Source organism: Canis lupus, chromosome 2, assembly GCF_011100685.1.
Source record: "Canis lupus familiaris isolate Mischka breed German Shepherd chromosome 2, alternate assembly UU_Cfam_GSD_1.0, whole genome shotgun sequence".
Lineage (NCBI taxonomy): Eukaryota > Metazoa > Chordata > Mammalia > Carnivora > Canidae > Canis > Canis lupus.
In genome coordinates, this window is record NC_049223.1 from 59,985,932 (window position 1) to 60,058,020 (window position 72,089).

Sequence of the window (72,089 nt, forward strand, 5' to 3'; positions counted from 1 at the left end):
AATGCTGCTTCAAGAACCACCCAAAACATCAGTTACTTTGAAGAAAGAGCATGATTTTGGTTGATGAGTTTGTGGGTCAAAGATATGAGCTTCAGCAAAGTCGTGCATCTGGTCCCCGCCCAGCTCACATGCAGGTCCCAGGCGCAGCTGTGGATCAGCTGATCTAGAAGGGCCTGGGCTGGGCAGTGTGGGGGTGACCCAGCTGTGCTCTGGTGCCTCACGTGGAGCAACCACATATGTGGAAACACTCAAGTGGTTTCTCAAGCGTCTACTGCAAGCTGATGTCCCCCAGACAAGGGTCAAGGTTGGGGCGGAGCAGCCCACCCAGGGTTGGAGGTCACTGCCAGCTGCACAGCAAAGGGTTTGACCACAAGGACCACAAGGTCACCAAGTTTCTGTGGAACGTAAAGGCAGGGGGGAAAGAACTGGACCTCCGTGGTTCAGGACTCAATGATGAACAGACCTGGAAATGGTCCTAAACCAAGCAGTGCTGTCCCCTGAACGCTCCATGGCATTGCATGTCTGTGGCTCTCTGGGCAGCTTCCCTTCCCTCCCTTCCTTCCTTCCTTCCTTCCTTCCTTCCTTCCTTCCTTCCTTCCTTCCTTCCTTCCTTCCTTCCTTCCTTCCTCCCTCCCTTCCTCCCTTCCTTCCTTCCTTCCATGGAGGGCTTTCTTAGCAGCCACCTCTGCCCACATCACCCTGTGCCTCTATGCTCCTTCCTCCTCATGGCTGTGCTGTCCCAACAGCCTCACATTCCTCTGATGGACACGTGATTGGTTCATCCCAACCTCCAGAATCGCCCCCCTGTGTCAGGGGCATCCTGTGTTGGGAATCTTGACTCTCCCCTGTATTATTTCCCTAGGGTCACTGTAACAAAGCCCCATAGACTGGGTAGCTGAACCCATAATAGTTATTTTCCCACAGTACTGGAGGCTAGAAGTCTAAGGTCAAGCTGTCCACAGGGCTGGTTTCTTCTGAAGCCTCTCTCCTTGGCTTATAGATGGATGTCTTTTCTCTATGTGTGTACACGGTCTTCCCTCTCTGTATGTGCCTGTGTCCTAATCTCCTCTTCTATTTTTTAAGATTAAAAAAAAATGATGAGACAGAGAGCAGGACCATGAGTGGGAGGAGGGGGCAGACGGAGAAGCAGATTCCCCGCTGAGCAGGGAGTCAGACGCTAGACGTGGGGCTCCATCCCAGGACCCTGGGAACATGACCTGAGCCACCCAGGCGCCCCCTCATCTCCTCTGCTTCTAAGGACACCAGTCATAATGGATTAGAACCCACTCTAATGACTACATTTTAACCTGATGACCCCTATCAAGATCCTATCTCCAAACAAAGCCATATTCTGGGGTCCTGAGGGTTAGGACTCTAAATAGCACATGAATTTTGGGGAAAGACAGGTCAGCCTATAACATCCCATTAAAGTTGTTCCTCTTCCTTCTTGCCGGACTTGATCAATGGCACAGTCAATCATATAGGGAAACAGGATGAAAAAGTCACAGTCAACCTTCATCCCTCTTACTCCTGGCTCTCATCCAAGCCATCACCAAATCCAGCCAATACTATGACCATAATATAGTCTCATCCACTCACTTCTCTCCACCATCTGTGTCCAGGTCATCTCCCTTGTTCCAGAAGCCCACAGTAGCCTCTCCTGGCTCCCTGTTTTATCTGTTGCCCTGTTTCCTTTGCTCCATAGCATTTACTACTGTCTGAGATCATCCTACTGTTTATTTGCTCGTATCTGTCCCCTGACAGCAGATGGCAAACTTCTTGAGGACAGGAGATTTTGTCTATTTTGGTTAGTGCTGGATCCCCAGTGCCTAGGCGCATACCATGATTGGTAATGTCAGGCACTCAATGTTGAGTGAATGAAAAAGGGTGAGTCACGCAATACAAACACGGCTGCAGTCTCCCTACTTCCCCACTACCCACCCATCCTGCATTGGTGGGAGATTCTCAGGAAAAAAGGAAATGAGCAGAGAGGGCACCTCTGAAAGGCATTGGCCATAGCCACAGATGCCAAGTCTGAGTTAAGAACATAGGGCAGGGCTGTCCTGGCTGAGCAGAGCCTTTGCTGAGTCCATGAAATCAGAGGTCCCTGAGCAGTGCCCTGTGTGAACAGGACTGGGGGGGAGGCAGATCCAGCCTCAACCTACTTACGATGAATAGGGAGGATTCCTTTGTAATTAGTACAACCGCTGGCCTACAATTAGTATGGGAGTCCTCTAATTGAGTCAACAAAGCAGTCCCAGCAGGATCTCAACTTAGAAATAATTTGTCAGCAGTTAGATTCATTGAATGGCAGCGCCCAAAGAGTCACTGTAAATACTTGAGAGTAATAAAGCTGCATCCACTTAAAAAATATTCTATAATTCTGCATTCTCCCTGGCTTGCTCCCCAGTTAATCCAAATGTGTTTATTTATGATGTCTATGCTTCCTACTTCCCAAAAGGATTTGATGTGGCTTACATTAAAGGCGCATTTCAAATAGAGAGAATAGATTTAAAGAGAGAGGAGAGCCAGCCAACTCTGAGGCTTCCCCTTGCAAAGCCAGAGAGGAGGGGGAAGGAGGCACAGTGGTGATGGGGGCCTCTGGCTGAGGAGCTGAGGGAACCCAGGTAGAGAGGGGGGCACGAGGAGGGAGAAGTACTGACCCTTGGGATCTAAGGGTGGCAATTTCTAAAGCCTTCTCTTGTCATGGCCCGGTTGGGGTGGGCTGGGGGTATACACTTTGCAATCCCATCTCCCTGCATTCCTATTTTGCTAGTGGGCAGAGCCTATCCTATCTCTCTGGGCATGTTTTCCCAGATATGAGAAAGGAAGGGGAGGGGAAAGGAAGTGGGAGAAAGAGTGGGGTTGACCAACCAAGCAAGGCTATGTATAGACCCTACCTTGTACCAAGTACTGTTCCAAACATCTTATAAGAAGTAACCCAACCTTTATGGGGTGATCCTATCATTACCCCCACTTTATAGACAGGGGATGGAGGCACAAATCCGTGAAGGAACTTGCCCAAGGGCAGCACACAGTAGAGCTAAGATGGAGATTGGTGTGGTATAGTTCCTGGGTCTAGGCTCCCAACCTCTAGGCAATAGTGCCTCTCTGCAGGCCAGGGCAGGGTGCTGGAGCTTCTCTGCTGTAGAGCTTGCCTACAGCAAAAGGAAGTTGCCAGGCCCGGCCCAGAGTATCAGCTTCCTGGGAGGTGGGGCTGAGAGGCAGGGGCCAGGATGCACTGGGCAGGCTCTCATCAGCCTTGGTGGGGGGTGAGGGGTCCCCAACCAGTGTCTGGCCCTGGGGAAAGGCTCTGGGAGAGTCCCCAAGGCTGGCCAAGAAAGGGGACTGAAAAAAGGGGACTGTATCAAGAGAAGATGAGAACCAACTTCCTTACAGGGTAGAGCAGATGTATTGTTCTAGATTCAGAGAGCACACACTTGCCAAGGACCCTACTACTTGACTTATCTCACATATAGGTACCTGTGAGGTACTGTGGAGGCAAACCTGATTGATTTAAATCCCTTGGAATTTAGCAAAAGACTTGCTTTCTTTAAGCCCTGAGCCCATGAGAACTCAATAATTTGGGGTTGACCACAAATTGTGAGTAGGGGCTCTTGACTCCAAAGTACAGAGAGGGGCTCCTGTCCTGTAGAGGCCTTCCGTCCATCTGTGCCTGGCTGACCCACACAAACCTGCCCAGATCACTATCTGAGAAAAGGGAAATGGTAGGTATATTGTCCACCATGACCGCATGACCACAAACTCTTTGAATTTCTTCATCTTTTTCTTGGGAGGGAAGGCCTTTGCACACGGTCTGTTTCTTTCCTGAGAGTGTGGGATAATTATCATCATGGCAATCATTCTTCCTCCTCTCTGTACTCAGCTCCATAGCATAATGAAATATTTCCTGGCATTCTCTCTTCCTTCATTTTCTGCTTCTTATCCCTGCCAATGACCACCCCTCAGTACCCTGTCCCCCCATCCCAGGACTTCTAGATTCCTGAAGCTCAGCACCAACTGGTTGTGTGATCTTGAGCAAATTATTTCACTCATCTGCGTCTGAGTTCCCCCATCTGCAAAATGGGGATACTGATATCTGGATATTTTTCTTCTGGATACTTTTCAGATTGAATGACTAATATATATATGTGCAGAACAATTAACATAGTAGCTGCTAATTAATAAGCACTCAATAACTATTAGCTATTATTGTGCTGACTGTATAAATGAATTGAGTCCACAGTCATGCTGTATGACAATCACATAATGCCAGTGGCACACCGTCACAGTTTATTTCTCATTAGTCAGGGGACCAGCTGGAGGTTGGCTGATCTGGGTTGACACACCCCTGTATCTGCAGGTCCACTGGTGCCCTGCTCTTGGTTGAGCTTGGCTGGGATGCCAAAGCAGAGCAGCTCTGCATCAAATGCCTCTCATCCTTCTGGGCCAGACATGGACTTCTCATGGCATTGGCAGGGAAGCTAATGAGTCAGTAGAGGCAGACAAGTCGTGGAGGCCAAATTCAAGAACTGATACAGAGTCACTGCTCCCTCTTCTATTGGCCAAACAAGTCCCACAGGAGGCGGGAGATGTACTCTGCCGTTTGGGGAGGGATTCCAAATTTGCAGGAGAAGGGCATGGGTATAAGAAGGGTTAAGAATTAGGACTATTAATGCAATGAGTCTATTGTATTGATTATCATCATTACTGTTCACATTTAAATGCAGAATTTGAGGGGCCCTTGGATGACTCAGTCGGTTAAGCATCTGCCTTTGGCTCAGGTCATGATCCCAAGGTCCTGGGATTGAACCCCGTGTTGGGCTCTCTGCTCAGTGGAGAGCCTGCTTCTCCCTCTCCTGCTACCCCTGCTCATGCTTTCTCTCTCTCTCTCTCTCTCTCAAATAAGTAAATACAATTCTTTAAAAAATTTAAAAAATAAATGTAGAATTTGATCACAATCTTCCAGCTTACAGCTGGAGAATCTCTACCTCCCAAAACTTTCATGGCTATTCTGATGCTGGAGATCTGGCTTTGGGAAGATCTAGTTTCCGGATCAACCGGTCCTAAGGATCATCTGGGGCTCTCATGAAGAAAGTATGATTCCTAGGTTACTCCTCCAGAGATTTCAGGGAGGCTCCCAGAACCTGTCTTTTAGTAAATTCCCCACCAAGGGCATGCTAGTGACTGGGAGAGTTGAAAAACACTCTTCTAGGATGCACTTTTTTTTTTTTTTTTTTTAAGAAATGATGAAGTCACAGAAAGGTTGCCCAGAAAGAAGATTCTAACAGGGACTAGAATTCAGGTGACTTAGCTGCTTTCTGAATCAGCGTCTTTTTCCAAATATATGGAAATGCCTAGAAGATTCTATATCTCAACCATGTCACCCCAGAGTTCCAGTGGGATTCAGAGTGTCTGAGGGGAAAAATTAAATCAATCTTGGTTTAAAATGGCCCCTGATTCACCATCTTTTCCAAATAAAGATTCCCAACAATCTCACGTATGATGGCATGTAGATACACTCCCAAGACACCTGGTCGGGTTGTGATAGACTGCCGCTCAGACTGCCCTCTGTGGGGGGGGGGGGGGGTCTTGCTGCCCAGCTGTGGGAAGTGGGGTCAGCAGGCAGCCTCCAGATGTTGGCTCCCTCAGGGTCTGCTGAGCTGTAGAGCGCCACCACACCCAAGGTCATGCCCTTCCTGGTATAGTGGGTGCCTGGGTGAGATCGGGGTGCAAAGGCCTGATACTCACTGAGGGGCAGCATTCCCTGCAGGGCCCCCTGTCCCGTTGGCGGCATCTTTGTGGGGCTGCCTCACAGGTGAACTTGTGGCTGGTCTCGTTTCCTCCTTTTCTTTTCACAGGTGCTGACTCTTAAAAAACCATCTTGCAACCAACCCCACACTCCACCTTGGCCTCTCTTTTAGGAGATCCCCAACCGGCAGCAGGGGACAGAGCCGACATTGGTGGTGTGCAAGGGGGGGCTTCAGCCCTAACAATGAACTTTGTGAAGGGGCACACATTGGAGAAACCAAGGGGCGTATCACATAAAATGCATGCTTTTAAGGAAGGCTCGGCTAACAGAAGTACAGGAGACACCTAAACATTTAAATCACCTTTTCCTATTGATTAAGGTAAATACTTTACTGATGGTGTTAATCAATACCCCTATAAATTTTGCACATGTGATGGTTTTACTGTGCATTTAATGTTTCTGTCTTTAATTGAGTTACATCCCCCTCAGCCCAAAATGATGAACTGAAAGTTAGAAATCATTATGGCCCTGATAAAAATGGGGAGTGTTTTTTTTCCCTTTGTTTAGTTCTGAAGAACTAAACCTTTTGAACATAAGTCAGCAAGGTGACTTGGTCACCGGTGGTTGGTCTTGTCTCTTTTCCTCCCTGGGTCTCACCTTTCTCATCTGAAGTTGGGGGAATGGCTGCTTTGCCCATGAAAGGTAACCACTAGGGAAGCCATGGAGCTGGAAGGGAGACTTAAAAACGCCTCAAAGCAGAGATCTGTACAAAGTCATACCAGAAGCTTCTGTGGTACCCACAGGGAGTGACCACAGTGCTCCTGGATGCTGTTAATTCCTCCCACGGCCCTCTTTCTGCACTTCCACCAGCTGATTGATTTGCCCATTTAGTCAGCTGAGTGTAAATATCCACCTGTCAATCACTCCATTATACTAAGTGCCCAGCCAGCCTGGAATGGTGATTTACACCCCTCCATGCAAGGCTTTGGTCCTCCTGGCAACTCTGCTGTGTGCACCGTGGGCAGAGTAGGGCAGAGCGTCTTACATCCCCAAGTCTGCACTCCAGGTTTCAGAGACATGGTCTTGTCCCCAAAGAGGGGCCTGGATGACAGATGGAAAGTATTCTCACATCCCCTTACCATCCCCAATCCTGCTGAGAGAATGACTTCCAGCAAATCTCATAATCCAAAGGAACTAATTTCTTCCTATGAAGAAGAAGGATCTGCAAGAGTGGTGTTCAACTTAAGGCCACTTTGCCCCACCCAGGGGATACTTGGCAATGTCTGCAGAGGTCTCCAACTGTCATGAATAGGGGTACGTTCCTGGTATCTACTGGGTAGAGGAGACCAAGAATGCTGCTGTTGGTCTTTCTCAGGTGCGCAAGCCAGGTGCTTATAGAGAATTATTCAGTTCAAAATAGTGACAGTACCATTACTAAGAAACCCAGATCCAAAGGGAAGAGAGAATAAGCATCACTGGGCATTAGGCAGCTCAAGGAAATGTCCATAAACCACCATGATTTGTTGCAAGGCCTCTTTGGAAAAGGCAGGAATTCCTGGGGATAGATGAGCCTGATGGTGAAATGGAACAGCTAGTCAAATTTTCCTAGAGCTGGTACAGTCTTCTGTAATTTTCACTGAGCAGGGACGGGTTCTGAGGCTCAGATTCGAGATGAACTTGCTTGAGTTGGCAGATCTGGAATGAGAATTTCTGTCTTTTGATGAGCACTTTAGGGTTCTTTTCAACATCAGAAGGGAGAGATCATTTGAAGTGATTGATGGTAGTTGCTCCACAGAGTGCTTGTGCCCGCTGAGCACTTGAACCTAGCAGAGAAGAGCTCTGGGATTGATTTGTGATGTCTGCCACAGGTGCAAGAAAGGATGAGAGGTAGCACTTTGGCAACATAGTTACCTTCCCTGCACCTTAAACATTTTTCTTATCTTCAGTTATCACAGTGAAGGAGAAACAGTTAAAAATATTTAAAATCTTGGTAAGCTAAGCAAAAAGAGACGCTTTTAATATCCTCATTGCTTAAAAATTTATTTTCCTGATCATTTTACTAAAACATGCCTATTCCAGAAAAAAATGACAAATATAAGAGAAAAAGATAAAAGTTCCCTATACTCCAGAGATAGCCACAATGGATATTCTGATACTTCCTTTCACACTTTTACTCTACACCGTATGTATTCTTCCCCTAAAGTTTTCTGAAGTTGAATTCATGATGATTTTCATTATTTTTTAATTAATACTAAAATATGTGTGTTATTGTGTCTTTTGATTTTTTATTTTATTTTATTTTTTAAGATTTATTTATTTATTTATTTATTTGGGAGAGAGAGAAAGCATGAGCAGAAGGGATAGAGGGAGAAGGAGAGAGAAACTCAAGCAGACCATGCTCTGCGTGGAGCGCAACATGGGACTCCATCTCACGACCTGAGATTACAACCTAAGCCAAAACCAAGAGTCCGTCACTCAACTGACTGCACCACCCAGTTACCCCTTATCCATGTCTTTAAACATGTTTATAAGCATTGTTAGTTCAGGGTATAATGATATACCATACAATGGATGTGTTAACATTTATTTAATAAATATTCTGTTGTTGGACACTTGGTTTTTTTCTAGTTGTTTTTTTTTTATTGCTATTGTTGTGTGATGAATAACTTACACATAAATTTTCTTCCATATGCAAGATGATTTTTCTAGAATTAAACTTTATAGTGGGGCAATGACTAACTCAATGGTTCTGAAAATTATTAAGGCCTTTGACACATATTATTAGATTTCTTTCAGAAAAACGACTCTAGATCATATTTCTATCAGAAAGGAATATGAAGGCCAGTTTCTCTAATGTTCAACAAGAATGGAAATTTAAAGGATTGCTACTTTTATAAGCAGAAGAATAGTGCCTTGTTTTAAAATTTGTTAGTGAGACTATTTAAATATGATTTCAGTTATTTGTATATTTTTCTTGCATGAATTGTCTGTTCCTATGCTTCATCCATCTTTCTTTGGGGAATTTTTTGTCTGTTTTTCTTTGTATAAACTCTTTAGATTATATTAACCTTTATATCAAGATTACTATATTTGTTACAAATATACCCCTACTCACTCTATTATTTGACTTCTGTGTCTATATATATATGCATATATTTCTGTGTGTTTACTTCAAGACATTTTAATGTTTTTGGTCAAATCCTTTCTTTTTCTTTTGGAATTTATCCCATTGCTTTTAAGGTCAGTCATTTCTTTTTTATCTTAATCATATATGAAAATGATTCATTTATATACACATTTATAGACAGAGAGGCTTTCATTTTAATCATATAAACAGGATGAAGATCGATTAAAGATATATATCTCATATATATATAATATAGCTACATATATATAGTTTCTTCTATCTTTTTAAGGATTTCTTTTGATATTTAGCATCTGAAGTTTATTTATGGAACTAGGTAAGAGACTACTATTTTTTATCTCAAATATGCAACCAGTTTTCCTGGTGGTTTTATTACTTAATTCTGTTCTCTTTCCCTGACACGGTGCCATCACATATGGTATTCTTCTACTTAATAGAGTTTGTTTGTGGGTTAGCTGCTCCTTTGCTTTTTTTGTGAGTATCCATAGTAGTTATTAATGTTGTCCACCAATATTTCTGGCTCACTGGCTTTCAGGAATGTGGTTCGATTGCATTACCTGGCAGCCATACTCCTTATGTGTGAATGGAGTCATTTGACTCACTCTGGCCAATGAAATATGAGGAGATGTGAGGTGCCTCTTTTCTGGGCTGGAAATTTTACTTGCCAGTGGGAGACATTCCAGAACTCTGTTCTTCTCCATCACTGATTCCATCAGCCTGGGTAAGGAGAAGTGGAGCTCAACAGTCAACCTCCAATGGGCATGCCTCAGAAAGATACAAATTTTTGTTTCTAAGACACTCATATTTTGAGGTTGTTTGTTTAGTACAGCAGAAGCTAGTCTGTGCTGACGGAGACATAGCCCACTGTTTCAATTATAGTATCCCTAATGCGTTTTAATATGTGGTCAAGTCAACCAGTCCTGCTGCTTCCCCACCACCTCAAAATATGTTCTGGATAATTTTATCTATCTGTTCTTCCAGAAAACTTTTGACTTATTGCATCAGTGCTCTCCAAGGTGAATCTCAGTGGGATTTGGTTTAAATTGTATATATTATTAAACTTAGAAATAATTGACATCCATCCAACATTTCGTCTTCCCATCCAGAACCATGGCATGTTATTTGTTTTGTTCAAAAATCATTTTATGTATCTCCATAAAATATTTTTATATAGAGTTCTGTATACTTATTATAAACATTATTCGTAAGTATTTTACATGTATTGTTATTTTGTGTCTGAGGTCAATATGTGAATACTATTCTCTAGTTTCTGCTGCTATTTAAGAAAGCCTTTTATTTTACACATTTTGTTATGAATTCTGCTACCTTACTGGATTTCCATTAAATTTTAATTTAATTACTTCTAATAATTTTTCAGTTCATTGTTTTGGATTATTTTTCAAAATCTTTATTTTTCAAATTGAAATTGTACACTCTAATTTAAACCAGTAATTTTTATTATGTCAAATAGAAACAATTGTGAATAAATCAAGTAAGACATAAATTATTTTTGCAATTATTAGTTTGGAACTATAATTTATACACTATTAGGTTTTCTCTCTCAAGTCATATTCTTTCCTTTTTAACTCTTTGTAGAGAATGGTATAATGAGCTCACATCTATCCATCTTCTAGCTTTAAAAATTTTCAACATATGTCTCTCTTGTTTTATTTGTACTTGCCCACTGCCTATCCACTCTATATATACAAGCACATACACGTGCACACACGCAGACACACACATGCACTGTCTCACACACACACGCACACACACAGACATATTTCCACTAAATTTCTCTGAAGAAAATGCCACAAAATCATACCGTTTTATTCACAACTATTTCATATATCTTAATTTTTAATCTAGATTATGGATTGTTCCTTCTTTAATTTAAATTTTCCAAATTATACATGTTATACTGAAAACCTGCTGTTGGCTCTCCCAACTTGGTTCTACCTTTCTTTTTAATTGGAATATACCTGTTCATGATAAGAAAAAAGGTTTTTGTTTTTTAAGTATTTAAGCAGTAGAGAGCGATATTCAATGCAAAGTGAATTGGTGTCTTTCCCCAGGTCCCAAGTACTCCTTCAACCTCAAGCATGTCAGATATATTTTTCTCATGGATATTCTAGGTAGACATCATGTCATCTGCAAAAAAAAATGTCTGATTAAAGCTAGAGCTTTCAGCATAATCAAGATTATACTGTTTGTCTCTAAGCAAGTTGAGAAATGCAGGATCCATATCCATTTGCTTTGATGCCAGAACACATGTTTTTAACTACTATTCCAGACTTTAACACAGTAAAGAAATATGCTTCTCTTTCCAGGTTACTAAGAACTGGATGTTGAAATTGATCCAATTCCTATTTGGCATCTACTGAAATGATTGGATGGCTTTGCCCTTTGATTTATAGATATAAAATTCTGTCTTAATAATGTTACTAATTTAAACCCATTGTTTAATTCCTGAGATAACTAATATTTGGAATCATATTTGGTTAGTTATATTTTAACATACTGCTGGTTTCAATTTGTTAGATTTTTTTTTAATTTAGAAAACATTTACAAGCCCACATTTACAATTGTGATTGGTTATGAATTTCTGTGTTATCTTTATCATATTTTGCTATACCATAAAATGAAACAAGAAGCTTTTTAACTTTCTCTAACTTTGGAAAGATAATTAGTATGGAAGTAATTGGACCCCCAGGAGGTGTGAAGCTATTCATAATAAGGCCGTCTAACTATGAAGGTTTTTCAAAGGCAACTTTTTGATAGTTTTGAAATGTCTCTAATCAATTTTGGTCAATTCTGTTTTCTTAGAAATCGTCCACTTCACTGAGATTTTTCAGGCATATTTACTTAATATTTAGTTTAATTTGATTCCAAAGATAAATATGTGTTAATTTTAGAACAGTTGAAAAACAGAAGAGCAAATTTAAAAAATAAAAATCACATGGGTTTCAAGTTCCTTTTCACATTTTGGTCTAGGAACATTCTGGCTGTCCAGCTGGTTCCAGAATTTATTTAATGAAACATGAGGCTGTCTTATTTTTCAAAAATGTAATTTAAGCACTGCATAATATTTTATGCTATGGATTTGCCCTAATTTATTTATCTAATTTCCTTTTGTTAGAAATTTATTAATTCTATATTTTCTTATGAATAATGCTAGAATATATACCTTGTAACAACGTATGTATACATGGTTATTTTCTGGGCATGTATGTTTAGAAATAGAGTTGGTAAGTCAAAGGTTATGAATTTTCTAAAGCTTTTTGGTCCTTATTTCCAAGCCAGCTTGTCTACACCTTTACCAACTCTGGCTATTACTTTTCAAATATCTATCTGGGAGTCTCTTTTTTATAATTATTCAGATCAAACATTTTTTTCACACATGTATTGGGCATTTATAGTTTTTATTCTCTGAGCTGCATTCTTTTCTCATTTTCTGTCTGGTGCTCATATTATCCTCATTCATTTAAATGATCTGTTAACTATATATATTGAAAATATTTTTCCTAGACTGTTGTTTGCTTTTGACTTTTAATTTCTTGGAAGTACAGACACTTTTCTTATTTACACAGTCTAACTATTAATATTTTTCCTTTATGCTTTCCTCCTTTACTTTTATACTTAAAAAGGACTTCATTATTTCATTTCATATTATTTTGTTTTGTAATATTTTCATTTTTTTTCATTTTAAACAGGTCTTATCTTGTTACATTCCCTTTCTCATTTCCAGTTTCATTTGAATTTATTCTTACTTTTCTTTTTATTTTTAAATTTGATGGCATAAAGTCTGTTTTCTTGCAGTTTTACTGAGTCACCTTCCACATTTATACCATGTCTCTCTTTCTTAAGTCAACGTTCTTCTTCTTTTTTTTAATCTATTTAATTTTTTACCCAGCTTTCCTTTGGCTTATTTTGTTCTTCATTTGTTAAATGCTAGAAACAAACATTTAACTCATTTATTGTGATTCTTTCTTGTTTAAGAATAAAACAATTTATTGCTTTACATTTCTTTTCTCTAAGTGTAGCTCTGGCAGTGGTCCACGGGCTTCGACAGAGCATTGTTTTGTTCCCATTTTATTATTTTCTAAATAGTCTGTAACCGAGGGTTTTATTTCCCCTTTGACTCAATAACTATTTATGAGAATTTTTTTACTTATTTATTTATTATCCAAGTTTCTAGCCTTCTCTTTGTGGTTGTTAGAAATGTGTCCATTTGGTTTAGTTCTAACGGGGAATTTGGCCTGTAAATTTTTCTTTTTCATCAAGATTTTCTCGATGGTGCAGTACGTGGAAAGCTTTTGAAAACGTTCTCCTCACACATGAAAAAGTATTTATAGGGAACAAAGTTGGATCTACTATATATCTTTAGTTTTAGTAACTGTATTATTCACGTTTTTCTCAGTTGATGTACTGAAGGCATCTGAGGGTCATTAACCTTCTGACAAATGCGTCTCTGTTGGATCCTCCCTATGGTTCCAAAACATTGAAATATTTGGAAGGTTCATACAACTTTGTGATATCTTCATTGGAGATTTTATTCTTGTCATAATGAAATGACACTCTCTAATCCTAAGACTTGGATTACCTTTTGCTTTCTTTTTGTATGAATTTGTCTCATGTCGTTGTTGTTTTTAATGCTTTTTTAGACTCCTTGGTCTCATTTTTTATTGGCAAGTTTCATGGAAGTAGAACATCGTCTACAAATTTTACTTTCACTTCCATCTCTGAGTCTTTTATTTTTATTTTTTTATTTTTAAAAATCTTGTATTTAAATTCAATTTGCCAACATAGAGTATAACACCCAGTGTCTGAGTCTTTAATAGAGAGATTTAAAGTCACTTACATATATGGTGGTTATGGAGCTATGGCTAGCTGGGGAGGGTCTAGGCTCACCAGGTAGATGATTCTGATATGTGCATTCACAGGCCTGAGGGATGCCTGGGGACACATTCCATCACAGGAAGAGCCAAGAGCCATTGTGGAAGAACTGCCCACAGCAAATCCCTAGAGGTTGGGGAGGGGAAAATGTTTTTTATTTAGGACAGAATGATCTCTCTAACTTATGAGCTTCCCTATTGTAGTCCACTCTGGGGTCCTATGTGATAGAAAGAGATGGAGAGATGGGATAAGGATGGGAAAGAGGGAGAGGGAGGGGAAGAGAGAGAGGAGAGCCAGAAGGTGTGGTTAACACTGCTACCAGCTCGGGGGTGGGGGGGGTGGGTGGTGGGGGGGCACAACTGCTCAGGCAGTGTTGTCATAGAGCCCATCTAACACATGTCACCCAAAAGAGAAAAGGCAAACTTTCTCCCACCTTTGCCACACCTACCATGTAGCTCAGGAACCCGAAGGACCACGGTGCCTGTGTGTATCTGTTGGTCTAGGGGGAGTAGCCGAAATGACAACTGGACCTGTGGGTACCTGAGTGGGGAGCATTGGAGCCCAGGGGATGTAATCTGGCAGTTGGTCGGACTTGATAAACAGCCCACGAGGGATTCCCCAGGAGAATTCAACAAAAACCTGGCAACTTGAAGGGAACATTTTTGGAACCTAGGATCCTGCACATGGAGGCAAGAGAAAACACATGGATAATTATTATATCCAGCACCCTATTTGCACCTTCGGAGGTTGTGTTGCCTGGGGAACGTGGATTTATTTTCAGAACTAGCGTACATGTTTGCATTTCTTTCATTTTATTTTGTGTTTTCAATTTTAAATGATGTGTTCATTGATCTTCTGCTATAATCCCCACAGGTTTTTTTTTTTTCTTTCTTTTTCCTGTTCTCTTCTTTTATGGTTTGGAAAGTTTTCATTTTTTTCCCCTATCTTTCTTGAAAACAAATTTAAGTTTTTACTGTTGAACTTTCAAGAAAGAGCTCTACCTTGTATTTGAACCACAGGCTCCCAAGGGGTTCAGACAAGTCTGGAGAGCTTAAGGGAGGCCTCTGCCAGGAGTCTATTTTCATGAGGGACTGAGGGGTTTCCTGGGGAAAAAGAATTACTTTCTCCACATTTATCATCTTCCTTGCATCATTTTTTCTCTAGGATTCTCCTAAGGGAAGAGCAAGTCACACATAATGAACTGTGGCAGCTTTAAGACATCCATGAGTTTTGACACCCCTCCCATTGAGAACTGAGGTTCCATGATTTCTGCTCTTGGATATTGGTGGGCTCTGTGACTGCTTGACCAGTAGAATATGGTGGAAGATTTTCTGTGCCAGTTTCTGAGCCCAGGCAACTTTTACTTCCTGTCTCTTGGAACACTTGCTCTTGGTACCCTAAGCTGCCATGTAGGAAGTGTGACTTCCTTGTTCCACGTGGAGAAACCCTGAGCTACATGGACAGTGAAAGGGACCCCACTGAGTCCAGCCCCTTAGCCATTCACCGGGGCGCCAGTGTGGGAGTGGAGAGGCATTTTGGAAATGAATCCTCCAGCTCAACTGACACCATGTGACTCAGAGATGAACCGTCCAGCTGAGCTCTGCCTAAATCCCTTCTCTCAGGATCCTGAGCAAGATGAAGTGATTTTTGAAGCCACTTAATTTGGGGATTGTTGGATATCTCACAATAGATAACCAATACTCAACTTTGGACATTAGAAAGAACTAATGACTTTGAGGGGTTATAGCCATTCATTTCACTTCTAGCCCAGCCCTGCCTGGACTGGTTGGTATCTAAGTACTATGGAAAGCAATACAACCCAGAGAAATCTGTTTTTATGGCAAACTATTTAGCTTATAGGGACTTAAGCACTATCATACCCACTAACAAATTGTAACAAAAAAATAGAGGGGCGACTGGGTGACTCAGTCACTTGAGCATCCGGCTCTTGATTTTCGCTCAGATCATGATCTCAGGGTTGCAGGATTGAGCCCCGTGGCAGGCTCTATGCTCAGTGAGGAGATGGCTTGTCCCTCTCCCTCTGCTGCTCCCCTTGCTCTCTCTGTCTCAAATAAATAAATAAATAAATAAATAAATAAATAAATAAATAAATACAATCTTAAAAAAAATTAGAGAGACAGTTTCCTTCACCTGTCCTGTATTTTCTCCACATTTATTATCTTCCTTGATGCACTTTCAACTAATTTTTCCTTTCTTCTACCTTCTGGAGAGTTTCTCTAACCTGTCCTCTCTCCCTTGATGATCATGCATCAATCCCTCTCTTTCTTGTATGAAATCTGGATTTTGATTTTGCTATTGCATTTCCATTTCCTTAATGATCTTCATGATCTCATTTGTATTGAGATCTCATTCTGTTGATATGACCTATATTCCTTTTGGAGCTTGGTATGCTAGTTTCATGGAGATCATATCTTAGTGGATGCTCTAAAGAGTACCCAACAATTCTCTAGAATCCTTTTCATGGATTGTGTTTTCAAAGTCCTGCTCCTCCTCCGTATCTTCAGAATATTATTTTTGTTCCCTTCTCAGTAGGTTTGGTCGCCTGCAATGTTGACTTTTCCCCCGTGTTTCTTGGGAAAGCTCTCTCCAGGCCAAGGAGATGCTGGATATCTTTATGCATTTCTCTGTTCATCAATACCCTGGTCAAATGCCATTCCCAGTCCAAGCTGAATGGCACATTGGTGTGCTCAATTTCTGTCTGACTCAGTTTATGTCACAACTCTAGCTGACTTTCATCAATTAGGGGTCCAATGAATCAAGATAGGGATATCTTCACTGATTTCTCTCTCCTGATCTGCATGTTTGCAGGGCTCTTCCTGTCTTCACATCCTTCCCCCGGCCACACTAGGAGCTTCATTTGAGCAGTAGATATCAAATGCTAGTGCCGGAGAAACAGTTAAGGACACAGTTACTTGATGAGTAAATGAAGACACTTCCTCTGTAGAGTAAGTATAAGAGCTGATGACAAGCAAATTCCATTCCTTTCTCTCTCCTAACATAATAATAAATCTTTATCATGGGTGAAGGTTCTAGCTGCTCTTGTGAGCATCATTCTTTTCACCAATACCAAGCAGATCATGCTAGGCCACTTTGCCATGCCTTTACTCATGCTGTGCCCTCTGCCTAGAATGCCTTTCATGCACTTGTCCATGATGCAGTACCCTTGGCAAAGTCCTGCTAATCTTTCAAGGTCTCTTTAAATGTTGTCCTTTTCCCTCTTTAGTCTTTGCTCCTATTTCTTCATCCCTGCTCTGTACACCTATAGCATCTGCCTTGGTTTTATGGAGTTTATTATATTTTCTATTTTATTTTATTTTATTTCTTAATTTTTAAAAAATATTTATTTATTTCGGGGGAGGGGCAGTGGGAGAGGGAGAGGGAGAGAGAATCTCAAGCATACTCCTCCAACTGGGCGCTCCATCTCATGACCTGAGCCAAATCAAGAGTTGGTTGCTCAATTGACTGAGCCACCTAAACACCCTTATTTTATTATTTACCCTTATTTTATTATTTTTAAAGTAATCTCGACACCCATCATGGAACTCAAAATCCCAACTTTCCTATTTTATTTTTTGAGAGTAATCTAGGCACCTAGTATGGGGTTCAAAATCCCAACTTGCTGATCGAGTCACATGTTCTACCAACTAAGCTAACCAGGTGACCCCATATTATCTGCTTTAACTATCATTTAGTTGCCACTCATTGCTGCAAAAGATGGTAAGTTCCTCAAAGCAAAAGGGTAGGCCTTATTCTCTCATATTTCTCCACCCTTGGCCTGATGCAAGGCATGGCCCAGTGCCTGACATATAGTAGGTCAAATAAATGTTTGTCGAAGGGGTTGGTGTGGCTCTGGTGGGATCTTGCAATTGACTGAATGGCCCAAGGCCTCTTGTTATCTTGGGATCAGAATTAGGTCTCAGATCAAAAAGTCCCAAGTGTCATAAGACCAGGCCTTATTGCACCTGTTGGTAGTCTACTGATGTGAAGGATGGCACTGGCTCACAAAGGCCATGAAGGTCCTACCTCCCCTTTTGGATGACTCCTTAGATGTGGTCTCTTTAGCAATATTAGTTGGTATGCTTGGGGAAAGAGCCTAGTGAATCATGGAAGGCCTCCAGTGCTGCACTCCAGAGTTTGCATAGGCTAGGAACATACCACTCACAGGTTGTGTGCTTCTGGTCATATTTATCCACCATATTTATCCACTGTTCCCCAGCCCATCTGTAACGTGGGAATAATAACAGTACTTAACCTGTTGGGTTGTCATGGAGATGAAACAAATTACTACAAGTGAATCACGGAGCATGCTGCTGGCTCATCGTAAGCCCTACATAAGCGATGTAATTCTTGTTATCCTTGTTAATGAAGATTCATTGGTATTATCTGCCTGTGTTGAGAAGGATTCTGAGGACTTGTCTGTGCTTAGCTAGAAAAAAGTATGCTGTCTAGTGTGTAAGAGGTGGTGGCCCATATGCCAAGTATTTGCCGATCTTGTTGTAGGCACTAAAAAACTGAAAAGTCTTTATTTTAGCAGGGCACTGTGGGAATGGTGCAGATCTGGTGGCTTCTAGACAATCTCTGGAGTTTAGTTCCAAGGAAAGGCCAAAGGAATTCCTAATCCCTCATAGTAGAAATGATGGAGTGTGCATGCACGAACACATTGAACACACATCACACATGCATGGACTGCACAAGAGGATGGAGACAGCACCCACCTTCTCTGTGGCCAAGTAAAGGGTTAAGAGCCTAGAGAGGCTCCTGGGCCCATTTTGCATATGAGCATTTCCATGTTAATAGAACATTTAAAGGAAAATGCTCTCTGTCAATTGATTGTATAAATATTTCATCCGGAGTAAGTGGCAGCAATGAAGGTCTCTGGAAGACTTTCCCTGAGAGCAGTGTGAAGGATAAAATTAGGGCGTTATTGTAGAAGAAATAAGACACAACGGGGAGTTACAAACACTTGATCCAAAGTGTAAAAAATGGTCCCCTCGCCTCCGTGCAGCCTGGAGCCTGGGCCGATTAAATCCATAATGGAATGAGTAAGTTTGGGCCGCATAAATTTGTCTCCCTTCCCCAGGAATCCTGCCCGCCGCCTGGCTAGATTAATGGCCAGGAGCCTCGCACATAATGAAGTGCGCTACCCTGGCACCCGTTCATGAATTTATTATGGTGTCCACAATTGGGCTGGATGGCGGAGACATCTTTATAAATCCTGCATTTAGCGCTGCCGAGATGAGCACTTCACTCCTAATGGCGAGCCTGATTTATCACCAGGGGCCCTGCTCCTCAGCCAGGCCCCTCCCCAGCACTTCTCGAAGGAAATACAGGTCATCTTGCTGATGGAAATGAAATGTGAAGGTAATTAGAGGATGCCAAATGGAGATGGGAAAGGGGGCACCATGGACATTTTAAATATGTTGGTCATCTTTTTCCTTGGAGCAATTATATCAGGCTGATTTATTTTTACAGTTTATAATCACTTAACTACCTGTGGCTAGGGATTTTTTTCTTTAACCTCAAGCTTTGGAACAAGAGACAGGCTTTTGATTTCTCTTTCTTAGGATGGCATAAGGGGAATTCATTCTGCATGCCTCAGGCTCTGAGTTCCTGTGCAGTCTCATAGTCATTGCAACTGGCTGCTGGGAAAGGTCCTGGTCAGTCCATCTCTGGGGTACTGTTGTGTGTGTGTCCTTTGCAGGTGTCAGGACCCATCTCCGAGGAGGATGCAAAATTACATACTTTTCCCAGAAGGTCACAGGGGCTGGCCCACAACAGGTGGAAGAACAGAATGATTAAGAGTCACATCTGATGGACACAGACTCTAATCCTGGCTCCTCCACTTTCCAGCTGGCTGACTCTGAATGTCTTGCTTCACTTTTCTGAGCCTCAGTTTTCCCGTCCATAAAATAGGTATATCAGTATCTCCCTTAGGTTGTCATGAAGATTACATGAGAAAATGTTTGCAAACTCTCAACATAGTGCCTAGTGCATAGTAATCACCCAGAAATTTTAGAATTGTAAACCCTGAAGAGTTTACAGGGCCACCACACTGTAACTTGGTCAGCCCATATTTAATGTAAAACTGACTGTGGACACTGTGAATTTAGACTTAAGGCTTTACCCTGCCACCTTGGCCGCTCTTTTAGTCTGAAAAGTAGTGCATTACAGACGATTTTAGTACAGAGCTGCAGAAATGGTAAGAATATGACAGGAGCGTGATGGAGGAGTCCTAAACTCCAAGGGTGGTTCTAGAAGTGCTGAATCAGGAAGGGCTTCCTGAAAAGGAGGAATCTTACTTATTAAGCATGAATTACAGTTTATATGGCACTTTCAGGTGGAGTAATTTTATTTTTTTATAACAATCTTGTGGTATGGACAGTTGACAGGTGAGGAGGTGGGGAGCAAAGAGGCAAAGTGGCTTCCAGGAGACAGCCCAGAATACCAGTGACAGCACTGGACTCAGGGGCTACCAACATGGATTTGAATTTTGGCAAAGCATTGATTTAATACTAGTTGATGATGGCCTGACCACTGAATATCAAACATATTAACAGGCATACCCAATTCCCTTCTAATGTTAGTAAAATATAACTGTCTTAAGAGTTTGGTTGAGATGCACTTGGCTGGGTGACAAAATGTGTGTGTATGTATGTGTGTGTGTGTGTGTGTATGAATCTCCCCAGATGCTTTTAAGATTTTTCTCTCATCTTTGGCTTTCAATAGTTATTTTATGATGTGTTTTTCTCTGTATTTAATTCTGCTCTGGGCTCATGGTGCATCTTGAATATATCTCTTGATGTATTTTGCAGTTTTGCCACATTCTTAGCCACTATCTTTTAAAATATTGCTTTTTCTCTTCTCTCTGATTATTTTCAAACTGGATATTTTCTACCCACATACTTTCCAGATCATCAATCCTCTTTTTAGCTGTGTCTAATCTGATAAATCCATTTATTAAGTTCTTAGTTTTAGCTATCATATATTCTACCTTTAGAGTTTCTATCTGGCTGATTAAATACAGATTCTAGTTCTTTGGTTAAATTCCCTAGAATTAAAATTTCTTTCTAGAAAGTTCTATTTTTCTTTTTTAGGTTATTTATTTGACACAGAGAGAGAACAAGCAAGGGGAGCATCAGAGGGAGAGGGAGAAGCAGGCTTCTCACTAAGTAGGGAGCCTGATGCAGGGCTTGATCCCAGGACCCCAGGATCATGACCTGAGCTGAAGGCAGACACTTAACTGACTGAACCACCAAGGCGCCCCCCTGTTTTTCTTTAACATAGAATCACAGTCGCTTTAATGTTCACATTGGATAACTCCAATATCTAGATTACCTGTGAGTCTGTCCAATTGATTTTTGTGTTCTTTTGGTCTTGCCTCCTGGTATGTCTTGCAATTTTTTAATTGAATTACCAAGTATTTGTATAAAAAAAAATTGTAGAGATTCTGGCTGCTGTTTTATTTTCTCAGGGAGTTTTGTTTCTGGAAGGCAATGAGAGCAGGTTCAGGTTGTTTTAATGCAATCAGGTATTGAGATGCCTTGACATTAGGTCTCAGCCTCTCCATTGCTACCACTTAAATGCTAGCAGGTGGCCCAAGGGGAAAAATGGTGGAGAACTTCAAGCTCACCTTGATGAGTTCACTTGTCTTTGGGATCATGGTCCCTCAGGTCTCAGCTGCTTGGTATTTCTCTGAAGACTTCAAACAGAATTTTTAAAAATGTTTATCCAGTTTTTCTAGTTACTCTCAGTGGGAGGGTCATCTACTACAAACTCATAGCTGGGAGTGGAGGTCTGACATATGTTAATTATGATTTTGCAGTTCTCTTTTCATGTTTTGGTGCATATAATTTTTATTCTTGCCTAAATTTATTTTTATAGGCTCTTCAAGCTCATAGGCCTTGTGCTCTGTATCACCCAAATAAGACTGATAGTGAAAATAACAATAAGTAATGTTTATTTAGTGTCTGCTGTATCCCAGAAATGATTCTAACTGCCTTTACATATATTAACTTATTGGGACATCATTAACATCATTTTACAGATGAATAATGAGGCACAGAGAATATGGTAGCTAGCCTCCAAGATGGCCCTAGATGCTCCCTGCCTCCTGGTTGTCACACCTTTGTGTAGTCGCCTCCCACACTGTACCAAGTTTGATCTATATGACCAGTAAACTTTGCCAGAGGTGACAGGATGTCACTGCCAAGATTAGGTTATAAAAGGCTCTTTGGCTTCTGTCTTGATTGTTTGCTCACATCCTCTCTCTTACACATCACTTGTTCTCTCTCAACCCCCTTGTTTTGGAAGAAGACATCTGCCATCCCACAAGTAGTTCTATTTTACAGAGAGGCTCATGTGACCAAGAAATTACTGGGGCCTCTTGCCAGTGTCCAAGGGAGTGAGCTTGGAAGCACTGACACCAGCCCCAGTCGAGCCTTTGGATGACTACAGCCTCAGGAGATCCTGAGCTGGAACCACCCAGCTAAGTCACTGCTGGATTCCTGACTCTCAGAAACTGTATGACATAATGCATATTTGGGGTCTTCAGCTGCTAGATTTGGGGGTAATTTCTTATGCAGCAAAGGGTGATTAATCCAGAGAGGTTTAAAACTGTTTACATGGACAGTATGGGGCTGAGTGGGATTAATTGGACACAGCATGTAAAGTCTATTGTGGGGAAAAAAAGGCTACAGTCTGAAAATTTAAATTTAAACCCTTTAAATTTGAAAACAAGATTCTTTTGTTTATAAGGATTAACTTGTGGGAGGGAACTCATCATCCAGAGGCTGGGGGCTTTCTCATCAGACTTTTATTTTATTTCACACATCAGACTTTTCCTTACAAGAGGACAATCTAAGATCTAGTGAGAGTGACCCTCACCTGGCAGCTAACAATAAAACAGAAATCTCAGGCCTCTGACTGTAAGAAACTAGCTTCTGTGAACACCCCGGATGAATTTGGAAGAAGATACTAAACCAAGTTGTGGCCAACACCCTGGTAAGAGCCTCATGAGCCCCTGAGCATAGAACTCAACTCTGCTGGATCCACACTTTGGAGCCCTGGAAGCTGTATGGTCATAAATATATGTTGTTCTATGTTTGTGGTAGATGCTATGCAATAATCAAAAGCTAATACAAGGTTAAAATGCAGCATTTAAGCTTTAAAAGCCAATCAAGGATTATAGTAAGTTTCTCTTGATGGACTCCCTTCCCCATTTCAAAGTAGAAATGATGGCTGAGAATCACAAGTTTTATTTTATTCTTGCATCCAGCTTCATCCTGAATATTGTTGAGTATCAATAAGATCCAGATTCTCTCAGATATGTAGTTATAAAGAGCTCAATTTGCAAATTCTGGGTGCTCTTTAATGATACAGAGCTGGAAGCAGAAGCTTAACTTCACGGTCTGTCCCAGAGTGATTTTGCCTGTCAGCCGAAGTTAATGATTTGGTGGCCCTGGGTGTATTAAATTTGGTATCCAGCATCTTGAGAGTTATAGGGATTTTTAAAAAATCACTTTTTAAAATAGCTAAAACTATGTTTTAAAAATAATTTTAAATGAAATGTTTGGGAAATCTCTGAAGGATTTCTATGAAATTCAGGGCTTCAGAAGACACAGGCAAAATCCCAGACTTGGCAATTTCCCCAAGGACTTTTTAGCTGTGTTTCATATTGATTTGTAATTACTTTAGAGTATTTTGCCTTTTCTTTCACACTACCTTAGAAGGTCATTAGATACAAGTATCTCCACACACAGACACACATGTGTGTGTGTATGTATCCATATGACATTATATATGCATGTATGTATATGAAGCATTATGTATGCATATATATGAGGCAGTGTGTGTGTGTGTGTGTGTGTGTGTGTGTGTGTGTGTGTTTGGCATTACTTATGTGTGTATATTTCTGGAAAGGGAGCCAAGGTCTGAGTAGGGGGTTGGAGCTAAGGGCACTGAGGGACACAGGCTAATGTGTGCCTCTATATAGAATAATTGAAGAATAATATACAATTATTTAAGAATTTAATAGTTAATTTTTAAGTTTTTATTTAAGTTTACTGAATTCCTCTGCTGACTTTTCATTCTGTGTTTAGTAGAGATCATCTCACCAAGGATGCCAAAGAGGTTTGGTTTCCATTAAGACTGCCCCCAGAAATCTGATTCCAGTTGTACAAAAGTACAGAGTCTGAGAATGGTTTTTCAACTCAGCAATACTGACAGCTGGGGTCAGATGATGTCCTGTGCATTGTAGGATGTTCAGTAATATCCATGGCCTCTACCCACAAGATTCCAGTAGCATCTACCTAAGCCCACTCCAGGTCATGACAATCAAAACTGTCTCCTGGGGCATAGACTGCCCAGTTGAGAACCTCTGCTCTAGAAGAAACCAAGCTTCAGGCATATAGCAGCTGTTTGGCAAAAACAATTTTTCTTTTTTCTTAGGCTTCTGCCTCCCGGCACTCTGGGGTATTTGGTATCTTCAATCCTCTGCCGCAGGCAGACTTTATAGAGCTCTAGACTATAGGAGAGATTCAATCCAGAAATTAGAAATCTTCTAAAATTCTTGTTTCAGAAATAGGAGGGACAGAGACCCAGAGAGGAGAAGGAGTTTCCACCAGAGAGCCAGGAACCCTTTCCTCGATTGACAAGCTCCCTTATCGCCTCTGTCTTTCTGTGCTTCTCACATACACTCCTCAGCCTCTCCTCTCACTGCAGCCTATGTGTGGTTTGGGGCTGACACAAAATCAAGGCAAGAAAGGAGGCGCTGTTCCACTGACTAATCAAATACACATAAAAGCTCTTTCTGAACTATAATTACGTTTGTTCGCTCCTTGGGTTGATTTATTTTTTATTTTAATTGTCAGCCCTGCTCCACCATGATGCTAATAGAAATGTTATTGCAGCCAATATGCGCTAAAATGATGTCTAAAGATTATTAATGAGAGCAATAAGAAGGTGTCTTCATAATAAGTCAGCATTAACGGAGTAATTCATTTTACCTGATGTAATTGGATTGTAGCGTTTCAATAGCCTGGGACTTCCTCCTAATTGGGATTAGCTACAGCTTCCTCCTTTTAGGAGAACATTTAACTCTTCCTCTTCTACTTTCCAATTTTTTTATGCAGTAATTAAATGTGAACCATTGGGCATTTCTGGAAAGGGAGCCAAGATCTGAGTAGATGGTGGGTGGTGAGAGGAAGGGGCGGGGCCCAGGTCCCAGAGGGCCACCTGCTTAGAGAGTCCTCCCCCCCCTTCCTCCTCGGTCCTCTCTCCCAGCTCCCCCTCCTGCTCCCTCCTCCCCACACTCAGCTTCCCCAGCTCTGCCTCTCCCTGCTCATCAGCCCTCTACTTCTTCAAGAACTAGTCGGGGATCTTAGCGTAGAAGTGAGGCCAGAACCATGCTGGGAGAGACAAGATCTAGCCAGCAATTGCCCAAAACATGTGGCCTTGGAGAAGGAAACTCGTATCCAGGTCCTCCTGGGTACCGAGACTCCGGTCCAGCACCCTGCACTGTCTCCAATCCCCATGGAACAGCTTCAGAGTAGCCTTATTTGCCTGGTGAGGGAATCAGGGCCGGGCCACCAAGTCCACGCCAGCCATCCACCTGCCCTGCCCTGCCCGCCCTGCCCCGCTGCTCAGGGAGCCCAAATTCCCCAGATCATGGAACTCATAGTACAGGAAAGGATTTTAGGGGGTGCGGAGACGGAGAGTTTTTACCAAACAATTATCTATGACTCTTATGAGGGGAAAAAAATGGGAACTAGTGCATCAAACCCTTTGCGCGCAAATTTATTTAAGTGAAGAAGTGAGTCAACAGAAGGAGGATCATTATGTAAACATGCCATAGAGGCACAAATACTGACTCTTCAGTGGAGGCCTCTGAAACGTGGTACAGCCTGGTCTCTTTCACTGGATCCATCGCAGCTCTCAGTTGGCAGGCAGCGGAAACCAATCGTGCCTGATTTAAGGAGGGGAATTATTGGAAGCATATCCCTGATTAGGGCCACGTGCTCCTTTGCGCTGAGCACCAAGGTCAGGGATGAGGCCTCAGGGCCTCCCAGTGATGCCACGATGAGCAGCACAGCCAGTGGCAGTGATTCATCACGATAACTATCACCTTCTTCATCATCCTCATCTCAAAGGCAACCAACACATACCGAGTGGTTACCCCGTGCCAGGCATGGAGCGCTTGACATGTGTTACCTCGTTGAATCTTTACGATCCTTCCCACACTTTTTTATCATCTTTACTGTGTCTACTGAGGCACAGAGATCACAAGCAAGTTGCCAGAGCTCGCAGCATTGTCGGACAGCCTGCAGAGACAGGCTGGGTTGGTAGCTCAGAGCAGGGAGGCCAAGAGACAGCCAGGTTGTAGCTGGATCATGCCACAACCCCCGGCCAGGGAGACGCCGCTACTAAAGGCCAGTCACCACTACAGCCCCATGGCCTCCACTGACATTTAGATCAGGATGTGGTGCCACTACTAGATGCCTCTCTACTCTATGTCCTACTTGGGATCACAAGCATCCCCCTCCAAAGATAGGCAAGAAGTATCTGTTTGGATAGGCCTAGGTCATATGGTTACATCCGAGATGCAAGGGCAGCTGAGAGAGTGGGAAAGTGACTGGTTCTACAGTGGGCTATGGTCTCTGCCCCATGAACATTGATAGTGAACAATTGGCAAACATGGGCATTCTCAAACTTTTTGGTTTCAGGAGCCTGCTTCCCTTCAAAACTTATTATTGTTGAGGAGCCCAAAACTTTTTGTTTAGATAGGTTATTGATATTTACCAGGTTAGAAATTAAAAATAAGCAATATTTATTCATTCATTTACTTAAAAATAACAATAATGAAGCATGGCACAGCTTTACATTTTTGTAGATATAAAATAGTCTCTGAGGAAGCTCCCTTGTATACTCATGAGAAAACGACAATAAGAAAAAGGCAAATGATGTTTCAGTATTTAGTATTTAGTGAAAACAATGCGTAGGTTTTGGGAACCTCCAGCGGTTCCTTGACCTCTCTTTGAGAACCACTGTTCAGTGATCAGATAAAATCCAATACCTAGGTTGTGTCCTCTGCACTCATGACCTTCTTGAGGTTGAGCTCCTCCCGCCTCTTTGCCCTAAATGTGGGCAGGGCTTCTCTAGTATATAGTCCTGAAGCCCTTGGGAGCTGTCTGCAGAAAGCACCAGACAGAAGGAGAATTTTCCTGAGCTCTTGTTGTCCCATTAAAGCTGGGAAGATGCTCACTCATCATTCACTGTGGTCCTACTGTGTGCTGGGCACAGAGCACTAGGCTCTGGGGACAGAAAAATGGATATGGCATGGCTCATTTCCTCCAAGGTGACAAGTGTTCACACCTCCCGTTAAGTGCTCTAATTAAAGCGAAGGGTGCTGAGGACCTCAAGGAGGGAGCAGCTTGTTGTGCCTGGGTCAGGAGCCACAGGCTCCCTCAGTAGGAATGCTCTTTCCCAAGGCTCCCTTCAACCTCAGGGCAGATAGAATGTCCCCCTCCACCCCAGACACCCTCATCCTCTCTGTATCACCCTACACAGGATAGGCTGCTTAGGGATCACGTGTGACCCCACGTCAACCAGGTGAGGACAAGCAGGAAGAGCAGGAGACTCAATGCCGCAGGGAGCAGCCCTCAACCAATGACAGATGGGGAGTTGGTATCCCAGCCTCCTTGTCCTTGGGTGGGAGAACTCTGAGGAGAATTCCCACGGTGTCCCTGGGGTCCTCAGAGGGTCATCTGCTCAGTTACACACTATCTGTGGCTTCCCTCCCTGCCCTGCCCTACTTCTCCACTCCCCTGCTGGTACTTCCCAGGACCATCTTCCAAATAAATGATTTGCATTTGAACCCTTATCTCAGCATCTGCTTCTGGGGAAAGAGAAGATATGGTTTAATAGATTTTTCAAACTCTCCAGCATAGAATTCACCTCGGTTTAGCACAGCAGGTTTGTGTGATCATTTGTTTAATGTCTGTGTTCCCACGAGACTGTAAGTACCTTGGCGAGAGAACCATGACTCTTTGTTCACTGTTGAATCATTAGTACTGAGCATGGGTTTTGGCACATGGTGGTCCCTTGGGAAAATATTTGTTGACTGATTGAGTGGACAAATGATTGAATGGATGAAATCCTTCAAACTATTCTCCAGCTGTCCTAGAGAGTCCAGCCACCATTGTTCCAGAAACATTGCTTCTAGGGCAGAGGTTGGCAAACATTTTCTGTAAAGGATCAGAGGGTAAATATTTCAGGCTTTGGTGCTATACATCATGCGTCAACAAGCGTCATGCCTATGTCCCAATAAAACTTTATTGACAAAAACACATAGGCTGAATTTGGCCCGAGGGCCACAGTTGTTGACTTCTAGTCTAGGAGAAAGATGTTAATTATTCCATGTGTGCTATTATTTAAAGCATTGTGTTTGGTCCTCGTGGTGAACAGTTGTCCTCCTTCTGAGAACCCTCCCCAGGACCCTTCCCAGGCCTCTCCACCTTTCCCCTCCCTCACTGTCCATAGCTCCTCTGAAGAGTGAGAGCAGACCACCTCAGGGTCTGGGGGCTGTGGCTCTGCCCCTTTTCCCATGTCTGGTGACTGGTTGGTAACTGCAGCTGCTGTTTTCATGGTCTGTTTGCTGGCCTGGGTCAGGGCCTGAGGTCCTCCCTTACTCACACAGCCAGTCCTGCCTTGGCTGTGCTGGTCTCTGGAACTCCGAATTCTGGCCACATCCTCCATCTTGCCCTGCATGTGCGCGGCTCACTCTGAGCCTTCCAGGAGGAGGTCACTTTGTTTCTCCTGTCTTGGCAGCCTCATGGCAGGTCTGCCTCAATCAGCTTGGCAAACACCATGACGGGGGGCTTAAACATCGGAAGCTGGAAGTCCAAGGTCGAAGTGTTGGCAGGTTTGGTGTCTTCTGAGGCCTTGTTACTTGGTTGGCAGGTGTCCACCTTCTTGCTTTGTCCTCACACTGCTTCTCTCTGTGTGTGTAGATCCCTTGTGTCTCTCCGTGTCCCCAGATTTCCTCCCCTAATAAGAACACCTGTCACATTGGATTAGGACCCCACTGTCTGACATCATCTTAGTTTAATTGTCTCTTTAAAGACCCTATCTCCAAATACAGCCACATTCTGAAGTACAGGAACTAGGATCTCAACAGACGAATTTTAGGGGTCACAGTTGAGTCCACAACAGGGACAGTTGGCTGAATTCCACATCCCCTGTTGGAAACTTTGGCTCCCAGTTGTGCCTGATGGGAGATAAAGGGATTCCGAATGCTAACTCGGATCTCTGCCCATCTAACTATACGGTGTGTCATATTAATTCTACTGCATTACCCACCTCGGGACAGGGATGGCGCTGCTGAGTGATCTCTGACTTCCAAATAAGAATTGGAGCATCAATTCTCCCCGTTTCTCCTCTCCCCTCAACCCAACACCCCTAACGCTGGGATTTGGGTCCAGAGAGAGGAGTCCAGACACATCCTACTGTCTTCTATTCCAGAACAACATTGTGGATAATAGTGTCTGGAAGTAGTGAGTCTGGCTTCAAATCCAGCAAGATCTTTACACTTTCAGGGCTTTGGTTTCTTCTCTGCAGCATGGGATGCTAATGGTAACTACCCCGAAGTTTGCTGTATGAACAAAATTAATAAAACGTGTTGAACTTTAGTATATCTGAATTAGTAGTTATAAGGATGTTTACTTACTGGCGTACAGTTAGCCCTCCATACATGTGACCATGAAGTATCCCGACTTCTGTCCTTCTGCCTCTCACACTGGCCAGGACAGGAATGGCTACCATTCCTCTCTCCTTGTGTGCTCGGGGACCCCTCCTCCCTCCAACCTGTCTCCTGGCAGAGCGAAGCCTGGTTCTCCCCACTCTCCTAGGTCCATAATAGTATGGTGATGGCAGGAAAGCATGTTTAATGGAGGAGGAAGCATATGAAAATAGGTTGACTTAATTTTTTTAAAAGATTTCTTTATTTACTTTAGAAAGAGAGAGGGAGAAGGAATCCTCAAGCAGACTCCCCAGTGAGCACAGAGTCCGATATGAGGCTCAATCCCAGGACCCTGAGATCATGACTGGAGCCAAAATCAAGAGTTGGATGCTCAACCAACTGAGCCATCCAGGCACTCCTAATTTAATATTTTTAAAAAATCATACCTAGGACGCCTGGGTGGCTCGGTGGTTGTGTCTGCCTTCAGCTCAGGTCATGATCCCGGGGTCCTGGGATCGAGTCCCATGTCGGGCTCCCTGCATGGAGCCTGCTTCTCCCTCTGCCTGTGTCTCTGCCTCTCTTTTTGTGTCTCTCATGAATAAATAAATATCTTAAAAAAAATCATACCCATTATACACAAGTATGCCAGGCAGTGGACTAGTCATGAGAAGACAGACTTTGAACAAAAGGACATGGAATGCCTTGTGGAATGTTTTCAGAGCTGGAGGCATGCCAGATAAAAGCTCAAATTCTGGCTCTGACCTTTAATACCTGTGCATCCTCAGCCCATTGCTTTTCCTCTCTGAGCCTTGGTTTACTCACCTATATATTGGGATCATAGCAGAAGGCGCTCTGAGGGGTGAATAAGACAATGCATATAAAATGGGGTCACACATAATAGAGACGAAATAATACTGTAAATAAGTTAAATAGATGAGGAGCCTGATCGTGTTGAGAGGCTGCTGCCGTGCCTGCCGTGCACAGAAGCACAGCGCCTGAGGGGCTCGGGGAGGGCCACGCAAGACGGATGCTAAAGTGCTGAATCAGGACCAGCAGCGCTGTCACAAGGGAGAAAATTGGAACAACCCAAATGTCAGATCTCGCCTGGAAGTGAAGCCACTGCCCCAGGGAGATTAAATTCCTGCCCAGGAGCCAGGGGGAGCTGGGACGGCATCTCTGGGTCGCTGAGCACACAGAAGACAGAGGCCGCCTGTCTATCTCGGCCGTGTATTTAGGAAGAAAACCAGGAATTAGTGTTTGGGGCCATCGAGAAGCCAAGGAGAATTCCCCGCCAGGCCAACCCTGGGTTCTGTCCAAAAGCCACTTGCAAGGACAGCAGGGAAAACGCGGTGGTCACAAGCCAGGCTGCGGTGACAGAGGCTTTGCCTCCCTTCATTTTCCATCAGCGGGAGCCTGGCTGCTGGGGGGCCGCCGGGGCCTGGGTCACGGGGAGTCTCCTGGCCTCCATCCCGAGGGGCTCCTTTCTGAGGGGCTGGGGCAGGAGTCCGCAGTGTGGTTGGGAGCACACGCAAGGCAGTGGCCCTCCCCACGCCCCCCCCCCTTATTGCCACAGCTGTGCTGCTGCGCCTCAGATTGTCCCACTATTGATCCCCCTCCCATAATGAACTGCAACAACAACTCCATTACTCTGTGCTCGCCCATTGGCTAAGGATAATATAAAATTAGCCAGCGTGCATGGGGCCTCTCAGGATCGATTTTCCTACTCAGATTACTTGTTACGAAAGAATAGAGCTGTCTCCCCCATAATTGAACAAGTTAACTCCTTGTCTCATAAAATGTAAGCCAGTATTGATTGGCTGTTGTGGCACACAGAGGGGGGCTGGGAGGGGATGGGAGCGCCAGGGGGTGGGGATGGTCTCCCCCCACCATCTCTCCCTCATGACACTCCCCCCATTAGCTTCAGAGGTTGGGGGGGCATCAAGCCTGAGGAGAGATCCTTGGTCTGAATGGTTACGGGGAGTGGGTCACCGAACCCCAGTTTGAATGCCCTCAGCCCCCGTCTTTCCCTCCCAAGGACATTTATATCTGTCAAACACTTGGGGCTTTGGATTCACACAGACCTGGGTTCAAATCCTGAATCTGCCAAATGATAATTTTGTGACCTTGGACCACGTCCCCAGACTCTTTGAGCCTCTGCTTTTGGGGAGAGTAGCCTAACCACCCTAGAGGTTCTAAAGAGGATTTGAAGAGCTAACTCATACACAAGGCCAGGCACACAGGGCATAGGCACCCACAAATGGGCATGGCTAGCAGTGTTTTTGTGTTTCTTTTACTTTTTGTCAGCAATAGAAACCTATCATGGCAACACACGCCATAAAGGCACACACACTGTTTTCTGTTGGGTGGATAAGTGGAGCCTTTTAGGAGCATGAGCAAAAAGTTCAGCGTCTGACCATCTTTCATGTGTGGTCAGAAGCCACAGGCGTCGTGACGGGCAGGATTACTCTGGCATGTTTTCCAATGGCACTGATGACTTGTCACTCCGGAAAGGAAGGGGCTCACCTCGTGGACCACATCGGCCCACCCGCCCCAGCGGACCCCCACCCCTGCCCCAACCACCGCTGCTCCATCATCTCACACAGCCCTGCAGATGTGGCCAAGCAGACCACCTGCCCCCAGGAGAGGGCTCGTGTTCGCTGGGTTTGGGACCATTTCCCAAGGCTCGCTCACACATCAATCGGCAGTGAGCAACGTGTGCCCAGGAGAGTCCAGTCTTCAGAGCTATCATCTCCTACTGACGTTGGCTGGGATGTCAGCAAGGAGACAGGGGTGGGAGGCAGTGAAAATAAGACGTGAACAGCAGTCCAGGCCCCAGGTCCAGGCTCTTGATATATGGTTATGGGAAACTGTAGCCATCAATTCTGGTGTAGACAGAGCAACTTTTCCTTTAGCCAGGTGTGAGGCATAAGGCGCATTCTATGTCTGGGAAGAGGGATAAATTCACTGGGGAATCACTTCTTTATTAGCCATGCAAATTGGGAACTCTTGCTCTAATAATAATATCATTAGTAGTAATATCAACGCTTACTCTGTGGGCTTCCTATAGGCCAGGCTCTGTTCTAAACACGAAGCTGGTTCCCCTTACAGAAATTTCCAGCAGCCCTTCCACGTAGGTGACATTACTGTTGTATCAGGTTGATCACCTTGATGAGACCTGCTCTGAGCATATGCTACAGGAATGTTCCATACAGTGATTCGCACTGTACGCCTTGCACGCAACTAGTTAGGAGCGGGACTGGGGTCTGATCCCTGGAAGGCCAGCCTCCGAAGCCCATGCTCCAGGCTCCTTCGTTGCATCTCCCTGGTGTGAAAATTAAGACCGGTGAGAGTTAATATTTAGGGCTCGAACTGATGGCAGGGCCCTTGCCTGAAGTTTGGGGATTGCTTTTGGTGCTTACGTTGTAGGAGCCAAGGAGTTTGTTCGGCTACAGTGGGAGCAACGTGCTCTAACACAGCAGCGTGGGAATTCGTGATATGAAGGTGTAAATTCAAGTGTTACTTCTGCCTTTTGACTGGCTGTGTGGCCTTGGGGAAATCACTTGATTTCTCTGGGCTTTGGTTTCCTTACCTGTAAAATGGGATAGAATAATTTGGGTCCCAGGGGTGACAGAAAATTGAATGAAATAAAGTACCTAGAAAAACTATAAGAACATCTCAGAAACATTCATGCTGTTACATCATAATGCACCCAGGCCTAACAATGATCCTACCACGAGACCAGCCACAGACCCGCGGGTCTCCCAGGGGATGCTGAAATAAGTAAATATTGTACGACGCTGCGCTTCATATTCAAGGCACCCCCTTCTCTGCTCGCCTTTCCTAACGAGTGCTTGTATGTCCAGGCAGGCACCATGCATGTTGGAGAGAAAGCAGCAGGAGCTTGGACTCTGCCTGTCTCCTCCTTTCCCCCCACCCATTAACCGAGTGAACTGGTACAGTCCCCTTCCCCATTCTCAGCTCTGGCTGCCCCCAGTGTGAGAAGGTGGGGCTGGAGAGGGGCTCCTGCACAGGCCATCCAGCCTTAAACTTTGGCTGCTTTTTTGTGCACAGACTAGCAGCAGGCACCCTTCCTCGGTGCCCTCTGGTTTTGCCATTGTCCCAAAACACCTAAATCAGACTCAGGGTCATGGTCTCATCTTGTTCCTTCCAGTCTTCCTATCTTAGGAAGTGAGATTATCACCCAGGCTTACACCTAGGGGGCCACTCTGACCCACTGTCTCTCTTCTTCCTCATCCAGTCCACCAGCGTTCTGTTCATCTCCATGTCATTTCTCAACTCTGTTCACAGTTTACCATCTCTACTGCATCTTCCTTGGAAATTCTTAAAATAATCATAAACTTACAGAAAAGTTGCAAAAATAGTGCTGAGAGCTATGTATACCCTTCACTCCGCTTCTCCTTATTATGAACATAGCACAGACCCCCGCGTTTCTATCCTGGACACCTACGTGCTCACTGGTGTCCCTGCTCCATGCTTATCCCTGTGATCCACTCTCTGTGGGACAAACGCATTGCCTTTTCTTTTAATCTCCAAAGATTTCACTGCACACTTTTGCTCTGCATTTTCATTATGAAAGTTATACGTAGTTAATTCAAGTAGGGTAAGATGGCACACAATGGAAAGTAGGTCTCTCTCCCATTCCTGATCTTTCTCCAGAGGCAACTAGTCCTACATTGCATGTTTTCTGCACATGGGCAAGCTTGTGTGGGTGAATAGTTTTAAAAATATCCAGTGTATGATACATGTTTCGTGCTTTGTTTTTTAAAGCTCTATTTAAAAAACAATTTTGGGGGTGCCTGGGTGGCTTAATCGGTTGAGCACCAGACTCTTGATTTCAGCTCAGGTCATGATCTCAGGGTCATGAGATAGAGTCCTGTGTCGGCTCCGTGCTCTGTGGGAGTCTGCTTGAGATTCTCTCTCCTCCCTCAGCCTCTCCTCCTGCTCTTGTGCTCACACTCTTTCTAAAAAATAATAGTAATAATAATATTAATATAATAGTAGTAATAATAATATTATAATATTAATGATATATATTATTATTATTATAATAGAACAGAATACTGTGTCAGAGAGAACTGGGTGGTACTTGAGTGCCTGCAGAATCAGGGAGGACTTCTTGGAAGAGGTGACAATTAGACTTAAATCCCAAATGAAGAAAAGTCAGCCTATTATTTTTGGGCTTAAAGAAAAGTTATCAAAATAGTACAAGTTTACATAGACCCTTCCCCCAGCTTCCTCTATGTTAACTGCTTCTAGAGTCACAGTAAGTGATCAAAACTAGGAAATTAACATTAATACAAAACTATCAATGAAACGACAGCCCTCATTCAAATTTGATGAGTTTTTCTCCTGATATTACAACATCAATGTTCCAGGATTCAATTCAAGATACCACATGGCATCTAGGGTTTTTGAGTTTCCTACCGGTGACAATTCCTCAGTCTTTTATGACGTTGGAAGCGCGCTGATCTGGCATCATGTGGAATGTCTATTAGTTTGGATTTGTCTAATGTTTTCTCACGATTGGATTAAGATCATGCAAATTTGAGGCACAGATACTGCATTAGTGATGCTGTGTCCTTCTCAATGTGATATATCAGGGCGTGTGTGGTGTTAACACAATCCTCCCTAATGATATCAAACAAAGGTGTCATGTTTTAACAACATGCCACTTTCCTCCAGTGGCTTCTCATTATACTTCAGAACAAGTCCCAAGTCCTCAGCAAGATCCACCAGGGCCTATATGATAGGCCTGTCTGCCCTTGTCTGGACCCCTGCATGCTACCTTGCTCATACTCAAGACAGCTGGCCTTTTTGTGGTCCAGAAACAAGCTAAGATCTTCCTTCTCTGAGGTCCTTGCATTTGCTAGTTCCTTTGCAAAGTGTTCTTCCTTGAGGCTGACTTTTCTTCATTTGGGATTTGAGTCTAATTGTCACCTCTTCCAAGAAGTCCTCCCTGATTCTGCAGGCACTCAAGTACCACCCAGTTCTCTCTGTCACAGTATTCTGTTCTATTATTTTCACAGATTTATCACAACCCAAAGCACTTCCTTATTTATGTTTTTATTAGCTTGCGCTCTAGGATGTGAGCTTCCAGAGGACCTCTCCCTGGTCGGCCTTGTTCATTTACCTCTACATTCTAGGGATTCTTGGGCTTTGCTGTAAAGGAAGATGTGTTGGACACTGAGCCCAGAGGGTCTGAGAGATTACGAGATTACGGGAGGGCCAGTGGTCAGGGTCCCTCCCCAAAACGGGGCAACATCTTTTCAGGAAGCTGATTGGGACCAACAAAATAATGAAATTGTGATGACTCATATCAGTCACTTAGCTACTTTGCCTGGACTCACAGATGGTGCTACTCAGCAGATGCTCCAGACTGAACTTGGTCTAAGAAACCTTTCGAGTTACTTGGCTTTAAAAACCCCGTACCAGCTCTTTTCCCCAAGGGCTCCATCCTGTAGACCCTCGGCTCTTATGTTGGGTTGGGTCCCCCTGACGTGCCTATCAGTAAGCTCAGCTCAGCCCTCACTAGGTCTCAGAGCTGTGATTTTTCCTTTGTCGATCCCCAGTGCCTGGCATGGAGAATTGCTTCATAAATGTTTGTAGGAAGCAAGAACCAAAGGAAGGGAAGGATAAAAGAAGGATGGGAGGATTGGAGGAAGAGATGGAGGGAGTGAGAAGTTGCCTGGTGCGCTGCGGCTGTAGGAGACCAGAACCTCACCCCAGCCCTTAGCCTAGATGTTGGCTGAGGCCTGAGTCTACAGCAGTTGGACTTTTTTTTTTTCCTTTTTAAAGATTTACTTATTTATTTGTGGGGGGAGGGGCAAAGGGAGAGGAAGAGAGAGTCTTAAGTAGACTCTTTGCTAAGTGCGGGGCCCAACGCATGCTTTGATCTCATGACCCTGAGATCATGACCTCAGCCAAACCAAGGGTTGTATTCTTAACCTGCTGCACCACCCAGGTGCCCCACAATTGAGCTTTTTTAACTGATTAGGCTCCTCAGGTTCTTGCTACGGATCTAAACAACCACATTTACTCCTTTTGGACAAGACTCTGTATACTCTTACGCTTGATTTCTTTATGCAACTAACTCATTTTAAAGTATACAAGTAAGATGCCTATTGTAGGAAAAGCTGGAAGACAAACCAAAGGAAAATGAAATTATCCACAAACCCCCACTCTCACTCTTCTGATGACCATTGTTGTTTATTTTGTGGTCTATTATTCCAGAGTATTTTTCTGTTTGGATGAAATACACTCACATACACATACACGCATTTAACCTAAACAGGACAATATTGTTCATTCTATTTTGTGACCTTCTTTTTTACTCAGTGTTACTCTTTGGACATCTTTCCTTGTCAGTGGATATACATTCTAAATCAACTTTTGTAAAATCTACACACAGTGGTGTTTTTAAAACCACAGCTTATGACTCTTTAGTGAGTAAGAAAATGAATTTAGTGAGTCAAGATCAATATTTAAAATAAACGAGGCAGAAAAGAATAGTACTAGATGGAATAGAAAAATCCTATGTATTGCATTAGGGAAGATAAGAATCTGTATCAAGATTCCGTGTGATCAAACATATTAGTGTATACTGGGTTGTAATAGAATATGTACTCCTTATGTGAATTCTAGTCAAAAGAGTTTGAAAACTCCTACTCTCCATGGGATTTATCAGAATCTATTGAACACATTCCCTATTCTTGAAGATTTTTGTTGTTTGTACATTGAATTTCACATATTTGTCTAATTACTTCCTTAGGATTTCTAATGGAACTGGAGTGGGTCGTAAGATCATATCCATTTTTACTGCGTCTTCCAGAAAGAAAGAGCCAACATCTACTCCTACTAGCTGGGTATGCCTGTTTACTTACACTCTGACCAACACTAGGTTTTATTATCTTTTAATACTTGCCAACTTAAGATTATTAAGGGTAGAAATTATCATGCTTTGCAGTATGCTATTCTACAGGCTCTATGTGAAGTGCATTATTAGAACATTATGTCCTTGGATTTTATTTTCATCTTCTGAAATGAGTGCTATTCTCTCAGCTTTGCAGATGACGAAGCTGAGGCTACCAAAGGTAAAAATCCTGGCAAAGGGAGGATTTGAATTCCTGCCTGGCTGTGATGACAATGTGCACCCTTTACTGTTGTTCTTAGTGGTGCCTTTCATTGTCATGTTTCATTATGTAGTCCATACCCAGAAAGACTGGAATCTTCCATACGTTTATCACATAGAACTATTTAGAAATACCTTCAGATACATTTTGATGATTCTCCAAAGTACTTATGTTGTATCATCTGGGATTCAGAGCCCAGAGTTTGCCCCAGGAGATATATATATATATATATATATATATATATATATATATATATATATATATATTTATATTTATATATAATATATATATTAAATATGGTTGTGGTGTATTTGCCATGGATGCTTCTGGGTGATATGAGAAGCCACAGTATAAACAAGACAATATCTTTCTGAAGCCTTCATTTAATTGAACAGTTTGAGGGGAAATGTTATTTCTATATTAAATGATCACTGATTTACCATGGAGTATACTATTTTTAAAGTTAAAACACAAAACATCAAAGAAACGTTATCATGCCACAGCAGGTGCACCAGTCAGTATAGGCTCTGTGGTAACAAACAATTACAAAATTTCAGTGGCTTAAAACAACTGATGTTTGTTTCTCTGTGATACAACATGTCTATCACCTGTTACTTGGGGCTCTGCTCTGCTGGATGCTCACACCAGGATCCAGGAGCAGCCCCACTGGGAGTGGCACTTGTCACTATGGGTAAGAAGAAAAGTGTTCTGGGGAGAGATGTCTCATGCCAGCAATTAAATGCTTAGCCCAGAAGTGACTTGTGTGACTTCTGCTTATAACTCTTTGGCCAGGACCAGTCCCATTGTCCCATCTGGCCACAAAGGAGCAGAAAGAGCAATCCTACCATATACTTAAATGTAAAGAGCCAGAAATATTTGGGGAATGGCATAATAGCTACTGTGATTGTTTGGGCTCTACCTTCAGATCCACCCTACTTCTCGAGTCCTCTAGCAATCTTCCAAGGAAGAAAACAGTGTTATTCAATTCAAGATATGGGAAGATAGTATCAGAACTTCTATATCTACCATTTTAAAAACCCAACAAGGTAGAAAATTTCTTCTCTGTCATGCAGTAGAAGTACAGAAGTAAGCAGTCTGGAACTTGGGTGATGGTCGATAGTGAGCAGGATCTAGAGCCCTTCTACTTCTTGCTCCACTGTCATTATTTTACCCAGTGGTTCAAGGAGGCTACTCAAGCTCCAGCCATTATGTTTTTGTTCAAGCCAGCAGGAAAAAATATCTACTTAGGTTCTTTAATAGGCTTATTGAGATGTAATTCACATGTCATTCAATTCATGCATCTAAGGTGTATAATTCAGTGGCTTATAATAGAGTCACAGGCATGTACAACCTTTTATCAGCCAGTTTTGAAACACTTTTGTCACCTCAAAAGATATGTTGTAATATAACCCCCTACACCCTCAGCCTCCTGCAGCTCTAGGCAACCGCACACCTATTTTCTGTATCTACAGATTTCCCTATTCTGCATATTTCATATGAATGGAATAATATAGTATGTGATCTTTCGTGACTGGTTTCTTTCACTTGGGATAATGCTGTCAATGCATGTTGTACCACGTATCAGGACTTCATTACTTTTTGTAGCCAAACACATTCTGTTGTATAGATATACCACATTATGTTTATTCATTCATCAACTGATGGACATTTGGGTTGTTTCCACCTTATGGCTATTCTGAATAACACTTCTGCATACATTCATGTATAAGTTTCTGTGTAAACGGATGTTTTCATTTCTCTTGGGTATATATATACTTAGGAGTAAAATTGCTAAAACATATGGTAACTCTGTATTTTAATCATGTGAAGAACCATCTGACTGCTTTCCAAAGAAGCTACACCGTTTTACACTCCCACCAGCAGTGTATGGAGGCTCCAATTTTCTCACATCCTCACCAACACTTGTTTGTCTGACTTTTTATATAGCCTCCTCATGGGTACGGAGTGGTATTTCACTGAGGTTTTGATTTGTATTTATTTGATGACTAATGATGCAGTTTTTCATGTACTTATTAGCCATTTGTATAGTAGTTTTTGGAGTAATGTTTGCTCATCTCTTTTACCCATTTAAAAAAATTGGGTTATTTTTCATTGTGAGTCTTTATATATTTGTCTTTACACATCCTAGATACAAGTCCCTTATCAGATGTAGAATTTGCAAATATTTTCTTCTGTTCCGTGGGTTGTCTTTTTGCTTTCTTGATGGTATTCATTGAAGCATAAATCATAATTTTGCTGAATTTTGATTTATTTATTTTCTCTCTTTTGTTGCTCATGCTTTAGGTGTCATATCTAAGAATTTTTTTTTGCCAAGCGCAAGGTCATGAAGGTTTACTCCTATTTTCTTCTATGAGTTTTATGGATTTAGTTTTCACATTTAGGTCTTTGATCCATTTTGAGTTTTTTTTTTTTAATCTAGTGAAGCAGGGATCTAATTTTATTCTTTGGCTTATGGCTAACCAGTTGTCCCAGCACCAGTTTTGAAAAGACTATTATTTCCCCATTGGATGGTCTTGACATCCTTTCTGAAAATCAGCAGGGTTACAAGATACAAGATGAGTCTACCAAAATCAATTACATTGGATACACTCACAGTGAACAATCTAAAAAGGAAATTGAGAAAACTCTTCAACTTACAATAGCAACAAAAAGAATAAAACACTTAGGAATAAATTAAGTGAAATAATAAAATAGATTAAAATTCATTAATTTAATAAATAATGAAAATAATGTAAGTGAAAACTTTATGAAACTACAAACATTGTTGAAAGAAATAAAATAAAGTCTAAATAACTGGAAAAATATCCCATGTGCATAGGTTGTAGGACTTAACATTGTTAAAATGTTTATATCCCCCAAATTGGTCTACAAATTTATTGTAATCCCTTTTAGAATCCCAGCTGACTTCTTTTTAGTAATTGACAAGTTGGTTTAAAAATTCATTAGGAATTGCAAGAGACCCCAAATAGCCAAAATAATCTTTTGAAAAAGCAAACTAGGAAGACTTATGCTTCCAGATTTTAAAACTTACTATAAAACAATGGTAATCAAGACAGTTGGTATTGGCACAAGGAGAGACATACAAATTGTTGGAATAGGGTCGAGTCTCTAAATAAATCTACTTTTAAATAAAAAACTCAGGAAATGAAGCTTTAATAGTCTTTAAAGTTATAGATTGGCACTAGTTTCTACTTTCTGTCCTATGTCACAAAGATTGTATGTCCTATGAATTCTACAAGGTTTTCTGAGGAGAAGAGTGGATGGACAGCTTCTCTCGTATTCATTTTTTTTCTTTCGGTACATTTTGAGGAGTTGTACTTTCCACATAGTAATTTAATTGGATTTATAGATAATCTTACCTTGCTTAATGAAATAAGCCTTTTAAAAAAAGGACAAGTGGCTGAAGAAGATTCCATGAAGACACCAGTTAAACTTTATAATAATAATGCCAGTAGAAGTGAAGAAGAGTATGGTGGGGCTGTCACTCCCTCTCTTCACATGGTTCTTTGACCAGCCATAGTATGAGATAAAAACGACGGTTATCTATTAAGATCTGAAAGAACTTGATTAAAAACAATTGAAATTTACAAAAAAGATAATTAGAAACAACATCCCTCCTGTTGACACAATAATAGCTATATAAGACACAATAATAGCTAATATAGGATATTAGCTAATGACAGTATGATGCCCTCACAATTAGAAAAACGTTAAAAATAACTGCTCATTTTATCTTCATCTCATCATTTCAAAAATTCATTTTTTGTATATGTGCATTCATAAAAATCCATTCCTTTACTCAACAAATCATTGATCTAGAGCCCCTGGGGTGTGGTAATAAACAATGCAATTATGTTGCTCTCATGGAGCTGACATTCTCATGGAGAGAGGCTGACAATGAAGAAAAAGCATATAGAATGTATTGTTCATTATACATATTTGTTCAGATGTATGTGTATGTGTGTGCATGAGTGCAATTTTTTCTCTTTGTGGTTCGTGATCATTAAAATTTGGTAACCACAGGTCTAGATATTCAAACATGCTCTTTTGTTATGAATGATGCCTCAAAGGAAAAATTTGAGAGGTACTAACATTGAACCTAATTCCAGAATAATGATAGCTCAACATCCTTTCCTGAGGCTTCCTTCTGTCTACCTTCCTTCTCTTGTGTTATCTTGAACAAAATAAAATTCTAAGAACCAGCATTTTGATTGTTTTGGTATAAGTATTAGCTATATATAAATGTATAAAAGAAACTACTATGAACTTAGCCACTTAAAACAATAGATATCTATCTTCTCCCAGTGTCCATAGGTCAGGAATCCAGGTACAGCTTAGCGAGGTCTGCTGTTCTGGGGTTGAATCAAGGGGTTGGCCAAACTGGGGTTTCATCAGAAGCCTTGACTGGGGAAGGATGCTTTTCCAAGCTCACCTGATCATTGGCAGAATTCAGGGCCTGGGGGCTGCTGGATCTTAGTTTACTAGGGTCTTAAGGTCTTCGTTTCTAACCAGCTGTTGGCCACAGCCTGCTTTCAGTCCTTTGCCATATGGGTCTCTCCAACATGGAGGCTTCCTTCAGCAACACGTGCAAGCTTGGAAAACAAGAGGGAACATTCACTAAAAAAACGGAATCCATATTTTTCTATATCCTAACCATGAAGTGCCATCCCATCGCCTGTGCCATGTTTTTCTTTTCCTTGCTTTTATAAATTAAACTTTCATCATCTGGCTTTACTCATATATGGGATATAAGAAATAGTGTAAGGGACCATAAGGGAAGGAGGGGAAACTGAGTGGGGGAAAATCAGAGAGGAAAACCAACCATGAGAGACTCTTAACTCTGGGAAACACACTGAGGGTCACTGGAGGGGGTGGGGGATGGGGTAACTGCGTGATGGGCATCAAGGAGGGCATGTGATGTGATGAGCCCAGGGGTTATAGGCAACTGATGAATTATTGAATACTACATCTGAAACTAATGATGTATTATGTGCTGGCAAATTGAATTTAAATTTAAAAAAAAAGAAAAAATAGTGTAGTGTCAAAATGAAAACAAATAAATTGAACTTTTGATTTTGAGAAAGTTGTAGGTCCACATGTAGTGGTAGGAAATAATACTAAGAGATCCCATGTACCCTTTACCCAGTTTCCCCCAAAGGCAGCATCTTGCAATATCACAACTAGGATACTGACAGTGATACAGTCCAAATACCCAACATTTCCATAATCATGAGGGTTCCTCATGTTGCCTCCAGTAGCCACATCTAATTCCCTCCTTTCCCCACCCTCTCTTTAGCCCCTGGCAACCATGCATCTGCTCTACATCTCCATGGAGATTACATAAACGTAATCATATGGTATATACATACCTTGTAAAATCTCCTTCTTCCCTCAGGCTTTGTCAGGAATCAGAAATAAATCTGTAGATAAGGTTCCTAAATGGACCCAATGACACAATTTCTGTGTCACATTCGTCTGATTTTCTTTTCACCATCAAATTACTCCTTTAAGTAGTCAATATTTTCATTTATAGAAATGGATTGAAACTCACTGCATTCGATTGGGTTCCCCAGAAACAGACTCTCAGGTGGAGGTTTGTCCATTGGAGCTTGGCCCCAGAGAATACACCTAATGAAGAAGTGAGGAAGGCAGGACTGGGCGAAAGAGAAGAAGAAGGAGAAGCTGTCCCACAGCATTGCTGCCCCTGAGGTCTCGGCTCACTTATGGAGAGCCCTGAAACCAGATGGCAGTTCAGAGTGGTGCCAAAGGGAGGCTGGACCCATATCTCTCCATTCCAGCTCCTTTGATTCTTCATGTACATTTTAGACTCAACTTGTAGGTTCCTACAAAGAATCTTGCTGGGGCTTTTATTTGAGTTGTATTTAATCCATAAATTTATCTGGTAGGAACTGACACACTGAAAATATTGAATCTTCCAATCATGAAACATGGCCTATCTGTATTTATTTAGGTCTTCTTTGATTTCTTTCATCAGTGTTTTACAGTTTTCAGCATACTGATCTTTGCCTTTGCCGTATCCTATTGGTTAGAAGCAAAGAGATGGTTTCTCCCACAGTTCAAGGGGAGGGGACCAGACCAGGGGACGGACACCAGCAGGAGATCATTGTGGAAGAGCTGTAATCCACCTTCTATCACCTCACAACCTCCTGGCTAAGAGGGTTCTGGTATTCATGAGCCCCTGGGTTCTGGGGATAAGCTACTCAGAAGTGGTTCAGAAGAGAGAAGAGTGTTTGTTGTGGTCCTGAGCGGTCCCTCTCAGCATTCCTTCACACGATTTCTGCACATCCTCGGTGCTCTCCTGCTCTTGCCCATGCTGAGCCTCCAGCCTGCGGCTAGATCACTCCCTTTCTCCATTTATCAAAACTCTGACAGCCTTCTGATCCCAGGCTCAAAGACCACCACTTCCAGAAAGGATTCCTTGAGTCCCTGGGAGAATCAAGCTCCCCTCCTACCCTGCACAGGACACTTCATCCTGCCTACTTGTGTAGTTATTCTTGTACAAATTAGGTACATTCTTTCTGTTGTGACAGTAGTGGGTTCAAGCCAAAAGGCTACTTTACTGGCTCATAAAATGGAACAGTCCAGGGGTAGTCTGACTTCAGGTACAGTCGGACTGGAGCAGTGATGTCAGGATCCAGTCTCTTGCATCATCTTCTTCACCACCTCTTTGATTATCCTTTTCCCCAAGCTCCAGGGGCAGCAAGGTGCTTCCCGTGGTTCCAGACAGAGGACAATGAGGCCTAACTCCACTACAAGACAGTGTTCCTTTCATCCCACAGAGGGTCCTTGCTTGTGGCTCACGGCTCTGACTGGACCATATGTCCATCTCCGAACTCATCATCGTGGAGGCCAGGTGGCATGGCACGTGTCAAGGTGAGGCTGGTTGCCCTGAGGAAATCCAGGACATTGGACCAGAAGAAGGAGGAAGGTATTGAGCTAGCTGAAGCTCCACCGTGTCCAGGTCTATTCCCCCCACGGCCTGTGAGATCCCTGAGAGCTAGAATGGTGGCCTTTCCTTTTCTGTATTCCAGCACCTGGCCCAGGACCTAACACATACTAAACGCTGAGTCGCTGTTTGTTGAATGACTAGATGAGCGTGTGGCTGAATGGAACAGGAATCAGCACACATTGTCTAAAGGGCCAGATAACCAATATTTCTGGCTTCGCAGCTCTTGATGTGGTGGCAGAAAACGGCCACAGGCAATACAAGCAGATGGATGTGGCTGTGTTCTAATAAAACTTTATGCGCACTGAAATCTGGGCATCACGTAAACTTCACGTGTCACCAACTATGCCACACTCACCAGGGTGCAAAAGGAGGCGGCACAAGCTTGAGTTTGCTGCCTCCTGGCAGAGAGTACTGCTGGTCAGGAGGCTGCAAAATAACCCACCTCGAGTGTCACATCATCCATCAGTTCCACACCAAGCCGACTTTGTGCGGGGCCCGTTGTTGTGCCATAAACATGTGAAAAGGTAACATTTAATTTAGGTCCAGCATCTGGAGCCCGCGGAGCCCTCATCGGGCTGTATTTACATTTCTGCGTTCCACACCAGTGCCTCTAAAATTGTTAAACCGTGTCGTCGTTGCGGCTTTATTAAACCTGCACGTTGCAGCCAAGCTTGACGAAGGCAGGAGCAGAGTTTCGGCGGGTCCAGCGGATTTGCCGGGCGGGATCCTGCTCCCTCCCAGGCGCTGCAGGAAGCCGAGGCTGTCCCGGCCCCGGGGCCCTGGAGCAGGCGCCCGGCGCCCACCAATTGTGTCTCTAATCAACTGCCTCTAAGCAGGTGAGCATTTATCTCAGTCAGTTACCCCTTATAATTACTGTATTGAACCTAGTTGTCTATAAAATGAATGGTTTGTTCAGACACTTTACCCAAAGAGTTCATTAGGGGTTAAACAAAATGCAATCCCATTTGCAAAGAGTATAATAAATTGTTTCATCTGTGAATTTAGCTGTTCTCCCTAATGCAGACATGGGTGTTACAGTGGCTTTCCCTTGATAGGGTTATGGGTTAATGAAATGCCTTTTCTGTTGCTTATTTTCCTCTCTTCTGTGCTGAGTGATAAGTAGCTAACCAACGAAGCTTGTAATTACAATCTTACAGAAACCGGGCCGATCTGTATATAAATCTCACCATCCAATTACAAGATGTAATAATTTTGCACTCAAGCTGGTAATGAGGTCTAATACTCGTGCATGCGATAATCCCCTCTGGATGCTGGCTTGATCAGATGTTGGCTTTGTAATTAGACGGGCAGAAAATCATTATTTCATGTTCAGGAAAAAATTAGGTTGGTGGGAAGTTAATTTTCTCACCGCTCTCTGAAGCGTAGACAAGAATTTAATGATTTAATCATGATTGTTAGCTCTTTTGCAATCAATTTGTAATGATTGTGTAGCAACTCTCTTCAAGGGAAGCTGCTTTGGAGAGGAGTTTGCAAACAGCCCCGTCCAGGGGGGCTGGCCTTCAAGGGACACGTGACAGCAAGCCCATTAAAGCTGTCTCCAGCGTGACTGACACGTGGGGAGCCCCAGCCTTCAGGTTTCCAGCACTCTCCTTCCAGCAGGGTCTCAGCGCTTCAGACTTCCAGCGCCCCTGACTGTGCTCAAGGAAGGGGATGCTTAGCTGCCCAAGCCTGGAGAATAATTTTGCTGGTGTCACGCGCTGTAGATGTCTGCTTACAAACTCAAGTGCCTGAGATATAGCATAACCCCGTCACTTTCTTTACATTTACTTAATTTGAACTCGGAGACTCGGGCTCCGAGTTTGGTGGGACCTGTAACTTCAGATCAGGTGGGCTCTGCCCCACCTCCCGAGAGGAGTGGACGCCCAGGACCTCCGCAGCCAAAGCCCCTCCTGTCTCCTCCTGCACGGTCCCTTCTGGGTGCAGGGCCCCAGCTCCCCTTCCACACGTGAGACATAAGAACCTTTGAGGAAGCCAGGAATCATGGAACTAGGGTCCAGCCTCTCCTGGAGCTCTGCTGAGATTGGAGCAGGTCCTGGCTTAGATGAGTCTTCACAAACCCCCTCCCCGAGCTCCCTGCTTCTCATGCTAAGGCTCCTCTTGGCCCCCCAGCCTGCTCCAGCAACAGCACACCATCTCTTCAATGGCTTTCCTCTCCCAAATGATCAGAAGAGCCTTTAACTTCAGGCGGCTTCAGGCTGCAGCCCTGCTAAAACTCCAGAGGCCAAGAATTACAAAGCCCGCCCACCTGCTTGAAGGGGAAGATAGAGGGAGAACAGACTCTAATTAATATTTCAATAAATTATCCTCCCATATTGACTCAGACTTCCTCCTGTGTGTTCACCAGACGATTTACTTTCTGAGTGAACCAAACACATTTTCTCTCCCGATATTGGGGAATCTGATTATCACTTGCAGGTATCTGGTTGGTCATCCACATCCTTCTAGAAGTTTATATTCAGCTCTAGCTGGATGCATAAGACAGAGCAAAGGATATCCTGTGTGTATGGCGGGGTGGAGGGAGGTGAAAAACAGTGTTAACATTTATGAATGCATTTTACTGAATTTCAGTGACTCTGTCAATTGTGAAATGTCAAATGTGAAATGTGAAATGTGAAAATCATTATTTTATATGCTAAGAAAGTAAAAAGTCGCCATCTAAAAGTATCATACTGCTTCTTTAATCACTTAGAATTTGTATTTCATACGTAATGAGAGCGCTCTTTCACACTTACATAAACATAGATTTTTATCAGAGATCATTCACTTGTACACTTTAAAAAGAAGACGTTAAGTGAAATAAATTGGTGAAGATATTCCTTAGTCATCTTCATATTCAGAGAACAGATTTTCTGAGCTCTGAGTCATCGACGTCTGTGTTTTCTCAAAAGAATCCTGCACTACTGTCTTCAGAATTTTCCTTCTAAGAAATGACCCCCTTGTGCAAATTTTGACACTTACATGCAGGTAACACCAGTGATGTCATGATTGCTCCCGGCCAACATGCCCCCAATATCAATGATGTGAGGGGAAAAAAAAACGTGCATCTCAAAACTGATGGAGTCCAAGAAGTATCTGGCCTTGAACCAAAGGACATTTTTTCAGCCAGGGCAGGTGGGATGAAGACAGAGAGAGCTTGAGTCAGGCTGTAATGTGAGGAAAAGGAAGCTCAGGTCCAGCTAGCATGTTCTCAATGTAATTACATGACAGGTGAGCTGAGTTCCAGGTTCCAGAAGCTAGGAGCCCCTCTAGGGCCTCCCTAGGGGATGGGGAAGATGGCTGGGAGGGCCCCTAGAGTTGAGGGCAAGCAAGGCAATTGGGGCACGAGAGAGGGGCCCTTCAAAATGCTTTACTAGAGTTTCCACTCCAGGCAGGTGGAATTTTTGGCTACACCATGCTCATTCCCACTACCAGGCTCCCTACCCATGCTATTTATCCCACTTGGAATCCTTGTATATCACCTCTCTTTCTCCGAGCACTGCCAGGGTGTCTTACATCATCATTAGGGAGTGACTTGGCTAGAGGCACTGTCCCTTATGAAAATACAGCTTCCGTGAGAGGCTTTTCAGCTTGCATGCCACTGGCTCTCACTCTCAGTGCCCTGTTGCTATGCACTTGTCTTGTGTTTCCTTGTTCTTATGTGTTCCCTCTCACCATAGGGCCTTTGCACATGCTTGTCCTACTGCTCAAAGGTCTCTTTCCTTGCTCATCCTTCAGGTCTTGGCTCAAGCTTTGTCAGGGAAGTTTTCCCTATAGCCTGAGCAGATTATCCCTTCCACTCATGGAAGACACTATGCCATGTGTCTCTTCCTGCACAACACTGGTCATGGTTGCAACTTCCGTTCCTTCATGTGATTACCTGACAAAAATCTGTATCTCCCACTAGAGTGTTAGTTCCTACAGGGCAGGGGCTTTGTCTGCCAACACAATGTCTGCACATGGTTAAGTGCTGTCTCTCACCCTCTATCTTCATGAATGAACGGATCGTTTATAGATGAATGAATAAATTAGAGCATGGATGATAAACATAAGAGGCAATTCTGGTTGCAGCAGGAAGTACAGCAGCCCCTGCTGAGAGTGTAGTTGCTCTCCGACCAGGCAAGGTGGGTAATTGTGAACCTTTCACGTGACCCTTGCCATGGACCATAGAGAGCCCAGTGAACCCTTGGACAATCATACTGAATGGTGTTGATTTGAATTATCCCTCCTCTTTCTTCCATTGCCGTCTAAATTCTAGTCACAGGGCATTTAATCTCTGAAAAACTGCCTCGCCGGGGCACCTGGGCAGCTCAGTTGGTTAAGCATCCAACTCTTGATTTCAGCGTGGGTCGTGATCTCAGGGTCGTGGGATCGAGCCCCGAGTCGGGCTCCGTGCTTAGCAGTCTACTTCTCTCCCTCTCCCGCTACCCCTCCCTGCGCTCATTCTCTCTCTCTCTCCCTTCCTCCCTCACTCCCTCCCTCAAATAAATAAATAAATCTTGAAAGAAAAAACTGCCACCCCTACTCTACCATCTGCCTTGAGGCCCCATGATCATATATTCTATCTGATTTTATCTCCTGATGACTCCAAGGTCATTCATCTGGACTCTGCAGCTGAAGCCCCAAGAAGGCAGGGAGGGTGGCCCCCTTCTCCTGCAGCCAGCCTGGGACCAAACACCGACTAGATGTGTATGCTGTCCTCAGAGGTGGGGCACCAGCCTCCCAGCAATGCCCTATGTCTTTTCTCTGGGCTTCAGTTTTCTCTCCAATTCTTGATTTAGTTTTTCTTCTTTTCTCTTTTTTACAATTGTAGTAAAATCTACACAACATGAAATGTACCATCTTAATCACTTCTAAGTGTGGTTCTGTGGCATTGAAGCACATTGTGACCAGTGAGCACCTGTCACCACATTCCATTCACAGAACACTTTTCCTCTTGCAAAACTGAAAATCTGTCCCCATTAAATAGTAACTTCCCATTCCCTGCTTTTCCAGCCCCCTAACACCCACTGTTCCACTTTCAATGTCTTTGACTACTCTAAGAACCTCATGTGAGTGGGATTATATAGTATTCATCTTTTTGTGCTGGCTTATTTCACTCTGTGTAGTGTCCTCAAAGTCCACCCATGCTGTAGCAGGTGTCAGAATTTCCTGTCTTCTTAAGAGGGGGGTTGAACCTTATTTTCAGAGAAAGCAGATCCTCCTGAAGCATGATGAGAGCTGTGCCAGTTCTCTTCACCTGCAGAAGTGTGTTCCAGATAAAGAGAAATGGTCTGGGGATGTAGAGACATCCTCGCTCTGTTGAAATCCAAGTTTATCTCTATTTTGACTTAATTGTGGTTGTTTTAGGTAGATTTTAATGGAGACAAGTAGAGAAAAATGACTATTTTTTTGCTAGAAGTCTGTGCTCATATAAAATGTCATTGTTATTATACCATGTAGCTATGATTATAAAACTATAAAACAATTATGCTGACTTTTCAAAGCTTGTAAAACTGAAAACAAAGTATAAGGAGGAAGTCTATCTTCCTATCCCCCAGAGGGAGCTCTGATAACATCTGGGTACTTTTCCGGGCCAGGTAGGATCCCAGGACAGGGCAACAGGGGGACTGGGTGCACAAGTGGGGTTCTGTTAGTTTCTTGTGGCAAGGGGGAAATGTGTCCTGCTATGCCTTTTCTGTGTAGCAAATAAGAATAATTTAGAGTATGAAAAAGAACAGGACCATGCCAGGCACCATGTGAATCTTTCTACATACATGAAATAAGCTAATCCCCACAATGATCCAATGAAATGGACCCTATTACTATCGTTTCTGTGTTATAGATGAGGGGACTGAGGCTCAGAGTGGTACAGTGACAGGCACAGCTGGGAAGTGGCAGCAGGGGGTTGTGGAAGCAGAATCCATGCTCTTAATTATCCCCTGCCTGGCCTCCAAAGCCCTCAGCAGAGCATTTTGTCCATAGAAGGTGCTGACGCATTATTTGCTGAATTTCACTGAAAGTTAAATTCCTTCCTCACCAGGAAGTGTGGGAAGTGGAGTTTCTTTTTGTTCAAGAATGAATATTATACCACACATCCATTAGGGTGGCTACTATTAAAATAAGCAGGGGTGCCTGGGTGGCTCAGTCGGTCAGGTATCTGCCTGCCTTCAGCTCAAGTCATGATCCTGGGTCCTGGGATTGAGCCCCATGTCGGGCTCCCTGCTAAGTAGGAATCTTGCCTCTCCCTCTGCTCCTCTCTACCACCACTACCCCTGTTTGTGCTCTCTCTTTCAAAGAAATAAATGAATAAAATCTTTTTTAAAAAGCCTAAGCAAACAAAAACCCAGGAAATAAGTATTGGCAAGGATGTGGAGAAGCTGGAACCCTTGGACATGGTTGGTGGGCATGTAACACGGTACAGCTGCTGCAGAGAACAGTCTAGTGTTTCCTCGAAAAAATTAAACATAGAATTATCATAAGACTGAGCAGTTCCACTTCTGGGGAGATATACAAAAGAATTGAAAGCAGGGTCTCAATGAGAAATTTGTACATGCACATTTATAGTAGCACAGCATGTTTATAGTAGCTCTCAACAGCCAAATGGTAAAAGCTACCCAAGTGTCCATCGATGGATAGATGGATAAGCAAAATGTGATCTAAAGATTAAAATCAGATGGAGGGAAAGAAATCCAAGCAAAAGCTGATGAAGAGCTTATACTACCAGGAGAATTGCTCAACGCAACAGAGGGAGAGTTGGAGAAATGGGCCTCCATAGACTCAAAGGATTTATATGCAATATGGTCTTTATACAAAAGGAACTCAGGGATCCCTGGGTGGCGCAGCGGTTTGGCGCCTGCCTTTGGCCCAGGGCGCGATCCTGGAGACCCGGGATCGAATCCCACGTCGGGCTCCCGGTGCATGGAGCCTGCTTCTCTCTCTGCCTGTGTCTCTGCCCCTCTCTCTCTCTCTGTGACTATCATGAATAAATAAATAAAATCTTTAAAAAAAAAAAAAAAAAAAAAAAAAAAAAAAACAAAAGGAACTCAGAGTCTTGATAAAAAGCAAGCTAGCAAAACTCAGGCAAGAAATGGAGAGAAAGCAGAAGCTTTATAGAGTAGAATACACCACTGAGAGCAACAACCACCAAAAAATACCCATGAGCAAAAATTCAGACAGGGAGGTGGTGAGCAAATGGGTCAGAGAAAACTATAACACTGAAATGGAAGAGAATCCTAAGTATAAATATCAAAATGATGGGGGGGGGGTTGAGAAACATGGAAGACAAAGGAGGTCAAATGTACACATCTCATCACCTGGTGTGGTGTGGAGGGTATTGGGGAAGAGGCTCAAGCCAGGAGGAACATAGCCAGGTGTGCCTCCAACTTCTCCACCGCAGTTTGCAATTCATGAGGCAATAATGTTTATGATGCTCTCGTAGGAAAAAAATAAGACCCTCAGCCAAACCACCACTCAAGTATAAAGACAACACACTCTCAAGCATGCAAGAACTTAGTTATAAAGGACCTAGGGATCCTTCCTGAAAGAGGGAGAGAGAGAGAGAGAGAGAGAGAGAAAGAGAGAGAGAGGGGAAAGAAGGAAGGAAGGAAGGAAGGAAGGAAGGAAGGAAGGAAGGAAGGAAGGAAGGAAGGAAGGAAGGAAGAAGGAAAGAAAGATTAAATAAATCTAGCCAATTTAGGGATGCATCAAAGTAAAGAATTCTGGAATGAGTAGTGGAGAGGACCCAAGTGGGGCTATTTATCCCATTTTGATACATAAACTCATAAACTCAAACTGAAGAATTTAGGGATTATGGACACAGAAGAGAATGTGCATGTTGTTGACCTAAACTATAAAACTAATGATGACCAAAGGGAAAAGATGAGTGTTATATCAGCGTGCTAGGGCTGCTGTAAAAAGGACCCCAGACTGGGGCGGTGGGGTGGGGGGGTAGAAACGTCTTTCCTCACAGCTCTGAAAGCTGAAAGCTTGAGATCAAGCTTTGGCGGGGTTGGTGCTCCCTGAAGGCGTCTAGTGGTTTGCCAGGAGTCCCCGGTGTCCCCGATCTCCGCCCTCAGTCTCATCCTTGTGTGTGCACCTGTCTCTATGTCCAGGTTTCTTTCCCTTTTCCTAAGGATACCAGTCCTCCTGGGTTAGGGCCCACTCTGCTGACTTCACTTTAACTAGATTTCCTTTGGGAAGTCCTAAAGGTTACTTCCAAATAACCTCAGATTCTGAGATACTTGACGGTGAGGTTTTCAACCTGTGAGTTTTGGAGGACAGGATTCAAACCATAATAAGTAAATGGGTGGAGACTTGAGAGGAAGGACAGATGTGTAGCAGTAAAGTTGAAGTTGTGTAGCTTACCAAAACGAACAACTCCAAACTCTTCATCTTTTTGTGATCTTTGTTATCTTAACTTTACATAGGTCTTGTAGTAAATAAACATGTAGCTGGAAGCTCAGCAACTGCTTTTGGTTTATTTCCTTTTTTCATTAAATTCAATTAAAATTGATTTCTTTTCATTAAACACATTAATTCAAAAACGTTTTAAATCCAAAGCTAGGAAACAGATCCACAAGAGATAGCTCCAGCACAACCTGAGAGGTGTTACACTAGAGCGGTGGGCGTCCAGTCCACCAGTCCAACCCTGGGTGGGACTTGGGGGGCGTGTAACAATGTCTGGAAACATTTCTGACTGGCATGACGTGGGGAATGGGTGCTCCTGGCATCTAGCTGGTAGAGACAAGGGATGCTGAAAACATCTTATGGTACAGCTTGTAAGCTTCTCCCCTCTTCCCACAAAGCATTATCCGGTCCAAAAAATGTCAAATGGCTGAACACCTCCCAGGATTCACTCACAGGCGACAACTTGGCTGTGCTATGTCTCTCAAAAGAATTTATAGTTGAAAAGGCCTCCTCAAATAGGGTGCTGCTCATCCTAAAGGAGTCATTTGTAATGGGGACATTGTAGGCACCGTATCAAGCAAAGAGGGGAGAATGCTTGGGGCAGGGAGAATTTTCTGGGTGGCTCTCCACATTACCAGTGGGCAAACCACAGGCCTCAAGTTCTCATGCAACTGCTCTTTGTGGGCAACCTTGACCAAGAGAACCCTCGCTCTCATGGGCTGCCCCCAAACTCAAACTCAGGCAGCCTCTGTTCCCGGAGGCTCCTGCTTGCTCACCTCATCCTAGGAAGTCTCCCCCTTCCTTGGGGACTTGGCTCCAAGTCCCCTCGCCTGGAACGGCCCCCACTTGGCCATCTTTCTTGAGTGCCTTTGAAGATCTCCGGCTTCTCCGGTCCGGAAGGCGCACGCGGGGTCAGGCATCTGAGCCCGCTAATCGCTCTGTCCTGCCAGGGCCCGAGTGCCACGAAGCCTCTTTTCATGCCTATTTAAAGCCTCCGAGGGGCTTTCAAGTGCTCTCTGATAAATCACGGTAAGTGTTATTCCGGCCACTCCAGCGCCGTACCTGCTGGAGCCCTCCCCGGCGGCGGGCAGCTGCTCCCCATCACTGCATCTCACTGGCGACAATAATTCATTCCACTCGAGCTGACGAGCTTAGCTCCCATTTATTTGCACATTATGAGCTGTGTCACTCCACTTACCCTCTCGACAGTAAATGGTTTGAAAAATGCAACTGTAACAAATATTCCAGAGAAGAGGGGAGGGGGTGGGAAGGAGGGGAAGCCAACCTCTGAGTTCAGAGTCCAAAAAGCCCCAGGTAATGAATAAATAATGCTCTCGAATTATCTCAATCAGCGACAGCATCGGGGATGCCACGGATACTTTCAAGTTTCCCTGGAAAATAAATCTGCTCCCTCCGCTCTCGGGGCCGAGTTGTCCGAAAGCAGGCCCACAGCAAATACCCTCCTCAGGTCAGGACAATAATTAGGCTGCGGTGTCTGCTTTTACCTTTGACATCAGAGCCGCCTGGGTGTTGATCCCCCCTTGCCTGGTGAAGGCCGGGCCCCACTCTGTAGCCCCCGCTTCTGTTCCAATGATTGGAATGGACTTCAAAGCAACTGAGGCAGCTCAGAAAGGTGATGCCTCTTTCCCTAGGTCTCAAAGCTTATACAAACGGAGGCCTGAAATGGAGTAAAACCTGCTGTGACTCGGCTAATGCTGGCTTGTACAGCACCTTGGAGAGTAGTATGGAAATCTGCCCCTTCCCCGGAACTAGGATGCGGCCTGGCTCACGGATGGTGCCTTGTGTGGCGAGAAGATGCCCCTTCCTCTGAGCAGATACAGCCCCACGCTAGGTCACATGGTTTGCTGTGCAGTGGCTGGGCCGAGTTTAGCTTTGCTCACACCGCCAGCCGGAAGGAAGCCTCTGTGCAGTGCACATCCTGCACCACCATCCAGGACGGCTTGCCACCATAATCTGGGGAAGTCTACTTCTGGTGGGATGTGGGGAGTTAGTACCAGAATATTCAAGGCTATAACTAGGCTGTACCTAGCAAGATGGCAGCATATGCCAAAAGCAAGAGCTGAAGCAGGATGAGAGAGAAGCCATAGAACAGAATGGTAGGGCTTGGCCCCAGAGGGTTCTCTGCACCCAGGCTGCAGTGGGAGGAACAGATGCAGGTGAGGGGTTCAGGGCTGAGTGTGTGTCGGCAGAGTGGGCCTGGTGCTGGGGATAGGCCAGCCACAGAGAGGCCTGTGGGGCGGGCAGCAGGGCCCATCTCTGGAGCCATGGCAACTGCTGGAAGGCTAGGATTTGGCAGAGATGTGGGGTGATGTCATGACTAAGGTCACTGTTTGAACCCTGTCACTCTGCCACACTCTTGCTACCAGGGAAACTCTGATCTAGCCTGAGGCCCACGTCCCCACCCCTTAATCCTTAGGGCTGAGTCTGAGTCAGTGCTGGGCATGGTATTCCTCCAAGGGGGGCAGGAAGGGCAGCCTGGGAACCCCAGGCACTTGGGTCTCGGAAACACAGGGAGGCTTGCGGGGAGGCTTGGAGGACTCCGGGGACACCTGGCTGTGGGGTCAGCTGAGGCTGAAGAGCTCTGGCCCCACCTGTTCCTGCTCCCCTCATACCAGGTTTCTGAGATCCATCATCAGTGGACTGACCATGGCTTTGTCTCACACTAGCTATGTGACCTTGGCAACTTAAGCCCTGTGACACTCAGGTGCCTCATCTATAAAATGGGCTGATACCATTCCCATCACGGGGCACTGGAATGTGGAAGTGAGAAAACGTGCTTTGTACAGTGCCCAACAGAGGACAGACAGAGTCAGCAGAAGCAAGGCAAACAGCAGTTATTGATGTGATCATCATCATTGTCACCCCAGCAGGAGCACTCTGGAGCTTGCCCCAACCCCTCCTAAATCTTTGAGTCTCATCATCCTGCCTCTCCCTCTCTCATTTGCTGATTATTCATTATCCCCTGGGACTCCTGCTGGGCTTTCAGAGACACAGATGATTGCTGGGTAGGCAGAGAAAATACCTTTGTCCATTTTCCGTAAGTTACTTTAGTTTCTTTTTTTTTTTAAGTTTATTTATTCATGAGGGACACAGAGAGAGAGGCAAAGACACAGGCAGAGGGAGAAGCAGGCTCCCGGGAGAGAGCCCAATGTGGGACTCGATCCTGGGACCCTGAGGTCAGGACCTGAGTCAAAGCAGACACGCAACCATTGAGACACCCAAGCGCTTTGGTTACTTTAGCTTCTATTTCAAACACCATTCCACTGGGCAGGAGTGGGAGCTGATCTTGGTCACTTTGAAATCCTGCTCTCTGCCTTCCCTGTGGCCAGGTCAGTCTTTCTGGAAGCCAAGGCATCAACCTGGGAGGGGCTCAGTGGTCCACAGAAGCCCCCACCAAGGCTTTGAGGAAGATACTGTGGGTTCCTTGCTCTTTAGTGCTTCCTCTTTTTTTCTTTCTTTCTTTCTTTCTTTCTTTCTTTCTTTCTTTCTTTCTTTCTTTCTTTCTTTCTTTCTTTCTTTCTTTCTTCTTTCTTTCTTTCTTTCTTTCTTTCTTTCTTTCTTTCTTTCTTCTTTCAAGATTTTATTATTTATTCATGAGAGACACACACAGAGAGAGGCAGAGACACAGGCAGAGGGAGAAGCCGGCTCCATGCAGGGAGCCCGACATGGGACTCGATCCAGGGTCTCCAGGATCACGCCCTGGGCTGAAGGCAGCGCTAAACCGCTGAGCCACCCAGGCTGCCCACTTTTTACCTTTCTTCAAGTTATCATTATCCAATGTGAAAAAGTTGAATATATACTTACATCAAAATGTCCCCTGGGAAGCTTTTCTCTCATCTTACTAAAAGAGAAAAGCATCCCAACAATTGCCTCTCTCACATTGTCTCGCCCTTCTCAAGTTGCTTTGTATACTGTAGTGTGAAGATGTGATGGATGGGGCTGCTGCAACCAACTTGTGACCATGAGGAGAAGACCAAGAGAATCACCCGAAGCCCACCTACAGCCCTGACACTGAGCTGCCAAACCAACACCCTGGGGTAGGCACAAGGCAGGGGAGACGAGTTCAGTCTGTTGGGCAAGATAAATCTTCCGGGGTTGACACGCATGTATTGACAGGGGCATAGTGCCGAGGACTATGTTAGGCCCAGAGAATGTCACAGAATGACCATCACAATTACTTCCCTCCATCACAACATCTGTGCAGCTAAAGGACCCCCTGCATCTAGAAACTTCTCTTGAGTGGGCTTTCCCAGGACTGGGTTCCAGGCTCAAAATCTCGTGCTTTGTCCCGGGGCCGCTTATTAAAGTCATTCTGATCTCAGTTTCTACTCCTGGGAAGTGAGAAGAGCTGTACCTCCTCCGCCTAGGGCCTCTCTGGGATGAGGGCTGAAGAGCGGATCACGCTTTAACAGTTTGTTTCTGACATGTTTATGACTCGACTAGCGCAATGATTAGCAGGCATCACGGGCTGGAGTCCCGGGGCCTTGCTGGAACCTCTCAGTAGGCACGCCTGGTCTCCAGGGCCTGGGCCCACTTCTGGGGGTCTGGGGTCTTAATGCCCACATGGACCTGTCTGGAGGGCAGGGAGGCCTCACACAGGGACCCCACATCCTCGCAGTGGAGACCCCAAAGAGGAATTAATTCTTTCCATTCGGGGCCCTCCTCTTTATTACCTATTCATCAAAAATTGCCCAGCGTTTGTGCATTTTTCATTACAAGAGTCAACATTTGCCACGTTAATAAAGCAAGGGGCTGCTTTTCTCCTCTCAGAAATAGAATATGTAACGACATGGCCCCTTTGATGTTTCTCAGCCAATACAATATGTATCTGAATGAGGATGAAAGCCATCCTGTTAGGGCCGGGCTGCGGAGGCAGGCGCGGTGCTGGAGCAGGGCCGGGGAGGGGGTGCAGCAGATGTCTTTGGAAGAGGCACAGTGAGACAGGAAGTCGCAACATCCAGAGGCTAAGAGGGGACATGGGGTGCCTAAGCAGGGTATCCAAGGCCGGGTTCCCAGACCAAGGGTGGCAGTGGAGATTAGTTGCGGGATCAACTCATGGCATCTTGGAAGGAGGATGGTTGGGGTGGAGAAGAGTCACCGCCCTCTCACCTGGGACCAAGGCCACGTGTGCACTTAGTGGCAGAGATGCACATCGGTGAGACAGCATGGCTTCTGCTCGAAAGTAGCCGCATGTCCTGGATGACTACGATGCGGGAGGCACTCCGAGAGAGGAACTGTGGGAGCCCCCCACTCCTTGCCCCCCAGAGCTGATGGCCCAGCTGGGGAGAGGCACCGCCCCCAGCCCTTGAATATACAAGCTTCTGCTACAAATCTAGATGGTCCTGGGAGCTGAACCCCAGCACAGGGCGGACAGATGAATGGGCCTGGGTCTGGCTCCTGTGGCTCTGGCTTTGCTCTCAACAGAGTCATTATAGAGGCTCCTCATCCTCTCTGTAGAAGGTCGCTGATGCCAACGAGGACTGTGGAAGGCAGGTGGAGGGCAGGCACCTGAAGGCTCAGAGAGAGGCCACGGGCTGGCGAGAGGAGTTGAGGCCCTTGTCTGTAGCCTCGGCTCAGGCCCCTTGAGGAAAGTCACTCACCATGTTAAGCTTCAGCTGTCTCATCTGTAAAATGGAGCTCCTGTGACCCCCTGACCCCTACACTGGACACACAGGGGTCACTTGAGGTAATGTGCATGCAAGAGGCTGTGGGAGTGGCTGAGTGAGGGCCCCGGGTCAGCCCTGACACTCTGCAGCCAAGCTTGGTTCCAGGTGCTGGGCGGTGATGCGGGATGGTGACACAGTGGAGATGGCTGTGAGGAGTACAAGAGCGTCTCTACACAAACTCCCAGAACCCTTCCAGGCCCTAGGCCCAGCCCTGCTCTCAGGGGTTCCCTCTGTGTCGGGGAGAAAGACAGAACAGATACATATATAAAGGGATCGAGTGACCACATGTGCCGATTACATCTACTGCCCCTGCACAATGAATAAAAGCACCTCCTTTTTACACTGAAAGTCATCTGGTTTGCAAGACTAATTCTATATTTACCTTCACTATGAGGAAAATTAAAGACAGCAATGAACAAAAAAATGACCGGCGGGGGGCACAGGGGAGCATAATTAATGACCAGAAAGGCCACTCACTCAGAGGATATGATGTTTTTGTTAAGGCCTGAGTTGGTGGAGACCTGGGTGGATCAGCAGTTGAGCGTCTGCCTTCGGCTCAGGGCATGATCCCAGGGTCCTGGGATCGAGTCCTGCATGAGGCTCCTTGCAGGGAGCCTGCTTCTCCCTCTGCCTATGTCTCTGACTTTTTCTCTGTGTCTCTCAAGAATAAATAAATAAAATCTTTAAAAAAAGAAAAAAAAGACCTGGGTCTGGGGAAGAAGTCAGTCATGTGACAATCAGGTGAATGAGCATCAGGTGAACAGCAAGGACAAAGGCCCTGAGGCAGCACCAAGCATTGGTTATCCAAGGAAAAGGAGGGCTAATCTCACAACTGAGCAGAAAGAGAGGTGCAAGGAGGTTCAGTGGTAGGCAGGCCAGGTCACAGAAGGCCTGATGGGCTTAGGAAAGAAAAATTAAAATTTGTCCTCTAGGTCAGAGGTTAGCAAACTTTTTCTGTCAAAGGCCGTATAGTCAATAATTTAGACCTTGCTGGCTATAAGCTCTCTGTCGTACCTACTGGGCTCAGAAGTAAATGGACGAGACTGTGTTCCAATAAAACTTTATTTGTAAGAAGGAGGAGTGGGGCCAGATTTGACCCCAGGCCATAATTTGCTGACCAACTGGAGGCAATGGGAGGCCATGGCTGGATTTTAAGCAATGGCTTGACCATGGAATGACCTGATTCAATTTGCATTGCTAAAAGAATCTCTCCAGTTGCTATGGGGATGATGGATGGCAGTGGGTCAGGAAAAGGTATCTGTGTAAAAAACAAATGCAGATGCACAGGTAATTGCTGGTGGTGTCTTGGACTCAGGAGCTAGCAGAGGACATGGAAAGAAGTGACAGATTTGGGAGCTGTTTGGAAGGGAAGCATCCCAGAAGGATTCCCACTGAGCTCTATAACTGTGAAATGTGGGCCAAACACAAGGTGTGATCATCGGCTCTGTTGCGTCTGTGTCTTTTTGCTCCTCAAAGGGCTGGCTAGTCTGGCTGTCACCAGGACCACGCAATCGGCTTTGCAGAAATCACCTCCTCAGTTCAAATCCCTTACAAAAGCCCAGGCTGCAATTATAAAGCTTCATAGCTGTGCAGCATCCATAAAAGAGGTAATTTTAATATTTGGTTCAACTTCAAAGCAGTAACTTAGAATTATATATACCCCATTAAAATATAATGTTTTCCCCCCAAACTAATCAAATGGCTAAATCAATTGTTGGTGGATTGCCAGTGGCCTGAGGATCAATGGGAATGGAAAATGTATTCTATATTTTCCTTGTTACATAGAGTTAGAGCACATATTTTATTAATGCTCATCCTTTAGAGACCAGATTTGTGCATTCGCTAAAATAAACACTACAATCTTGAGGGCCTGCTTGGATGGAGTGAGCAGAAGTATAAGGGCAGAGAACGCTTCACAAGGAGGCAGCCCCTCCAGAGCCCTGGTGGGGTGATGGGACGTGCTGGGGGCCGGGATCCAGGGAAGGTGGGTCTTGCATCTACTACTCATGTGTTCCACGACTTCGGAACATGTCCTTTCTCTTCTTAGTCTCTCCATTTGTCAAGTGAGGAGTGTGGGCACCGTCAATGCAGGTAAACAGGTTTTGTGCTAATTTAACTCAATCAGTAGGCACCGCCTGGGGCCATGCATGAGAAGGGTTCTGAAACCACCCAGGGCAGAGCTCAGAGAGGGGCTGCTGCGATTGATTAGCAATGTCTGCCGTGAGCATGGGTTAAGCTCCCTGCCAGCGAGGCCTTAGGGATTCTGGACTAAGTGAATTCTGAGGTCCCTTCTGTTTCTCACAGGTTGAGCAAAGGGCTAGTAGTCTGAGCAGATAGTCGCTTTTATGACTTGTAGGATCTTCTCAGGCTTTCCATAAATGGTTTCTCATCCTTCCCCTATGGCTAGCTTTGGCGGGACCAGGACTTCCCTGAGGATAAGAGATTCCATGCTCCGTGCTCTATATGTCAACTGCCAAATATCCGTAAAGCTACTTTGCACCAGGAACTGTGGATTCAAACGTTTGTAGGCCATGGGAACAGCATCATTATGGGCAAGGACTATGCAGAAGGACATTCTGTTTAAGGGACAACTGACATAAAGCACAAAGGGGACCCGTGTCTCCTTGAGTTTTCCATCCCCACCAGGGAGAAGCTAATGAGGAGGGTAGGACACCCCCCTTATCTCCCGAGCCTCTCTTTCCTTGCTGAGCTATCACCTCCCGGATTGGCAGCTACGCGGTTGGGTCACAAGCAGCGGCAACAGACAACAAAGGTGCTGATTGGAAAGCTGTAGGGAAGGCTCACTGGGTTGAGGGGGAGGCGCGAGAAGTGGTTCAGGAAAAGGAGGCGCAGGGGTTCAGCGAGCCGAGAGGGAGCAGTCATGGGGGGAGCACTGCCCTGTGATGCTTTCCACTCGAGTTTCTGTGTCCTGGGAGACACAGCCTGGTTGAACCCCCTGGGCTACACGCTCTCTTCTTGGGGGTGGGGACCGCAGGGGACTTGTTTACAGACCCACACAATGCAGGCGAGAGAATATCCCAGAAGAGGACAGAAGAAGAGGAAGATAGTCGTGGGCCGTGGAGACCAGAAGGTACCTGGAGGCAGAGCCGGGCAAATGCTTCTGTCCTGCAGCCAATAGGAGGCTCCTCCAACTGCACCAGGCCCCAGCGTGGGCTCCCGGGTCTGCTCTTTCCAGGGGGCGGAACCTGGGTCTGCAGCCACCCTGCCCTGCCAGTTTCCTGCAGCTGCTGTGACAGATTACCATGGATGGATGGCTTAAAACAACAGAAATTCATCTCCTTGCTGTTCTGGGGGCCAGAGGTCCAAATTAAAGGTGTCAGCAGAGGGGCGCTTCCTCTGGAGGCACCAGGGGAGAGTCCAGTCTTCGCCTCCTCCACCTCCTGGTGACTGTTGACATTCCTTGACTTGGGGCTGCAACGCCTCTGTGACCACACTGCTTTGTCCTCTTTGGTCTGTCTTCTCTTCTCCTGTTTGTGGCAAGGTTCACTCTGCCTTTCTCTGATACAGACCCTCGTCGTTAGCGATAGGGCCCAGCCAGATTATCCAGGAGGACCTCTTTTCTCAAGACTCTTCACTTCATTACGTGTCCTAAGACCTCTTTTCCAAATAGGGTCACATTCTCAGGTTTGAGAGACTAGGATGTGGACATATCATTGGGGGTGGGGGGTGCCATTCAGCCCACCACACGTACACCAACATCATTCTTTCCTGTGATCTTTTTCTCCCAGGATACCAGGGGTGGACGGCATTCTTTCCTTTTTCTAAAATTCCTTTTATGCATTGTCTTTTCCCAGGGTACACATGTTTTGCTGGAGTTTACAAATGTCCAGAGTTCCTGTTACTTGCTGGGCATTTTTTATGTGCAAGATGGATTTTGATCCTTACAGCAAATCTTTGGGGAAGAGAATGGCTCTCTGTTCTCCCTGTGGCTTCAGAGGGGACTTGAAGTGGGATGGAGCTGGGATTTGGACGCAGGCCATTCTGGCTGGCAAGCCCATATGCTTTCTGCCATAACCAACTTCTGTTTGGCTTAATTAACCCTTTGGGCCATTTCTCTAAAAAACTTGACGGAAATCCCCCTGAAGACCAGGAAAGAGGGACCTTATGAGTGGTCCTCCTGGATGTTGTACCTGAGCTTGTCCCCCTGCCAAAACATGGCCTGCCTTTGCAGGTGGAGCTGGAACATGTGGAATCCCTCCCTCTCGCAATGAACTCAAGGGTATGATTCCAGGGCTGCCTGCCCTTCCAGCAGGTCATCTCAGGTCATCCTGGGATGCATTTCTTGGTTGTCTCCCAGAGTTTATCTGGAAAAGTGGGAACCTGGCACCTCTATTGAAGGCTGGCCCTCCTCTCACTCCTGAGGGGCTGACCATCAACCCTTCAGTGCCAAAGGACTGCATTGCATGTCTTGGTTTCCCCCTTAGTGCTGCAACCAGGACCCCTGATTACACTCTGCTTGTGCATGGACTTATGGCCCTGAGATGTGCATTCACCCCATAAGCAGAGCTGTCTTACTAGTTACTGCACGTGGGGGCTTTGGGGTACTGCAGGCCTGTGAGCTCCACTGCTGGTGGAAGCAGAAAAGGTTGAGTGTGCAAAGCCAAAAGACCTTTCCAGAATTAGAAGTTGCCCAACACCGAGGCAGTGGCTCCCCTTAAAGCCTGGAACTCTCTTATGTTTGCTAATATAGTTCAACTTTTTTGCATTCCAGATAGAGAAACTGAGGCCCAGGGAAAGGCAGAGACCTCCCCAAAGCCCCACAGGACTTGCATCTCCCAGCTCCCTTCCTGGGTGCTTCCCTCGGATGCCCAAGTGGGCTGTGCTGAGCAGTGGACAGGCCAGATGGGCAGGAGCCTGCACAGACAGCCGGGGAAGGGAGCCCACCAATTAGTCTGGGAAAGTGACAAGCACATGAAAAATGACCGAGAAAAGAAACCTCGACATTTCACAAGGAAAATTATACTTCCTCACAGCCTCAAAATGCTCCCCATAAAGTACGCTGGCAAAATATCTTTGAGAACACACGACATGTCGGGATCCCTTCACAGGCTACATTTAAGTGTTTTCACCTGGGGAAAAGTTGTTTTTCCACTTGAAAAATAAGAAAGATCAGCTTAACGGTGCAAAGGAAATGCCTCCTTCGAAGAAGGGCAGGTGGGTTTGCAGAGAAGCGCTCACTCCCTCATTCATTCTCTCATTCGTTCATTCAATAAGCATTTCCTGAGTTTCATTATGTGCTGAGCATTAAGGATACACCAGGGAACAGGAGAGACGCAGCCCCGGCGCTAAGGGTGGAGACGGACTTCGTGACGATGGTAATGGCAGTGGTCACAGTACTCAACTTAGTTTACCGTCTGTCTTCCTCATTGGACCAACACTTGACTCTATCAGCTTTGTTCTTTCCCACCTCCAAGCCTTTGCTTTGACAAACGTCCCTTCCACCTTGACAGCCGTTCATACCCCCGCCACCATGCCACCCCTACTCACCTACATCTTTCCCAAATTGACACATCATTCAAGACTGGGCCTGATGTCCTGGCCCTGAACTCCCTCTGGAAGGAAGTGTTGGTACGGCTCACCTGACACCTACCTCGGGAGGGACACATGGGAGGGGAGGGAGCCCAGGGCTGAAGACCCACGTTTGCCGACATGCTTCTGTCCAAGACTCTTAGAAGTCCCTTCCCCGCTTAAAGCCACACTCCTTCCAGCTATAAAAGAGAGCTTATGATGTCTACTTCACAGGCATCTCTGCTGGTTCCTGGATGCACACCGAATGCCTGCTTGTGGACTGTTGGGCTCTGCTGGGTGGCCCCATCTGAAATGCCCGCCCCTGTGGTGCTAGATATGCCCATTGTGGCCAATAGCCCTTCCTTGGAGGATCTGCTCCAACCCCAGCCAACCTTCTAAAATCAGATGCCTGCCTCTATTTCTCCAGGATGATTGGCCTCTGTTCCAAGGGTGGCCTGGCCATAGGCTGGCTATCGGACTCCACCAGGAAACACCATGAGGATGGAGAGCCAGAACCCCTCCCACCTCTGAACACTGAGTTGAGAGGTGGTGAGGGAGACTCCGGGCTAGAGTCGCCATCAGGAGGGGGCGCAGCATGAGACTAGGTGAGTGCTGGGCAGGGGAGAGCCTGAGAATAAGACCACACAGTCCCCCCATGGAGGGAAGGAAAGCCTCCCTGCAGACCCGCCCCTGGCTGTTCCCACCATAGGGCCCCTCTCAGGTTCTTAGGTAAAGCCCTCTGCCCAGGGTTTGCCCTGGCCACTTCCCCTTCACTCAGCACCGTATCACCGAGAAAAGCCCCCTGGGGTCAGAAGAGGGGCTTGTTTAGGAAATTGCACTGGTCAACACTGAACATATGCCGGCCACCCTCCTACAAGTCCATTCTTGGAACAGCCTATGAGATAGATACCATCAGTGTGCCCATTTCATGGGTAAGGAAACTGAGGCACAGAGTTTCATGTAACTTGCCTTATATGGCCAGTGAAATGAAGGACGACTCAGGATTCAACCCTGAATAGTCAGTCTCCAGGAAGGCCAAACTTAACCATTCTGTTATCCTACCAGCTAAGTGTAACCAGCCAGAAATAACAGTGAAAAAGAGATACAGGGGTCCGCGGTCATAAGAAACTCAAAAATAGTAAACGGCTCAACAAGAAATGGGCAGCAACTTCATGAAGAATACGAGAATTTTTCAAGACACAGAAGGCTTGATCAATACCTACATGATCTCCTAGACAGAAAGGTTGATCCTGTCAGTTGTGATCTAGAAATGTAATTAATTGAATTAAAAAAAACTTAAATCACAAAGGTGTATTTTGAGGAACCTGATCACAGGGTCCTAAGGAAATTTCTGTAAGAAAACTCCATGGGAGGGCACCTAGGGTGGCTCAGCGATTTAGCTCCACCTTCAGCCTAGGGCCTGATCCCTGAGACCTGGAATCAAGTTCCATGTCGGGCTCCCTGCATGGAGCCTGCTTCTCCCTCTGCCTGTGTCTCTGCTCTCTCTCTCTCTCTCTCTGTGTGTCTGTCATGAATTAATAAATAAAATCTTAAAAAAAAAAAAAGAAAACTCCATGGAGAGAAGAACTAAGATGGTTTTGAGTAAAGGAGCATCATTAAGTGGGAATTTGCTCCTTACTACTTACTTACTACTCCTATGCTTTGGGGGCATATAACAAAGCAATGGTAATTAAAACAGTGTGACATCAGCTTTTGAATCACAGAAAGATAATATATATACAATTAAATATTTGCTATGTGATGAAGGAGGTGTTTCATATAAGTGAAAAATACATCATACCAAAATTCATTCCAAATGGATTTGATATTTTCGTGTAGAAAATGAAACATCTCCTCTCAAAAATGCATAACCCGAATTTAATCAAAGGGGAACATCAAACAAATAGGAGTGGAGCTCTTCTATGAGATGGTTAGCCTGGAATCTTCTATCTGTCAGCAGCCAAGCAGGCAGAGGGAGAAGGATGAGCTCTCACAACTGGAGAACAGGATCCAGAGGTGTGGGCAGAGCTGTCGATGTGTCCCGGGCAGAGGGAAGGATGGATGTTTCAGGAGATGGTGGTGCCTCATGAAAGAAAGAGACCCTCAAAGAAAGTCCTGGAATATGGCTTGTGCCACTGACAAGAGGCCCCACCCTTTGTCTCCCTTGGTTTTCTTTCTTTCTTTCTTTCTTTCTTTCTTTCTTTCTTTCTTTCTTTCTTTCTTTCTTTCTTTCTTTCTTTCTTTCTTTCTTCTTTCTTTTTTTTAATTGTATTCATTTATTCACAAGAGACACAGAGAGAGGCAGAGACACAGGCAGAGGGAGAAGCAGGTTCCCCTCAGGGAGTCCGATGTGGGACTCGATCCCTGAACTGCAGGATCAGGCCCAGGGCAGAAAGCAGAGCTTAACCGCTGAGCCATCCAGGTGTCCCTCCCTTGGATTTCTGAACTCCTCTCAAGTGATTGGTGATACATCCCTTACTGGAACATCATGTAAGCTCAGACAAACATATCTGTGAAAAATCTAATCATGTCAGAAAAGACTTTAAATCTGATGTCAAGAAGAAACACTGTCTAGTGTTTACTGTGTACCAGGTACTATTCCAAGTCCCTTTAGGTGTTTTTCTCACACCTGCCCTGCTTAAATTGGAGGAAACTGAGGCAGGATACAAGAGGTCAAGTGACCTGGCTAAAGTCCCATGCTTGTATAAGCAAGGGCTGGGGTTTCATGATAGGTAGTTAAACTCCAGAAACTGTGCTCTTCGCTGCTAGGCTCTCCTGCCTCTGTATAAAACGAATAACATGACCAGAAGCAAGATGGAAAGATGCTCAGAAGGTAAGATTACAGGTATTTGTTTTCTGGATGTGTTTGTTCTTTGCTGAACTTTTAGAATACTCAATGGTAAGTCAGCATTATTTTTGCTCTTGGAAAAAGGCAATAAGTAAATGAAAGAAATGTCCCCACCTTTCTAGTTCATTCTATGGGAACTAGTTTTTGGCCATGCCCAGACACTGCTGACCTCAGTCCTCTCTGCCACCCCACACCACGAGTCCTCCCTTGTATTGCTGAGGGTTTCATCGTCAGCTAGGGGGTTGGTGGGCTAGATCCATCTCTAGGACATTGCAAGCTCTTCAAGAGGGCATACACTTGAACAAGATCAGAGGAATTAAGTGACTTGCCAAAGTGCATGCATCAGAACTGGGTTTCAAGCCCAGGTCTTCTGACCGCCAGGCAAGGGCTCCTATCTCTATGCTTAGCTGCATTTCCTTACTTGAAATCGTTCAATTTTATGGACAGTTCCCAATATTTGTGGGTTTTATGCTTTCTTCTCTGGAATCAATGCTTGCCTGTTAGGGGTTCCAGAAAACACTGCATGCTTCTCTTGGGAGCTCAGTAGTCAAGTAAATATCCACAAGCCTGCAATCCACCTGGTGTAGACAGGAGATCTGCATGCTGGGACTCAGCACCCTCTGATGTTTCTTTCTTTCTTTCTTTCTTTCTTTCTTTCTTTCTTTCTTTCTTTCTTTCTTTCTTTCTTTCTTTCTTTCTTCTTTCTTTCTTTTTTAAATTTGATTTGCCAACATATAGTATAACACCTAGTGTTCATCTCATCACATGCCCTCCTTAATGCCCATCACCCAGTTACCCCCTTACCCCACTCCCCTTCTGCAACCCTTTGTTTCCCAGAATTAGAAGTCTCTTATAGTTTGTCTTCCTCTCTATTTTTTCCCCACTCAGTTTCCCCTCTGCCCTTATGGCTCTTCCATTATTTCTTATATTCCACATATGAGTGAAGCCATCTGATCATTGTCTTTCTCCGACTGACTTATTTCACTCAGCATGATACTCTCCAGTTTCATCCATCAGAAAGAATGAATACCCGTTAATGTTTCTTACATGGGCTTGCCATGTGACCGTGAGCCAGCCACTTCACCCTAAGCCTCCATGTCCTCATGCACACAATGGGAAAGTGAAAAGTCCTCCAAGTGTTTTTCTGGCTCTAAAGCTCTCTCAATGATGGTACTTCCTTCCTTCCCTAAAACACTGTGAGGACCTACTTAGTTCACAGAGGTGGGGGTATCTGGAAAATTCAAGAATCATACAGTGGCCAAGAGTACAGACCTGGAGGCCGACAATTCAAGGGTTTAAATCCCAGCCCCTACTTGTGGGACTTGGGGAAACTTTCTCAAGCTCTCTTCATCTCAGTTTCCTTATATCTCAAAAGGGTATAATAAAAGCACCTCACTCGCATTGCTGTGAATATAAAACAATTATTAATTAAAGTGATGCCTGGCGCCAAGAAGTGCTTAATAAATATTAGCTCTGTGCCAGGAGCCACTGTTATTATAAAAGCCTCTGTTCTTGAAGAATTTCTAAACTCATGGGGAGACAAGAAGTGCTCTAAAGTACAGTCTGGGGACAATAGGATTGTATGGCATTCAACATGAATTTGAGAGTGTGGTGCAGGCTGTCAGAACTGTAGGAAACAGAGAAGGGTGCCCTGGAGGGGTTGAAAGGGCTTCTTTAAGGAGAATTTTGATGGGGACAATTTGGTTGGGAAAGAGTGGGCTCCGATGGCAGGGTGTTTGGGTAGAGCCCTATTCGGCAGAAGAAGGAACAGACCAGGTATTGCTTCACGTGGTCATTCAGATCTTTAATAATCTTTTGTTTAATATCTCAGACTTTGTGTTCAGTACCAAGGACACAAGATGAATCAGGCAAATCACTATCGTAGCCAAGACCATGGGCATTGAATCAGACATACTTGGGTGAGAGTCAAGCTGTGTTATCCTGGTGAAGCTATGTAACCTCTCTGAGATACACTTTTTTATTCTGTAAAATGAGGATAACACTGGCACCTCAAGATGGGGCCATTGTGAAGATTAAATGAGCTGTCTAAAAAGGAAGTCAGTCCCTGGTAAGTGTTATCTTTAGCATGTTATGTCTTTATCACTGGAAAGTTGTGGGGAACATGGTCTAGACTAGAAATACAGCTCTATCTGGGAATTGTGCATAACACAAAGGAAAAATGATCTGTGCTGCATCCAGACTTTCCAAACCATTGGATGGTCCTATATGTGAATAAAAACAGTGCAATTCAAAGTGTGGTCCACATTCCCTTCACCTGCTTGCAAACTGTTTTCAAGAGAGCTCTGATGAGACAACTATCTAGGTTGAGAGTAAGTTTTGAAATTTTTATAACAGTTTGACATTTCTCTGACATCCAAATGCATGCTTGGTAGACTTGTCTCATTGAACAGAATGTAGATCAGTTCCACTATTGTTGAGTTCGCATGGTGAGTAGCATGTGGTTCAAGCTGCATACTGGTTATGTGTCAATGCATGATGGATTGAAAATATTTAAAAATAATTTCTTTGCAACAGATAGTTTTGCAACACACCGTTTTATAGGCAGGGAGAGAACTTTAATTTTGAGTGCGTAGGTGCCCTACATGGTTCAAACATAGAGAATTTAATAGAGGGAACTGATTACACAGACCAGGGAAGACCTGAGAAGGCAAACAAGGGATGATGATTCAACTCAGACTTTGGCTACCTCAGGAAGTTGCTACCACTGCTGGGGTAGAAGGGACAACAGGATGATATGTTGCAACCAAAAACAAGATTCAGGTTGTCAAGAGGGAGCTAGACCCATGGCTAGGCTTTCCACCAGGGATCAGAGCCATGGAAGAGACCTGGTCACTGCCACAGATATCACAGGACAAACTGGAGAGAGAGAGATATCCTGACTTTCCTCTTCTTTCCATCACCCATTTTCCTGCCAGAGCCTTCCATTGGTTGAACCCAGAAGCCAGTTGGCAAGGGAGCTTGGGAATACAGAGAAGGAGAACGATAGGGAATGGATCTGAGAGCAAATAAGTGAATGACTGTCATGGGGCAAGAAACTAGCCAGACATGCATGACATCCAACTAACTTCTTCTGACCATGCCGATGGTGGTTGTGGATTAGGACTCTTTACTGGCCCTCTGTCTCTGGGCATTGAGAAGACCAAGTAAGATGATGCTCATTCAAGACTCCTGGAGTCTGGAGGGATGGGGGAGAAGATGGAATTTCAGTACCATTAACCCTAAGGGCAGGATTAAGAAGCACAATTAAAGTCTGTTTCTCTAGATGATTTTCCCTCCAACCTCCCTCTTGTAACTTATAAGTGGGGGGCCAAAAAACCCAAGTAGTCTGTGATGTCCTCCATTTTTTAAATGGAGCTGTTAAAGCCAAAAGATGTGTATATTCTGGAGATTTAGGAGAATTTCTTAGAAAATGGAGAGAGAATTTTAAGAAAAAGTTAAAACAAAACAAAAACAAAGAGGTTGGGGGAATTGAACACTTGTAAAAAGAACCTGCCAGGCTGGGATGCGGGGAGAAAATTGATATTAATGAAACATCATGAGCGAATTAGGACAGCCAAAGTGCTCTCAGATGTCTGTGGGGAAGGCTCCTCTCGCTGGCTTTTGGAAAAAGTTAACATGTAAAACTTCCTCATAAACAAAAGTATTTTAAGAATTTCAACTCGGAGACATTCCTGGCTAGCATCGCTCATGCAGTTGGGAATACCTTTGATTAATTCCGGCTGGTAATTAGGTTGGAGACTGTTTGTGCCAAGAGCTCCCAAGAGCTGCATGAAGGGAGAGGAGGGAAGTCAGGGCACCAGGGGAGAGCGCTCACCTCCCAGCCGCTGCCTTCCTGCCCTGAAGTGAGCTGGGTGGTGGGTGAGACCTTTAAACTCCCAGACTAGCTCAGGTCATCTGTATGACTGTCACCGAAACCACCCTACGTGTGACTACAGAAGACACCGGCTGCAGCACCTCTCCGGGCCTCCCTGCTCTGAGAACAGCAGCTTCCAGCCAAATTTCAATCAGAAGATCCCAGCCCTGGACGTAGCTGATTGGACCAGGCGTGGTCACCTGACTAACTAACACTCAGACTCTCTCCGCCCAGCCTTTGGAACTAGCCTTTGCAGAGGCTCCTCTTTCTTTGTGTTACTCACACTCTGGAAGCCTAAACTCTGGGTATGCTGGTTGGCTGCCCTTTACAAAGAAGCCAGTTTACAGAGGAAGAAAGATGAAGAAGATCCAGAGAAAAGGAACTATTCAAGACTATGCAGCTTGAGAGAGACCCTGGCGGTGGGCCCCTGGTCGTCCATGGACAGGTCCTCCATGAGGCACAGTTTCGTGGTCTCTCCTTGGGTGTTGAAAGATGCATCCTCAAATAGTTGACTTTTTTTTTTTTTAAGATTTTATTTATTTAATCATGAGAGATGCAGAGAGAGAGAGAGAGAGAGAGAGAGAGAGAGAGAGAGAGAGGCAGAAACAGGCAGAGGGAGAAGCAGGCTCCACGCAGGGAGCCCGATGCGGGACTCGATCCCAGGACTCTGGGATCATGCCTCCGAGTCAAAGGCAGACCCTCAACTGCTGAGCCACCCAGGTGTCCCAATAGTTGATGTTTTTATTGCTTGTACAAGTTTGGGTTTCTGCTCTTTGTCAAGACACCTACAGTTTGAGAGAATGGTGTTTACCATGTCATGGCCTAAAATGGCCTGCAGGTGAAGCTAGTCAATAATATGTTCTCACTACTCCAATTTAGGAAACATTCATGCAATGCTTCTTAATTCTCTCTCCTATTTGGGGCTGACAATAAAGAGAGAACTGGGTGGAGACACTGTGATTTGATGACTCTCCCAAAGCTGTCCTGACCAAAAACAGCTCCTGCCCCCTGTCTTATGTCCCACTATTAGAGTCTCTGTGCGAATTGACACAGGATGTTGCATGGTGAAGAATTAACCCCA

General features: G+C 44.5%; 2 long non-coding RNA genes across 3 annotated transcripts; one reads left to right on the plus strand and one right to left on the minus strand.

Moving 5' to 3' along the window:
- Positions 1–33,259: 33,259 nt before the first annotated feature.
- LOC111092788 lies at positions 33,260–45,514 on the plus strand. The gene is made up of 3 exons (XR_005355023.1): positions 33,260–33,324; positions 37,334–37,427; positions 44,516–45,514. It is a non-coding gene; the product is annotated as an uncharacterized LOC111092788 (long non-coding RNA).
- Positions 33,945–54,013, minus strand: LOC102154600. 2 transcript variants are annotated; one of them, XR_005355021.1, is made up of 4 exons: positions 53,847–54,013; positions 42,148–42,307; positions 41,075–41,277; positions 33,945–34,526 (listed from the first exon to the last, which is right to left on the minus strand). It is a non-coding gene; the product is annotated as an uncharacterized LOC102154600 (long non-coding RNA). The 2 variants fall into 2 exon arrangements; XR_005355022.1 differs by lacking the exon at positions 33,945–34,526 and adding an exon at positions 39,224–40,318.
- Positions 54,014–72,089: the final 18,076 nt, after the last annotated feature.